This window comes from Rhinoderma darwinii, chromosome 6 (assembly GCF_050947455.1).
Source record: "Rhinoderma darwinii isolate aRhiDar2 chromosome 6, aRhiDar2.hap1, whole genome shotgun sequence".
NCBI classification, from domain to species: domain Eukaryota; kingdom Metazoa; phylum Chordata; class Amphibia; order Anura; family Rhinodermatidae; genus Rhinoderma; species Rhinoderma darwinii.
In genome coordinates this window covers 122,797,331-122,869,419 of record NC_134692.1, presented here as the reverse complement: position 1 = coordinate 122,869,419, position 72,089 = coordinate 122,797,331, and the positions used below count along the sequence as shown (strand labels likewise).

Genomic DNA, 72,089 nt, shown 5'->3' with positions numbered 1-72,089 from the left:
ATTTTACTTCTATGGAAGTGTAAACCTGTCCATAATAGAAAAGGGAAATCAACTCGCTAGAATAAATTGGGCTCCGGCACTCTGTAGTGTAATGGAAGTCAATGGGAGACTCATGGACATGACCTGGATATACAGAAGGAGAACAGTGGTTCAGAGACTTAAACCAGTATCATCTTCTGATGCGTCTCAAGCTGGTGACATAACATTAAAGGTACCCCAGACCGGAACCCCTTTATACAGACCCTAGATCAGACCCCCCTGTATACAGACCCCACACCAGAGCCCCCCTTTTACTGACCGCCAGTTTACAGTCCAAAGACCCCAAACTACCCTTTTACAGACCTCAGACGAGATGTTCAGCTACCGACCTCTCCCCGTTCCTGCGCTTCCCATAGCTTTCTGACGCACCGAGAATTAGCGCAGATTCCCCCTTTTTCAACGAATTTCCAGGTATTCCGCTAGAGGTGGCATGTATGTCATATATTGCGGAACTGATCATATCAGATCAAGCAGAACTTACTATGTCATATGTAGTAGTGTTGAGTTTACAAGATTCACCGTGTCCAGTCAGATGTAGTAGTGATGTAGCAGGACGCTTATTCAGCTCTGCTACATCTGATAGTGATGTAGGAGTGTTGAGTCTATCAGTTATAGCAGAGTTTAGTAAGTGTCCTGCAAAATCACTTTTACATCTGAAAAGACACGCACTAAGCTCTACTACATCTGATAGTCTCAACTATGCTACATCACTACTACATCTGGCAGGACATTCATTTAGCTCTGCTACATCTTATAGACTCAACAGTCTGTTTCATGTCTGAAGTACTAGTGATGCAGTAGTGTTGAGTTTATCGGATACCTCAGAGCTGAGTGTGTGTCCTATCAGATGTAGTAGTGATGCAGTAATGATGAATATGTCAGATGTAGTGTAGTAGAGTCTATGGGATGTAGCAGAGGTGAGTCTGGTCTGGATTGCATATATACACTGACTAGTATTAGATACAGCGTCTACAGTGCTTAGATAAAGCGTCTCAGCAGACAGTATCTCGCATGATAGGCTTAGATACACCAGCTCAGCAGACAGTAGCACACATGATAGAATTAGATACACAGTTCAGCAAGCAGTATCACCCATGATAGGATGCATTGATCTCCCGGTCAGTGTTTCAAAGTCTAGCACGAGAGTTGTGGCTGCACAGGACCCTGGGATCTCATGTCGCAATTCAGATGCTTTTATTGCTATGAATCGCGGCAAAAACCACGCCATTTTGTGTCGAGTTTTAAAAAAATCACTGCAGAAAGGTACGGTTTTTCCCACAGTTCACGACATAAAATTAATATAAACTGCGAAATGAGATACCAGCCTTAGCTGCCGGGATCTCAGAAAGGCAGTTAATTCATTCATAAAAGTCATTGTAATCTTGCCTGTGATGATAATGAGATGAATGTTGAGAAGAGATCTCTACAGAACAGGAAGTGTCAGTCTTTTTTTTTAAATTGTTTTTATATTTTCTGAGAAGACAAGAAATTTCAGACATAAAAGAGAAAACAATAACAAATGTCCGGTTAATATAACGCTCGATCATCCGTTGGTCGTATCATTTAAAAAAAGTAAAAGATTATCATTGTCGGCAGCACATCTCCCTGTGTCAACAGGGAGACGCGCTGCCGACATGATAATAATGTATGTGGACGAGCATCCATAGCTCCGTGTGACAGGAGCAAGCGAGCGCCGATCGATGATGTCTCGTTGATCGGCACTTGCTGCACTGGCCGAGTGTCGGCTGGTGTAAAAGGGCCTTAAGGGCTTATTTACACAACAGGGTCCGAGTGTCGGCCGATAAAAACAGCCGTTTTGATCCGTATTTCTCTGCCATTTTGCATCCGTTCCGTGTTTCCGTTTATAACAGCCGATTTTGCATACGAGTTTTTTCCCTGTCCGTTTTAAAAATGGATGAATTTCATTTGTAAAATTTTTGCCACGCACTTCCCTCTGTAGATAATGCCACACACTGCCCTCTGCAGATACTGCCACAGCCCCCCTGTAGGTAGTGCCACACAGCCCCCCTGGCAGTAGTGCCACACAACCCCCTGTAGGTAATGCCACACAGCCCCCTGTAGGTAATGCCACACAGACCCCTGTAGGTAGTGCCACACAGCCTCCCTGTAAGTAATGCAACACAGCCCCCTGTAGGTAATGCCACACAGCCCCTTCTAGGTAGTGCCACACAGCCCTTCGTAGGTAATGCCACACAGTCCTTCGTATGTAATGCCACACAGCCCCCCATAGATAATGCCACACAGCCCCCTGTAAGTAATTCCACACAGCACCCTGTAGGTAATTCCACACAGCCCCCTGTAGGCAGTTCTACACAGGACCCTTTTACATAGCTCCCCCCCATAGATGCCACCCCCCTACCTTTCTGTCCATATATGGACAGTGAAGTCAGGGAATTCTCCTGGAGCGGAAACACCGGCCACAGTGCCGGGGATCCCGCTTCAGAAGTACCTGACATTACTGTGTCCATATTTGGACAGTGAAGTCAGGGAATTCTCCTGGAGAGGAAACACCGGCCACAGCGCCGGGGATCCCGCTTCAGAAGTCCCTGACATCACTGTGTCCATATATGGACAATGAAGTCAGGGACTTCTCCTGGAGCGGAAACACCGGCCACAGTGCCGGGGATTCCGATTCAGAAGTCCCTGATGTCACTGTGTCCATATATGGATAGTGTAGTCAGGGACTTCTCCTGGAGCGGAAACCCAAATCCCCAGCCACAGCGTTGCCGAAGCTGTGACTGGGGATTGGGGATTCCGCTCCTACAGGGAGCAAAAAGATACCCTCCTCCTCCTTACATGCACTTCGCACTGTGAGGAGGAGAGAGCGAGCGAGCGATGGAAGACACGGCCGTTACTCGGAACACATTAGAGTGATGGCCATGTATTACCCGGCCCCATAGACTTATATGGGAGAAGGGCAGCCGGAAGAACGGCCGAAAATAGGGAATGTCCCAATTTTTTGATAGCCCGGTTCACCGGACCGTCAAAAATCGGTGGTGTGAATAGCCCTATTTGGGGTCTATTGTTCCTACTGCGGCCGTGTGAAGGACGTTTTTTGAGTGCCCGTCACACGGCCGGGAAACCCTGTTGTGTGAATAGGGCCAAAGAGTTCAGAGCTGCTTCAAAAGTTTGTTAAGCAAACAAAAACTTCTATGATCACCATGATTAAACAATCAAGGTGATCATCAGCTCCTTATCTGCCCAGATAAGGAGCTTACTGGCTCCGTTTACTCTGGGCGGAAGCTGTGGACCGAGGGAGAAGGAGGGGGGAGGTGCCGACACACAGGGGAGAGAGCCAGGGGACAGAAAAGTTCAGCACTGCTTCAGTGTGAGTAGCGCTGCACTTCTAAGCTTAGTTTCATAAAACATGAAACTAAGTGGAAGAGGTGTGGACACTTGTAGAGAGAGTCGGCACATAAATTAGTGCAGAGCTGCTCACTCTAAAGCAGCTCTGCTCACATTAAAGCCCGATGCACGCTACCAACGTCTATATGCGTGACAACTGCACGGGGCATTGGCAGTTGGAACATATATAGCCGTATAGCAGTCATGAAGGAGTTAAAGTTTAAAGCCACATTCCAAATATTGTTATAAATTTTTGCCCAGTGTTGTTCATTCAAGGGCCTAATTTGTTTGACCATTGTTTTTCACTGTTAAATTTTGTTTTATTTTGTTTATATTGTAATAACCCTTTATAAATATTTGCCAGAGCCTTTTTCTTCGGATTTGATTTGGCTATTTGCTTATATACCCCATGAAGGGGAAATATTTGAAGCAACTCCTTAGCTGCAGACTTACCAATCACATGTTTGAGTTGTGTTTCTGCTAATTTTTCCTTTTTTTCCTAACTCATAGTTTCTTTCCAAGGTTTCCCATTATTTCATTTTCCCATTCTCAATAATATCACCAATATAGTTTTTTTCCCCCAGGATATTGTAACAGCCGCGGTCACAGACCGCAGACCCCTTTCATCCTGCCAATGTCTTCCTCCCCGGGGATGCCAGCACATGCGGCCGTCCTGTCCTGCAGTGACCACTAGTGTGCACGAACGAGCTCATTCCCGGCCTTAAAGGGCTAGCATGCACACGTGTTTAGAATTGACTAATTACTCCCAGATCACCCTGGACTATAAGAAGGGCCCTGCCCCTTCACTCCTTGCCTCAGCGTTGTTAGTAATTCCCATGTTAGTCTTTGCAAATGGTCCCTTAGTGTTTGCCCTGTTCCCAGTGTACCCGTGCCCTGATACCTGTATCCCATGCTGTGTTATTGTTCCTGAGCCTGTTAGTGATTGGATTTGTGTCCTGCTGCTCCTGTTGTTATCCGCCACATCTGGCGCAACCTACTGCACCTGTTGTCGTCCGCCACTTCTGACGCATCCTACTGCACCTGCTGTCATCCGCCATATCCGGCGCAACCTGCTGCACCTGCTGTCATCCGCCACATCTGACGCAACCTGCTGCACCCCCCTCCATCCATGCTAAAGCCTCTGCCACTGTCTGGATTATTGTTTGTCCAGCTCCCTCCCCCTACAGCGGTGCGGCTGTAACGGCTGCCGCGTCTTTCCACGCTGCTTCCACGGCCTCTGCTCCAGTTCCCGTACCCTCCATTCCCTCATGCTCGTCCCGAGCTCCACTCACCCGATCCGGACGCTCTGCAGGCTCTGGGCGTCGTCAGGTAACTGCATCTCTCACCTCCCTCCACGGCCATCATCCACAATGTGCGGCTGCAGCCACTAGAGGGCGCACGCGCTGACTCTTCCCTTCTTAAAGAGTCGGCGTGTGGCAAAATCCTAAGACTTCCTATTTAAGGATCCTCCTCCTTCAGATCCTTGCTTGTTCAACCAAGTTATCCCTGTGAGCTTCCCTGTACCCAGTTTTCTCTGTTACCTTGCCTTCTGCCTTTGTCTGGATTTCCCGTTGTGACCTCTGCCTGAACTTGTACTATCCTTGCCTGCCTTGACCTATTGCTATCCATACCCATTACGACGTCTGGCTGCCTGTCCTGACTTCTGGCCTATTCATCTGACTGCCTCTAAACCTGCTGTGCCAAGCGTTGCTTTGGGTTTCAAGCACCATCTCCCAGACAACACAGAGGATCCACAAACAAACCGGTGAGAACCGTTGTAGCGGCCTAGTGAGTCCACATACCCACAGACCGTGACAGAGATTATATCCTGATAATGTATATAGTTCAGTTAAATTCAAGTTGAACCATAAAGGTGTAAACCTAAATGCTCCCTGCCGGTTAGAGATTCTACCTAGCATTTTCCAGCTCTTATTCAGTTGGATTGGGAAATTTACCCTCAACCCCAATGTTACTGTGACCTGATTCAGGAGTCTCCACTATACCAAAAAAAAGTACACCAGCCTCCTTTATCAAATATTGCAAAAAATCTGTATCCTCCCTTTCCTGTATATATTGGAGTTAAGTTGCTAAGTAATACATATTAACATCAGGAAATGTTCGTAAATTATTTGGACTCTCTTTCTGCCCCAAATCAAGTTATTAAATAAAGTTCTAATCTTATTAAATATTTTGTCCTCAATCCAAATCGGAGTTGCAGAGAACATATATCAACTTTGGGGATAGAACTGATTTAATCAGACATATCTTATCGGCTCTATATAGCGAGCTCGTTCCAGCTTTTAATTTTCTTCTCTATTTCTTTTATGTTGAATGTTGAGATCAGTGAAGTCCGTTATCTCCTTGGGGATATTTATCCCCAGATATTTAAAATTACCATTATTTTGAATTACTTTTAAATCTGTATATACCCCTGGTTCCGTGTCATCTAGTGAAACAATATAGATTTCCCCCAATTTCTACTCAATCCAGAGACGAAGCCAAATTCCTGTATTTTATCCATCAAATATTTAATTATTTCTCTTGGGTTTGTTACAAATAATAGAAGGTCGTCTGCGTACAGGACCATTTTGTCCTCCGCCCCCCGTGCTCCAAACCCTCCGGACACCCCCATAATAAGGGACGCCAGGGGCTCGATTGCCAATGCAAACGGCAGGGGAGAAAGTGGGCAACCCTGTCTCGTGCCCCTCGTCAGTTCAAAGAAGGTGGTACCCCTTCCATTAACGTTTACACTTGCTCGTGGTTTCGTATACAATAGTTGAATAAATTGAATATATGTCTCCCCGAAGCCAAACTTTCTCAGCAGGGCCCAGAGATATCCCCACTCCACCATGTCAAACGCCTTGGATGCATCCAAAGACAGGATGGAGTGGGGAGCCCCCCCGCACCTATCTGCATATTACCAAACACTCGCGTTATACAGTGTCTGGTAGATCTTCATGGAATAAATCCACATTGATCTTTATGTATCTGTAACATCCATGGCCACGGACCGTCGGGATTACTCACCCCTCGACGGCCACAGCCATGGTCTAGTGAGCGCTGGCCCGCATCTCCTCCCCAGGAGACGCCAGCACTCACTTCCACTCCACTCTTTAAAATTATTGCACTCCTGTAACTATAAAAAAACAGGACTCCAAGAAAATAAAATAAAAAATAGAATGCTATCCTGTAGGGTGCGCGTGCACGCTCATTCCTGGCCTTAAAGGGCCAGCGAGCACACATGCAAAACATTAGTAATTAGTCCAATGATCTCCCTGGACTATAAGAAGGGCCCTGCCCCTTGCACATTGCCTGAGCATTGTTAGTATTCCCTAAGATCTCTCTTTGATTTTCAGGTAGAGTAACAAATGGGATATCCCCTAGGTACTTCTCTAGTTGTTCCTCATCATATTCCCTTTCTGTTTTATAAAGTTTGGAGAAGTACTCATAGAAGTTTTTACCTATTTCCTCTGGATCCCTGATCAATCGACCTCCTTTGTCCCTAATGACAGCAATGTTATTTGTGGCTCTTTGATTTTTAACAATATTCATTAACATCTTACTGGGTTTATCCGATTCACAGTATCTTTTCTGACTCAAGAAAATAATTGTATTCTGTGCTTTAGCGCTAATACACACTTTCTGTAATCCTCCAACGCATCAAGCCAATTCTTTTTTCATATTCTACCATGTGGGTTCTAATATATAGTCCCTCATATTCTGATACACGTTTTTTTTTTTCTTGCTCCATCACAGTAAATTCTCTCTTTGATTTAGTTATGCTTTTGAGCAAATGGCCTCTAAAAAAAAACTTACTGCCTCCCATACAATCCTGTCTTGGGCAGAATCCCAGTTTACCATTAATATTTTTATTAACTGATTGTTTATGTCCCCCAGATTTTTAATTATATTGAACCAATGTGGATTTATTTTAACTGTCTGATAGTTCCTTTTTCTCAGTCTTTATTTCTAAAACTATCGGGGAATGGTCTGAGATACCTCTATTATCATATTTGATTTTCCCTACCAGTTCTATCCCCGACTCGCTACATAATACTAAGTCAATGCGGGACATAGTATGATGCGATTTATTGTGGCAGGAATATTCCCTTTTAAGGGCGTTCCTGACACTCCATAGGTCAGTGGTTCCAAACCGGGGTGCCGTGGCACCCTGGGGTGCCGCGAGAGCCATCCAGGGGTGCCGCGACTCTCCGCTCATCCACTGCAAAAAAAAAAAAAGATATTTTTTTTTGCTACAGCTCCGCCCCCGACGTTGTAGTAGATGTGACACGTGCACGTCTGTTAGAGTACCGGCCACCGATTCCCACTACAAGCTTGACGGAGGGAGAGGAGCCATTAACGCTGGGCAGGGTAAGTATTTTTCTTTAGTTTGTTAGCAATTTTGTGAGAAATAGAGCCAAGGGAATGCTGGTAGTTGTAGTCCCCTCCTCTTATACCTCCTCCCTGTAATGTCCTCTGATATCCCATAATAACAGTCTGGACATGCTGGTAGTTGTAGTTCTATCCTCTTATACCTCCTCCCTGTACTTGTCCTCTGATATCCCATAATAACAGCCTGGACATGCTGGTAGTTGTAGTTCTCTCCTCTTATACCTCCTCCCTGTAATGTCCTCTGATATCCCATAATAACAGTCTGGACATGCTGGTAGTTGTAGTTCTATCTTCTTATACCTCCTCCCTGTACTTGTCCTCTGATATCCCATAATAACAGCCTGGACATGCTGGGAGTTGTAGTTCTCTCCTCTTATACCTCCTCCCTATAATGTCCTCTGATATCCCATAATAACAGTCTGGACATACTGGAAGTTGTAGTTCTCTCCTCTTATATCTCCTCCTGTAATGTCCTCTGATATCAGATAATAACAGTCTGGACAAGCTGGGAGTTGTAGTTCTCTCCTCTTATACCTCCTCCCTGTAATGTCCTCTGATACCCCATAATAACAGCCTGGACATGCTGGTAGTTGTAGTTCTCTCTTTTTATACCTCCTCCCTATAATGTCCTCTGATATCTCATAATAATAGTCTGGACATGCTGGGAGTTGTAGTCTTCTCCTCTTATACCTCCTCCCTGTAATGTCCTCTGATATCCCATAATAACAGTCCGGACATGCTGGTAGTTGTAGTTCTCACCTCTTATACCTCCTCCCTGTAATGTCCTCTGATATCCCATAATAACAGCCTGGACATGCTGGTAGTTGTAGTTCTCTCCTCTTATATCTTCTCCCTGTAATGTCCTCTGATATCACATAATAACTGTCTGGACATGCTGGTAGTTGTAGTTCTCTCCTCTTATACCTCCTCCCTGTAATGTCCTCTGATATGACATAACAATCTGGACATGCTGGAAGTTGTAGTTCTCTCCGCTTATACCTCCTCCCTGTAATGTCCTCTGATATTTCATAACAGTCTGGACATGCTGGTAGTTGTAGTTCTCTCCTCTTATATCTCTTCCCTGTAATGTCCTCTGATACCCCATAATAACATCCTGGACATGCTGGTAGTTGTAGTTCTCTCCTCTTATACCTCCTCCCTGTAATGTCCTCTGATATCCCATAATAACAGTCCGGACATGCTGGAAGTTGTAGTTCTCTCCTCTTCTACCTCCTCCTCCTGTAAACGTTCTCTCATATCACTTAACATCCTGGACATGCTGGGAGTTGTAGTCCTCTCCTCATATCTCCTCCCTGTAATGTCCATTGATATCACATAACAGCAGCCTGGACATGTTGGGAGTTGTTGTTCTTTTACCTCCTTATTTATTCCTTCCTCAGGAGTAAGCACACTTTCTCTCTGTGATGGTCACTTTACTAGAGGGGCTGATGGTCATTTTACTGGATGGGGATTAATCCTGGGGGGGGGGGGGGACTGGGGCTGATGGTCACTTTTCTGGGGGAGCTGAGGCAAATGGTCACTTTATTGGAGGGGGCTTATGGTCTCTTTACTGATGGGTCATCATACTGTGAGTGGGGGGGGGGCTGATAGTCATTTTACTGTGAGTGGAGGGCTGATGGTCATTTTACTGTGAGTGGGGGGCTGATGGTCATTTTACTGTGAGTGGGGGGCTGATGGTCATTTTACTGTGGGGGGCTGATGGTCATTTTACTGTGAGTTGGGGGCTGATGGTCATTTTACTGTGAGTGTGGGCTGATGGTAATTTTACTGTGAGTGGGGGCTGATGGTAATTTTACTGTGAGTGGGGGCTGATGGTCATTTTATTGTGAGTGGGGGGCTGATTATTTTAATGTGAGTGGAGGCTGATGGTCATTTTACTGTGAGTTTGGGGTTGATGGTAAATTTACTGTGAGTGGGGGGCTGATGGTCTTCGAGTGGTTTCCGCCTCTGACCTCCCATTGAAATTAATAGGAGGCAGAAAATACCTGCGGTGCCCGTTTGGTGATTTTTTGCGTGGAGTTTTTGCATTTGCTTCAATGGCTTAAAAAAATTTGCAAAAAACACAGCAAAAAAAAAGGAATTTCGAGGCAGATTTTTAGTTTCTGCCTTACAAAAAAACGCTGTGTGAACATATCCTAAGGCCCCATGCACATTAACGTAAAAACGCCCGTAATTACGGGCCGTAATTACGGGCCCATAGACTTCTATTGGCCACGGGTACCTCCCCGTATGCTTATGGGAAGGTGCCCGGGCTGTTAAAAAATATAGAACATGTCGTATTTCAGGCCGTAATTACTGCACGGGCAGGCCCATAGAAGTCTATGGGGATCCCGTAATTACGGGTGACTACGTGTGTGCGCCCGTAATTACGGGAGCGTTGCTAGGAGACGTCAGTTAATATTCACTGTCCAGGGTGCTGAAAGAGTTAAACGATCGGCAGTAACTCTTTCAGCACCCTGGACAGAAACTACCGATCACAATATAGATCATCCTGTAAAATAAAAAAAAGTTCATACTTACCCAGAACTCCCTGCTTTTTCCTCCAGTCCGGCCTCCCGGAATGACGTTTCTGCCCATGTGAGCGCTGCAGCCAATCACAGGCCATTCACAGGCTGCAGCGGTCACATGGACTGCCACGTCATCCAGGGAAGTCGGGCTGGATGTCAAGAGAGGGACGCGTCACCGAGGCAACGGCCGGGTAAGTATGATATTCTTTTACTTTTACCTTGGAAAGGGCTGCCCCTTCTCTCTATCCTGCACTGATAGAGAGAAGGAGCTGCCGATTAGTGCAGTGCAATTTTGCAGCGAAAACGTGCCCGTAAATACAGGTGGAATACTGATGACACCGGACACGTATTTACGGGCACGGGTCCGTAAATACTGGTGCAATACGGGTCGAATACGTGTGACCAAGGACACGTATTTACACCAGTATTTACGGGAGGGAAAAAATACGTTTGTGTGCATGAGGCCTAAGAGTGTAGTGCTTATTTTTTGTCGTTTTGTAAACAATTTTTTGTAACGGGTGCCCTACGAATTATTTTTTTTCCTGGGGTGCCTCAAGCCTGAAAAGGTTGGGAAACTTTGATCTAGAACATAGATTCAGCACTGGAGCTGTCCAGTATCACCAGTAACTCAATGAGAAGAGCTGCTGTCTGGGACACAGGAGTTTTTGGGTTTGAATTCTGATATATAACATCCGGATTGATATCATGATTTTTGATGCAGAAACTATGTTTACCTCTACAGATGAAAAAAAAAGTTTAAATCTAAACATACCTCTGGGACACAAGTTTATAGAAAAACCACAAGCCCCGACATGCCCTAAATGTCTGCAGCTCTCAGGATACGCTGAGAGTTATAGTTTTCCAATAAATGAGTGGACATTGCTATTGAAGGTTTTTCCCCCCAACTTATAAAGTGATAGAATATTCCTAGAATATGCCAGCACTTTATCTTTTTGGGGGTCCGAGCTCTGGTACCCACAATATCCTAAGAATTAAGGTGCTGCAGCACTGATTGAGTGCTTCATCCCTTTCTAAGTTTGCCCTCCACAGCGGTGCTCCTGGGCACTTGGCTGTGCAGGGAACTGCATGCAAACCGTTCATTATAATGTGGCCATGCTGCAATTCAGTGCACAGAGAGAGGCCGGAGAAGCTGCTGTGCAGGTAAAAGGGTGCCGCGGCCCCTTCATTCTCAGGATTGGTGCGGGTCCCTGAGGTTTAACCCCTATTGATCATAGTGATACGCCATCCCTTTATAATATAGGAGTAACCCTTTCATGACCACTGGCACTGTAAAATGTTGAACTGGTGGATGTTAAGAAGTTACAAGTTCCTTGTAAAATGCAATAAGTTTATTGCGTCCTGTAAGGCTCTACTCACACTGAGTTTGAGCCTTCCATCCGAAGAGTATGGGTATGTTCACACGGCCTATTTACGGACGTAAATCGGGCGTTTTTGCCCCGAATTACGCCCGAAAATAGCGCCTCAATAGCGCTGACAAACATCTGCCCATTGAAAGCAATGGGCAGACGTTTGTCTGTTCACACGAGGCGTAAATTTACGCGCCGCTGTCAAATGACGGCGCGTAAATAGACGCCCGCGTAGAAGAAGTGACCTGTCACTTCTTTGGCCGTAATTGGAGCCGCTATTCATTGACTCCAATGAATAGCAGCGCTAATTACGCCCGTAATTGACGCGGCGTTCAAGCGCCTGCACATGCCGGTACGGCTGAAATTACGGGGATGTTTTCAGGCTGAAACATCCCCGTAATTTCAGCCGTAACGGACGCCCTCGTGTGAACATACCCTACGTCTGAACTATTTTCCAATGTATATCCCTAGCAGAAGGTTACGACATAGACTACCGTATTGGCATACATTGTACATAGTGTACCATTGGTAAAAACGTACACTGGGCAATAAATGTTTTTTTTACTGCTTGCCTCTGTATTAAATAGCGTCGTCTACTATGACTAATAAATACACAAGCTACAGAACATATTTAGCAGGTTGTAGTGTCTCCTTTCTGCAGTACTAGTTGTATTACTGTAATATTCAGGAATCTAGAGGTGATAATGGGTATAGCTGGTCCACAACTTCTGGTCTATGATATGTAAATGAAGACACCAGAGATATTTGGGCATATCATCAGCAGTGAATGGGCTCATGTGCCAGCTTCTCCTGACTAGGCAGTCTTATTTACCAAAAAAATTAGGAGGTGGCACATGAGCCCCTTGGAACATCTGATTGGCCAAGATAGCAAATTAAATTGCATTGTAATGATGGGGGTAGGGAGACAGACAAGTGAGCCCTAATCTACCCGCCACTCTGTCCCTGCCTACTTGCAACGACCCGCCCTAGGCGACGGGGTACAACTGGGCGACGGTCCCTACGCTCAGTAAGTGCACGAGACAAACAGACAAGGGTACACAAAGCTAAGGGAAATGGGGCAGTTGCCCACGGCAACACCGTGAGCAACAAGAGTGGTGAACGAGCCGAATCAAACTAGGAGTGTACGAGGTACCAAACGCAGAGCAGGAGAGTAGTCAGTAAGCCAGGGTCAGTATGGAGCAGGGTCAAATAGTTAGGAGCTGTAGCAGGGCCAGGAAACCACACGAGAAGAATCACAAGCAAAGGAGGAACAGGAAAGGCAGGTATAAATAGACAGAGGGCGGGAGCTAGCTCCGTCTGGCCAGGCTGCGATAGGCTCTCCCACTCCTAAGCCTGCCATCCTGAGTGGTGGAAGATGGAGTCAGTCTCAGAGACATAGACTCAGGTCCAGACTGATTACCTATGGGCGTATACACAGAAGTTGTGCCAGGCAGATCCTTTACCGTACACCCCCTTTTATGAGGGGCCACCGGACCCTTACTAAGTGGACCTGGTTTATTGGGGAAACGAAGGTGGAACTTCCTGACCAATACCCCAGCGTGAACATCCCGGGCGGGTACCCAAGTCCTCTCCTCAGGCCCGTATCCTCTCCAATGGACCAGGTACTGGAGGGAGCCTTGGACCATCTTGCTGTCCACAATCTTGGCCACCTCGAATTTCACCCCCTCAGGGGTGAGAACGGGAACAGGAGGTTTCCTCGAGGGAGCCAAGGACGGGGAGCAGCGTTTAAGGAGGGAGGCATGAAACACGTTGTGTATTCGAAAAGATGGGGGCAACTCCAGTCGGAAGGAGAGAGGATTGAGGACTTCAATGACCTTATACGGCCCTATAAACCGGAGAGCAAACTTCTTGGACGGGACCTTAAGGCGCAAGTTCCTAGACGATAACCACACCATATCCCCGACCATAAACAAGGGGTTAGCAGAACGTCTTCTATCAGCCTGAGTTTTTTGTACGCTCTGGGACGCCTCTAGGTTCTTTTGAACCTGGGCCCAGACTGTGCACAGTTCCCGATGAACGACCTCTACCTCGGGATTGTTGGAACTACCAGGTGAAACGGAGGAGAACCGTGGCTTAAACACAAAATTACAGAAAAAGGGGGAGACCCCTGACGAGTTACTGACCCGGTTATTAAGGGAAAATTCGGCGAGGGGAATGAATGAGACCCAATCATATTGACAGTCAGAGATAAAACACCTTAAATATTGTTCTAGAGACTGATTAGTCCTCTCAGTTTGGCCATTAGTTTCAGGATGGAAGGCAGAGGAGAAGCTCAGATCAATCTCCAACTTTTTACAGAAGGCTCTCCAAAACAATGAAACAAATTGTACCCCTCTGTCCGAAACAATATTGACAGGGACCCCATGGAGACGCAGGATGTGTTTGACAAACAAGGTAGCTAACGTTTTAGCATTGGGTAGTTTCTTGAGGGGCACAAAGTGGCACATCTTACTGAAGCGGTCTACTACAACCCACACCACCGACTTGCCTTGAGATGGAGGCAAATTGGTGATAAAATCCATGAAGATATGGGTCCAAGGTCTCTGGGGAATGGGCAAAGAACGTAGTAAGCCCGCTGATCGGGACCTGGGAGTCTTGGACCTAGCACAAACCTCACAAGCGGCGACATAGGCCTTAACGTCTTTAGGCAACCCAGGCCACCAATAGTTTCTGGCAATGAGGTGTTTGGTACCCAGGACGCCTGGATGACCAGATAGTGCGGAGTCATGATTTTCCCTAAGTACCCTTAGCCGGAATTGCAGGGGAACAAACAGCTTGTCCTCAGGAAGGTTCCCGGGAGCTGAACCTTGATCAGCCGCAATTTCAGAGACTAAATCAGAATCAATAGAAGAAATTATTATACCAGGAGGCAAAATACAAGCAGGATCTTCCTCCGAAGGAGGGCTGGCCATGAAGCTACGGGACAGTGCATCGGCCTTAATATTTTTAGACCCAGCCCTATAGATAACCAAAAAGTTGAATCTGGTAAAAAATAGCGCCCATCGAGCTTGTCTCGGGTCTAGCCTCCGGGCAGATTCTAGGAAAACCAGATTCTTGTGGTCGGTAAGGACCGTTACCTGGTGCCTCGCCCCCTCCAGGAAGTGGCGCCACTCTTCAAATGCCCATTTAATGGCTAAGAGATCGCGGTTGCCAATATCATAGTTACTCTCAGTGGGCGAAAACTTCCTGGAGAAGTAGGCACAGGGACGATGATGGGTGAGGGACCTGGTACCCTGGGACAAGACAGCACCCACTCCCACCTCGGATGCGTCAACCTCCACAATAAATGGCTCCATTTGGTTGGGCTGAACCAACACCGGGGCCGAGATAAAGCACTTCTTAAGGACCTCAAAAGCCTGGACAGCCTCAGGAGGCCAGTGGAGGAGATCAGCACCTTTGCGAGTGAGGTCCGTAAGAGGCTTAGAGATGACCGAGAAGTTAGCAATAAATCTCCTGTAATAATTAGCGAACCCCAAGAAACACTGTAACGCCTTCAGGGAGGCAGGTTGGACCCATTCCTGCCACAGCCTGGACCTTGGCGGGGTCCATGCGGAATTCATGAGGAGTGAGGATTTGACCCAAAAATGGTATCTCCTGGACCCCAAACACACATTTTTCGGTTTTCGCAAACAGTTTGTTTTCCCGAAGGACCTGGAGCACCTTCCTGACATGCTCAATGTGGGAGGACAAGTCCTTGGAAAACACCAGAATGTCATCAAGGTACACTACAAGAAATACCCCCAGGTAATCTCTTAAAATCTCATTTATGAAATTCTGGAAGACCGCGGGAGCATTACACAACCCAAAGGGCATGACGAGGTATTCGAAATGACCTTCGGGCGTGTTAATCGCAGTCTTCCACTCATCCCCCTCTTTGATGCGGATAAGGTTATACGCCCCCCGTAGATCAAACTTAGAGAACCATTGGGCCCCCTGAACCTGATTAAAAAGATCAGGAATCAAAGGAAGGGGATACTGGTTCCTTACAGTGACCTTATTCAAGTTACGGTAGTCAATGCATGGCCTAAGACCACCATCCTTCTTCCCTACGAAGAAGAAGCCAGCACCTACCGGAGAAATAGAGGGGCGAATGTAACCCTTGGTCAGGCATTCCTGGATATACACTCTCATGGCTTCACGTTCGGGACAAGAAAGATTAAATATCCTACCCTTAGGGAGCTTAGCTCCTGGTACCAATTCGATAGCGCAATCGTATTCTCTATGAGGAGGTAACACTTCGGAGGCCTCCTTAGAGAAAACATCAGCAAAGTCCTGAACAAACTCAGGTAGCGTGTTCACCTCCTCAGGGTGAGAAATAGAATTAACAGAAAAACATGACGTCAAGCATTCATTACCCCATTTGGTAAGCTCCCCAGTATTCCAGTCAAACGTGGGATTATGCAACTGCAACCAGGGAAGGCCTAAAACCAAATCGGACGATAATCCCTGCATCAACAGTACAGAGCACTGCTCCAAATGCATGGAGCCAACAAGGAGTTCAAAAACAGGGGTATTGTAATGGTGGGGGGGGGTAGGGAAACGGACAAGTGAGCCCTAATCTACCCGCCACTCTGTCCCTGCCTACTTGCAACGACCCGCCCTAGGCGACGGGGTACAACTGGGCGGCGGTCCCTGCGCTCAGTAAGTGCATGACAAACACGACAAACAAACAAGGGAATACAAGCAAGGGAAATGGGCAGTTGCTCGCGGAAACACCGTGAGCAACAGAGTAGTGAACGAGCCGAGTCAAGCCAGGAGAGTGCGAGGTACAAAGCGAAAAGCAGAAGAGTAGTCGGTAAGCCGGGGTCTGTATGGAGCAGGATCAAAAAGTAGCAGGAGCTGTAGCTGGGCCAGGAAACCTCAAGGAAAGAATTCACAAGCACAGATGGACAGGAAGAGCAGGCTTAAATAGACCGAGGGCGGGAGCTAGCTGAGTCTGGCCAGGTTGCGATAGGCTCTCCCACTCCTAAGCCTGCCAGCCTGAGTGGAGAAAGCTGGTGTCTGTCTCAGGGATGTACACTCAGGTGTTGACTGATTAATTCTGGGAGTTAACCCCGAAGCAGTGCCTGGCAGATCCTTTACAGTACCCCCCCTTTTATGAGGGGCCACCGGACCCTTTCTAAGTGGACCTGGCTTACTGGGGAAACGCAGGTGGAACCTCCTGACCAATACCCCAGCGTGAACATCCCGGGCGGGTACCCAAGTCCTCTCCTCGGGCCCGTATCCTCTCCAATGGACCAGGTACTGGAGGGAGCCTTGGACCATCTTGCTGTCCACGATCCTGGCCACCTCAAATTCCACCCCCTCAGGGGTGAGGACGGGAACAGGAGGTTTCCTCGAGGGGGCCAAGGACGGGGAGCAGCGTTTCAGGAGGGAGGCATGAAACACGTTGTGTATACGAAAAGACGGGGGTAACTCCAGCCGGAAAGAGACAGGACTGAGGACCTCAATGACCTTATACGGCCCAATAAACCGGGGAGCAAACTTTTTGGACGGAACCTTGAGACGCAAGTTCCTGGATGACAACCACACCAGATCCCCGACCACAAACAGGGGGTTAGCAGAACGTCTTCTATCGGCCTGAGCCTTCTGTATGCTCTGGGACGCCTCTAGGTTCTTCTGAACCTGGGCCCAGACTGTGCACAGATCCCGATGAACGACCTCCACCTCGGGATTGTTGGAACAACCAGGTGAAACGGAGGAGAACCGTGGATTAAACCCAAAATTACAGAAAAAGGGAGAGACCCCTGACGAGTTACTGACCCGGTTATTAAGGGAAAATTCGGCGAGGGGAATGAAAGAAACCCAATCAAATTGACAGTCAGAGACAAAACATCTTAAGTATTGTTCTAGAGACTGATTAGTCCTCTCCGTTTGGCCATTGGTTTCGGGATGGAAAGCAGAGGAGAAGGACAGATCAATCCCCAACTTATTACAGAAGGCTCTCCAAAACAATGAAACAAATTGTACCCCTCTGTCAGAAACAATATTGACGGGGACCCCATGGAGACGCAGGATGTGTTTGATAAACAAGGTAGCCAACGTCTTGGCGTTGGGTAGTTTCTTGAGGGGCACAAAGTGGCTCATTTTACTGAAGCGGTCTACCACCACCCACACCACCGACTTGCCTTGGGATGGAGGCAAATCGGTGATAAAATCCATGGAGATATGTGTCCAAGGTCTCTGGGGAATGGGCAACGAACGCAGTAAGCCCGCTGGTCGGGACCTGGGAGTCTTGGACCTGGCACAAACCTCACAGGCGGCGACGTAGGCCTTAACGTCTTTAGGCAAACCAGGCCACCAATAATTTCTGGTAATGAGGTGTTTGGTACCCAGGATGCCTGGATGGCCAGATAGTGCGGAGTCGTGATTTTCCCTAAGTACCCTTAGCCGGAATTGCAGGGGAACAAACAGCTTGTTCTCAGGAAGGTTCCCAGGAGCTGAACCTTGATCAGCAGCAATTTCAGAGACTAAATCGGACTCGATAGAGGAAATGACTATACCTGGAGGCAAAATACAAACAGGATCTTCCTCCGAAGGAGGGCTGGCCATGAAGCTACGCGACAGTGCATCCGCCTTAATATTTTTAGACCCGGCCCTATAGGTAACCAAAAAATTGAATCTGGTAAAAAACAACGCCCATCGAGCTTGTCTCGGGTTTAGCCTCCGGGCAGATTCTAGGAAAACCAGATTCTTGTGGTCGGTAAGGACCGTTACCTGGTGCCTAGCCCCCTCCAGGAAGTGGCGCCACTCTTCAAATGCCCATTTAATGGCTAAAAGTTCGCGGTTGCCAATATCATAGTTACACTCCGTGGGCGAAAACTTCCTAGAAAAGTAAGCACAGGGGCGAAGATGGGTGAGGGAGCTGGTACCCTGGGACAAGACGGCCCCCACTCCCACCTCGGACGCGTCAACCTCCACAATAAATGGCTCCCTTTGGTTGGGCTGAACCAGCACGGGGGCCGAGATAAAGCACTTCTTGAGGGTCTCAAAAGCCTGGACGGCCTCAGGGGGCCAATGGAGGACATCAGCACCCTTGCGAGTGAGGTCCGTAAGAGGCTTAGCGACGACCGAGAAGTTAGCAATAAATCTCCTGTAATAGTTAGCGAACCCCAAAAAACACTGTAGCGCTTTCAGGGAGGCAGGTTGGACCCATTCAGCCACAGCCTGAACCTTGGCAGGGTCCATGCGGAAATCATGAGGAGTGAGGATTTGACCTAAAAATGGTATCTCCTGTACCCCAAATACACATTTTTCGATTTTGGCAAACAGTTTGTTTTCTCGAAGGACCTGGAGCACTTTCCTGACATGCTCTATGTGGGAGGACCAGTCCCTGGAAAACACCAATATGTCATCAAGGTACACTACAAGAAATATCCCCAGGTAATTTCTCAAAATCTCATTTATGAAGTTCTGGAAGACCGCAGGGGCATTGCACAACCCAAAGGGCATGACGAGGTATTCGAAATGGCCTTCGGGCGTGTTAAACGCAGTCTTCCACTCATCCCCCTCTTTGATGCGAATAAGGTTATACGCCCCCCGTAGGTCCAATTTAGAGAACCATTGGGCCCCCTGAACCTGATTAAAGAGATCAGGAATCAAAGGAAGGGGATACTGGTTCCTTACCGTGACCTTATTCAGGCCACGGTAGTCAATGCATGGCCTAAGACCCCCATCCTTCTTCCCTACGAAGAAGAAGCCAGCACCTACCGGAGAAGAAGAGGGACGAATGTAACCCTTGGCCAGGGATTCCTGGATATACTCCCTCATGGCTTCACGTTCGGGACAAGAAAGGTTAAATATCCTACCCTTAGGAAGCTTAGCTCCTGGTACCAATTCGATAGCGCAATCGTATTCTCTATGAGGCGGTAATACTTCGGAGGCCTCTTTAGAGAAAACATCAGCGAAGTCCTGAACAAACTCGGGTAGCGTATTCACCTCCTTAGGGGGAGAAATAGAATTAACAGAAAAACATGACGTACAACATTCATTACCCCATTTGGTTAGCTCCCCAGTATTCCAGTCAAACGTAGGATTATGCAACTGCAACCAGGGAAGACCTAGAACCAAATCGTACGATAATCCCTGCATCAATAGTACAGAGCATTGCTCCAAATGCATGGAGCCAACAAGGAGTTCAAAAACAGGGGTATGCTGTGTAAAATAACCATTAGCAAGAGGAGTGGAGTCGATACCCACTACCGGAACAGGTTTAGGCAAATCAATCAGAGGCATAGCGAGAGACATAGCAAATTCCACAGACATGATATTAGTAGAGGACCCTGAATCCACGAAGGCACTGCCGGTAGCAGACCTACCACCAAAAGAGACCTGAAAGGGAAGCAATATCTTAGTACGTTTCATATTTACGGGAAATACCTGTGCGCCCAAGTGACCTCCCCGATGATCACTTAGACGCGGGAGCTCTCTGACAGCATTCTTACGCTTGGGACAGTTGTTTACTTGATGCTTGACATCCCCACAGTAGAAGCAGAGACCATTCTTCCTGCGGAATTCTCTACGTTGTTGAGGGGACACGGAGGCCCCGAGTTGCATAGGTATTTCTGAGTCTTTAGGGGAGAAACGAAGCAACGGGACTTCGGGAGGCATCATGGGGGAGTCGGAGGAAAAAACACATAAACGTTCACGTTGTCGTTCCCTGAGACGTCGGTCAAGTCGTACCACTAAAGCCATAACCTGGTCTAAGGAGTCAGAAGAGGGATAACTAACTAGCAGGTCTTTCAGGGCATTCGACAGACCCAACCTAAACTGGCACCTTAAGGCAGGGTCATTCCACCGAGAAGCTACGCACCACTTCCTAAAGTCAGAGCAATACTCCTCAACAGGTCTCTTACCCTGACGTAAGGTCACCAGCTGACTCTCGGCAAAGGCAGTTCTGTCAGTCTCGTCATAAATAAGTCCGAGGGCAGAAAAGAAACAATCAACGGAGGAAAGTTCAGGGGCGCCAGGAGCCAAGGAGAAGGCCCACTCTTGGGGCCCTTCCTGGAGCCGGGACATAATTATACCCACCCGCTGGCTCTCAGAACCTGAGGAGTGAGGCTTTAAGCGAAAGTAAAGCCTACAACTCTCCCGAAAGGAGAGAAAAGCCCTCCGGTCACCTGAGAACCGGTCGGGCAACTTGAGGTGGGGTTCAAGGGGTGCGGTGAGGGGAACTACCAAGGTAGCATCAGGCTGGTTGACCCTCTGAGCCAGGGCCTGGACCTGTAGGGAGAGACCCTGCATTTGCTGAGCCAGGGTTTCACGGGGTTCCATTATTGGTGTCAGGGACCAGGGTAGACTAGGTATATGGCTTGTGAATTTGTAATGGTGGGGGGGGGGTAGGGAAACGGACAAGTGAGCCCTAATCTACCCGCCACTCTGTCCCTGCCTACTTGCAACGACCCGCCCTAGGCGACGGGGTACAACTGGGCGGCGGTCCCTGCGCTCAGTAAGTGCATGACAAACACGACAAACAAACAAGGGAATACAAGCAAGGGAAATGGGCAGTTGCTCGCGGAAACACCGTGAGCAACAGAGTAGTGAACGAGCCGAGTCAAGCCAGGAGAGTGCGAGGTACAAAGCGAAAAGCAGAAGAGTAGTCGGTAAGCCGGGGTCTGTATGGAGCAGGATCAAAAAGTAGCAGGAGCTGTAGCTGGGCCAGGAAACCTCAAGGAAAGAATTCACAAGCACAGATGGACAGGAAGAGCAGGCTTAAATAGACCGAGGGCGGGAGCTAGCTGAGTCTGGCCAGGTTGCGATAGGCTCTCCCACTCCTAAGCCTGCCAGCCTGAGTGGAGAAAGCTGGTGTCTGTCTCAGGGATGTACACTCAGGTGTTGACTGATTAATTCTGGGAGTTAACCCCGAAGCAGTGCCTGGCAGATCCTTTACAGGTATGCTGTGTAAAATAACCATTAGCAAGAGGAGTGGAGTCGATACCCACTACCGGGACAGGTTTAGGCAAATCAATCAAAGGCATAGCTAGAGACATAGCAAATTCCACAGACATGATATTAGCAGAAGACCCTGAATCGACGAAGGCACTGCCGGTAGCAGACCTACCACCAAAAGAGACCTGAAAGGGAAGCAAGATTGTATTACGTTTCATATTTACGGGAAATACCTGTGCGCCCAAGTGACCTCCCCGATGAACACTTAGGCGCGGAAGTTTTCCGGCTGCTTATTCTTACGCCTAGGACAGGTGTTCACTTGATGCTTGTCATCCCCACAATAGAAGCAGAGACCATTCTTCCTGCGGAACTCTCTACGTTGTCGGGGAGACACGGAGGCCCCGAGTTGCATAGGTACCTCCAAGTCTTCCGTGGAAGAGCGAAGCAACGGGACCTCGGGAGGCATCATGGGGGAGTCAGAGGGGAAAACACAAAAATGTTCAAGTTGTCGTTCCCTGAGACGTCGGTCAAGTCGTACCGCTAAAGCCATAACCTGGTCTAGGGAGTCAGAAGAGGGATAGCTAACTAGCAGGTCTTTCAGGGCGTTCGACAGACCCAACCTAAACTGGCATCTTAAGGCAGGGTCATTCCACCGAGAAGCTACGCACCACTTCCTAAAGTCAGAACAATACTCCTCAACAGGTCTCTTACCCTGATGTAAGGTCACCAGCTGACTCTCGGCAAAGGCAGTCCTGTCAGTCTCGTCATAAATGAGTCCGAGAGCAGAAAAGAAAAGGTCAACGGAGGAAAGTTCAGGGGCGTCAGGAGCCAAGGAGAAGGCCCAATCTTGGGGCCCTTCCTGGAGCCGGGACATAATTATACCCACCCGCTGGCTCTCAGAACCTGAGAAGTGAGGCTTTAAGCAAAAGTAGAGTACTTTCCTCTCATGAGTCTCTCTGCAGTCTCTCTTTATACTCTCCTCTCATGAGTTTCTCTGCAGTCTCTCTTTATACTCTCCTCTCATGAGTCTCTCTGCAGTGTCTCTTTATACTTTCCTCTCATGAGTTTCTCTGTAGTCTCTCTTTATACTTTCCTCTCATGGGTCTCTCTGCAGTCTCTCTTTATACTCTCCTCTCATGGGTCTCTCTGCAGTCTCTCTTTATACTCTCCTCTCATGAGTCTCTCTGCAGTCTCTCTTTATACTCTCTTCTCATGAGTTTATCTGCAGTCTCTCTTTATACTTTCCTCTCATGAGTTTATCTGCAGTCTCTATTTATACTTTCCTCTCATGAGTTTCTCTTTATACTCTGCTCTCATGAGTTTCTCAGCAGTCTCTCTCCCTTCCCTCTCTTGTCTGCTCCTCTATCACAGAGCTCCTCCTCCTGCTCCTCTAGCACAGAGCTCCTCCTACCGCTCCTCTAGCACAGAGCTCCTGCTCCTGCTCCTCTAGCACAGAGCTCCTCCTCCTGCTCCTCTAGCACAGAGCTCCTCCTCCTGCTCCTCTAGCATAGAGCTCCTCACCCTGCTTCTCTAACACAGAGCTCCTCCTCCTGCTCCTCTAGCACAGAGCTCCTCCTCTTGCTCCTTTAGCACAGAGCTCCTCCTCCTGCTCCTCTAGCACAGAGCTCCTCCTCCTGCTATGGTAGTAGCAGGGAAAAAGGAAAAGGGAGGAAACCTCCAGCTCACCAGCTTCACACTCCTGTGTTAAGTATCGCCCGGATCAGCCGCCACGGCTCGCGGCAGGTAACAATAGCAACGAAGAGAAAGGATCCAGCGATGTATAGTGTAGATAAGGGAAAACTGCGTTCCCACTTTATTGAAAAATAATCCACGAACAGTGACACAAAGTAACGGAAACACCAGGAGGGTAACAAGTTGGTAGAATGGCAAAGAATGAAGCCTACGCGTTTCAAGCACTGGCTGTGCTCTTAATCATGGCTCAGACGAATGAGCTACTGCAAGGCGTGGGGGTAAATATATCGTGGGAAAGGTAGAAGGATGTACCTGGAACGTAACAACGCCCTCTAATATGGTAATTGCGGATCCAGGAAACTAGATCAATAAAACGGTATGTATAAAATATAAACTAAATATAGCTAATGTACCCGAAGGAAAACTAACATGAAATATAAATGTAAGTTATATACTGCTGGTAGAAAAAATTAAATGAAAATGAATATATAACCGGAATGTCCATATATTTAGCACTTGCAGAGCGTCATAAGTCGAAGTTAAATATATCAGAACAGAGGAATAGAAAAATTTATATACAATATACAAAACATAAACCAATAAATATGCAAAATGGAGAAAATACTACATAACATGATGAAAAAAGAATGTAAAAACATATAATTCACTGACCGGAATAGTAAAGTCGGCAAATGAGAGCCGTAACTGATAACAAATTCATACATTTACATAGGGATTTGAATTTATTTTATGTAATGGTATGTGGTACCAAAGTTACTACTGACACAAATGAAATTGTGACTGACATCGGCCAGAAAAAATATAGAAATACATATAAATAAGATGAATGACATATTAATGGAAACAAACCCCATAAGGGAGATATTTATAAAGATAAAATGTAAGACATAAAAACGAAATATCTTGTAAACGAGATATTAACCAAGATTATGGGTATGTGATGGAATAAATAAACACTGACACAGAGATATCAAAAGATGGGAGATACAAAATTCAAATAAATAAATAAATATAATCTCATAATTGGACTTTGTTTGATATTGTTGATAGAATATGGAGTGAAATAATGATTTGATGAGATGCACATACATACAGCAACAATAATGTACAGGGAGCTAAATAATGTAAACACGCCCAGATGTACGCACATAATACACGCCCAGTTGTACTTTTACTTTTCAACACGCCCAGTTGTACTTTTGCAAGCCTCATTTGCATAAATACGAAAATGGTCATAACTTGGCCAAAAATGCTCGTTTTTTAAAAATAAAAACGTTACTGTAATCTACATTGCAGCGTCGATCTGCTGCAATAGCAGATAGGGGCTGCAAAATCTGGTGACAGAGCCTCTTTAACACTTGGCTATTTGTTGCAGGTTTTACATTCTTATTGAATTCAAAAGGGCGAAAACCCGCAACAGAAAAGCAACGAAAACGCAGCATAAATTGACATGCTGCAGATTAAGAATTCACACCGCAGGTCAATATATAAACGTTTTCGCTGCGTTTGTTTCCGCAGCGCGGGCATGAGATTTTCGGTCTGCCTGTCTCCTAATAAACGTATTACCGGCAGTACTGACGTGCGCTGCAGCAATTAGCGATAGCGTCTTTGCAGTATTTTGAGATATTAAATAAAGCTGTGACCGGCCCCATCCATGAAAGAATTCAGTTGTATGTGTTTTATTTCTACATGGGCTGGAGAGAATTTGTAAATGGGTTTTCCGATTTCATGTAACTAAAGCTTAATCACGGTATAAATATACATTATGTTTCAATTCCTGACCACTACGTTACATTCAGAGGCTTCATCCCCAGACGAACGTGAATAACGTCCGTGTGCTGCATAGGAAAATCCCGCGCAGCGCACAGACCCATTGATTTCAATGGGGCCGTTCACACATGCAGGAGTTTTCATGCAGTGCGCGTCCGTTGCGTAAAACTCACTGCATGTCCTATATTGGTGCGTTTTTCACGTGCGTTAATCTGATACGCTCGTGTGAATGTAGCCTAAGCTAGTCCTGCTCTCAGTTGAGATGTACACACAATTGTATCCAGTCTAGGCAATGTTCTCTAAAGGTCTAGACTGGATACAATAGTGTCCACCTCTCAGCTGGTGCCCCCATATTATTTACATTTTAAAAGGTGCTATTATATGAGTATTTTCACCCAGCTTTCCCAGACGCCTGACTATTCAGCCAGCAGGTAAATGGGGGTGGGGGATGTGTCATTACACAGCTAGGCACATTTACTATTCAGGAGTTTGTGATAGTTGGTGACATCACCTTTGGTTGCTGTAATTTCGGCCATTTGGTTGTCACCCTACTCTTCTAGTATGAAAAATATAAATGGAAATGATAGAATAGACCATTCCTATTGAGTCTCTCAGTGTGGACTCCTGTCTTCAGGGGATTTTCCTTGTTCTTGAATGTTTCTCTGTGATGTGAAGAATCTGGTAGAAGCATCCATGAGGTGAATGCCCTGACTGTAGGGGGCAGCATTGTAGCAGATCCACCAATCTCCACTGTGCCCCATTCATTGTATCCAGTCTAGGCAATCCTCCATGAGAGAACTACTCCAGTTCTCACCTGCACTGATACATTGTAACAAACTCTCTTATCATTGTATAACCCATTTTCAAGTGCTGTATTAGGGAAATAGAGATAATAGAAAGGTGTTTTCCGTTCAGGACGCTCATCAACTAGCCAGAATAGAGAAGGGCTACAAACAGTATCTCCTGTTCAGGAGGATCCGACACGTCCATGTATTACATTGTGATTTTAGTTGGACCTGTGTAATGCTTCATTCCACCTTTAGAGGCGCAGTAAGACATTTTAACACTTGCAGTCGGTTTCCCCACAGATGACAAGATCCCTCTAACAAAATGGAGGTTGTAAAAGGCCGACAACCCCTGTAAAGCTCTGTTCACACCAAATTTGGTTTTATATCTGACATATACCTTTTAAATGGCTTAAACCTGGAGAATCAGACATTGGGCCTATACAACATTTACTACATAGACGTCCAATGAGAATAAAAACAAGCACAAAGATGTAGGGGGTAAAAGGAAGATTTTATTTATAGATAAGAGGGGGGTATATTTTATTATTAGGATTTTTTTAAATATAATTATTAAGTAATATGTATATGTATGTGTCAAATATTTTAAATGTATATGTAAATTTAAGGCCGTGTTGATCCAGAGGAAGGCGAAAACCCCTGTGATGAATGGGCCAATTCTCATATAAGGGGGAAAATTCCTTCCTGACCCCAAATATGGCGATCAGAATAATCCCAGGATCAAAGGAGGCTGATGTGTAATATGGGGGTAGACTTGAAACAATTTACTTTTTTTTATTATTTTTATTTATTTATATTATATTATAAGTGTACCTACTTATTAATCTATCATCCTAAACCTAATTAAGGCCGTGTTGATCCAGAGGAAGGCGAAAACCCCCTGTGAGGAATGAGCCAATTGTCCTCATATTAAGGGGGGAAAATTCCTTCCTGACCCCAAATATGGCGATCAGAATAATCCCAGGATCAAAGGCTGATATCTCATCTATCTATAATATGTGTCTACGTGCGGGTGCCTATACTTATCATGTAGTGTGGGTGCCTATACTTATAATGTAGTGCTAGTGTCTATACTTCTAATGTAGTGTGGGTGTCTATACTTATCATGTAGTGTGGGTGTCTGTACTTATTATGAAGTGTGGGTGATGTGGGTGTAATGTGTGATGTGTGTATTACTTACCTGGCCTGTGCTGGGGTAAGTTCAGGGATAATAGCCGCTCAGGTACATTTGCCGCTACTCAGGATCGTCAGGACTACAACATGCGGCTATTGTTCCTGAACTCTACAGATGGAATCTAAGCACAGGCCGCTCCTGGGGGTGAAGAGGATCTTCAGGCCGGAGTGATGTCAGATGCCAGCCCGGGATTGGAGGATGCAAAGTCAAGCAACTGGGGTAGCAACAAGATGGCAAAGGTGCAGCATGTAGATGGTACGGAGAGAGATGATATTCTAGGGCAGCCGAGGCGACATACAGCAGCAGAGATTTGATGTGCGGGTCAGGAGGCATGAAGTTCTGGGCAGTGGATCTCATCAATTTAAGAAGCAGCAGAGACAAAGTCATTGGAAGAGACAGAGGCAGAAGACACGGACAATGAGGAGGAACAGAAGGTAAGAAAAACATCTGATGAGTGTTATCTCCAGAGGAGGAGGATCTAACCCGGTCCAGCTTGGTGACATATAGCTGAATCCAGCCAAGGGGTGAAGAGATTTTTTACTCTCCGGCCACTGCAGATGGTGATTCTCCAGAACTGGCTCAAATGGTGTGAATGGCGGCCGTGCTCTCCTCTCCTCCAGTTCCTCCCAGCCGATGGTGGAAAAGCATGGATGCGCTCTGATGTTCCCGCGCACACCCAGGCGCTTCTTAGGATTCTTATGCAGCAGTTTTTTGACGAGATGTTTTACGTCAGTGTTAAGCCAAGATGGAAATATGGGCTTTTTGGTGGTGATGGCTTTGTAAGCCGTTTGCCGGTCTGGGCCGTTGTTAAAGGGGAAGCGTCCTGTTGACATCCTGGACACCACAATCCCCAGGCTCCACCAATCAACTGCTGGGCCATATCTCTTCCTAAGAAGCACCTCAGGGGCCATGTAATAAAATGTTCCCGTCACTCCACGGATGTTATTGGAGGCGGTGACGCCATCTTGGGCGAGCCCCAGGTCGATGATTCGGATGTGGCCAGCTGCATCCAGCATGATGTTATCAGGCTTTAGATCTCTGCAAAGAAATGAGACAAGAGAATGAGAAATCTGCCCAGTGATACAGGAGGAGGGTGATGGGTCACTGCAAGACTAAACAGAATAGCGATTCAGGACCCTTGGAAAGCTGGGTGCATTATTTCCAGCACGTAAAGAAGACGAAAAAAAGAGGAAAGTTCTGCTTACCGGTGGACGATGTTGTGTCCATGGAGGAACTGGAGGCCACACACTATCTCTGCTGTGTAGAATCTGATGGGAAAAACAGATTGTAGTCTCAATGTCATCAAATATTCCTGCATCAATTCCCTAATATGATGTGTGATTCTGTGGGGTCTGTGGCAGAGAAGAGGTGCTGTTTATGGCAGCCTGTATTCTCTCTATTCTCTGCATTGTCCTTCATCTGACCTCCTAGCTATGTTTTCCTCACCCGAGAAAGAGATTCAGTTTTCTGTCCTATCCCTTTATCTAAATCCCTTAGCCAAGGCTGAGTGGCTTGTGCCCACCAGCTCTCCCCTGACTACACCCCTGACCATAACTGTTATCCCACCTCCTCTGTTGTCTTTTTGATATATTCCTCTTAGACTCCTGATTAGTTATTTACTAACCTTACGCTGCCGGTGTCCAAGCAGCCGCACATCCTGATCGAAGCCTCCAGGCTGCCACCGGACAGATACTCCGTGATAAAGCATGCGCTCTCCCGAGACTGTTGTGCGGCATAGAGGTGGCATAGGAATGGGCAGTCTCGGGCCGCCAGGAGTATCCGCCGCTCTCTCATGATTACTTCTGTATTGTCCCGTTTGGTGATCATCTTTACGGCCATATAGGTGTTTCGGCCGGGGACTGATGCCAGCACCACCTGAGGAAAACAAGTGGACAATCCTCATGAGAAGAAGAAGGAACAGGGGTGGACTGAGGGGTCGTCATTCGGGTAATACCCAGGACCCTACAGCTGAATAAAGCTGAGCTCCCGTCATAATGCAGTGTCCGCTGTTGGATGTTCTATGGAGAGGTCTTAAGGACAAGCACTAGATAGGTCTTTGACTTGGTTGGGATCCATACAGCTACTGTAATGTGTAATGTGGACATAGAGGTCACTGTATGTATTGTTTCCTTATAGCAGCTTAAATGGGCCAGGACATGGAAATAAATAATGCCCCCTCCCCCACAGCTGTGAACTTTGAGATCAGCAATGAATCGGAATACCACTTTATAGCAGCACTAGACCTAAATGTGATGATAAGAGGAACAGATGAGATATATGACATAAAGCAGTGGTCACTGGGCAGGACATTTTCTGGATGTCTGATTATGAATTCCATAGAAGAACATACAATCACCATCTGCACAATATTAACCCCTTAACGCAACTTTATGTCATAGTTTGCCCTGCATTAAGGCACCATGAAGTACAGTTACGTCATGGTGCTATTCTGTCACCATGTCCAAAGAGATGGTGACAGAACAGTGACATCGGCAGTCACAGACAGCCGATAGTCACAGTCACTCGTCAGGGGAACAATCGCAGCGCGGTGCCGCCAGCGATCACTGTGATTTGTCAGTCAGTAGTGACTGACCAATCACAGTATTGCAGCATGGTTACTGGGCTAAAAGAGCCGGGTAGCCACACTAGCCGATCGGCTGTTAGCAACAGGAGGCCTAACAATGGCACTTTGTCTGTCAAGTATGGGGATTAAAAGGCTTCTGGCCGCAGATAAAAGATGGCGGCGGGCACTGAAGCTGAGCCTGCACCATGAGTCGAAGGGTGTCAGCTGTATATTAAAGCTGCCATCCTGCTGTAACGGCCGGGAACGGAGCTACCTCTGTACCCTGCCATTAACCCCTTAGATGCCGCGATCAAAACGATCGCGGCATCTTAGTGGTTTGCAGGAGATTGGCATCGCTGTGATGTGGTTGCACGGATTCCGATTCCTAATAGGCTTGCTGTCAGTGAATAGCTGACAGCTCTAATGCATTGCATTAGAAAGGTAGTGCAATGTATTAGAATAAAGATGAGAGGTGCAGGTCTTCAAGTCCCCTAGTGGGACAAGAAAACATAAAAATAAAAAAAGTTCAGCTAAAGTGTAAAAATTAAAGTTCTAAGTTAAAAAATTAAAAACTGCCTTTTTTTCCTATAATAAGTACTTTATTATAGGAAACAAAATGAAACCGTTAAGAAAGTACACATATTTGGTATCACCGCGTTCGTAACAACCCAAACTATAAAACCATAATGTTATTTTTCCCGCACGGTGAACACCACAAAAAAATAAATAACAAACACAATTTTTTGGGTTAAAGCCCTTCTAAAGTATAGAATAAAAAGTGATAAAAAAGTCGCATGTACCCCAAAATGGTACCAATAAAAACTACAACCCGTCCCGCAAAAAACAAGCCATTACACAGCCTTGTCAAAGCAAAAATAAAAAAGTTATGGCTCTCAGAATATGGTGAAACAAAAAATACATTATTTTCAAAAAAGGGATTTTTTTGTGCAAACGCTGCAAAACATAAAAAAACTATATACATATGGTATCACCGTAAGGGCAAAGCCACACGTGGTGGAATTCCTCTTGAATTCCGCAGCGGACACTCCGCAGCGTTAATCCGCAGCGGAGCCGTTTGTCCATTGACTTCCACTTTTATTTAGCAGTGTTCGTTTAGACGATGCGTAAAATTCCGCTGCGGAGCATAGGCTGCGGAGCGGAATTTGGTGTTCGCAGCATGCTAGGGCTGTTGCGGAGTTGTGGCGGACTAGTTGCGGACTCATGGCGGAATTTCTCCATTGACTTCAATGGAGATTCTAAATTCCGCAATGAAGTCCGCAGCTGTCATGCACATGTTATGTGTGCTGCGGATGCGTCTTGCTTTTTTGCCATGACATTTCTTCTTTCTGGCTGGACCTATGTATTTCTAGGTCTACAGCCAGACTGAGGAAGTCAATGGGGCTCCCGTAATTACGGGAGCGTTGCTAGGAGACGTCAGTAAATAGTCACTGTCCAGGGTGCTGAAAGAGTTAAGCGATCGGCAGTAACTGTTTCTGCACCCTGGACAGTGACTACCGATCCCAATATACAGCAACCTGTCAAAAAAATAGAAGTTCATACTTACCGAGAACTCCCTGCTTCTGTCTCCAGTCCGGCTTCCCAGGATGACGTTTCAGTCTAAGTGACGGCTGCAGCCAATCACAGGCTGCAGCGGTCACATGGACTGCCGCGTCATCCAGGGAGGTCGGGCTGGATGCCGAAAGAGGGACGCGTCACCAAGACAACGGCCGGTAAGTATGAAATTTGTTTACTTTCACTAGGGAAAGTGCTGGCCCTTCTCTCTATCCTGCACTGATAGAGAGAAGGGAAGCACTTTTCCCGCAGTCCGCAGCAGCTAGTCCGCATCAATTTACTGCACATTTTGGGCAGATCCGCCGCAGAATCTGCAACGCAGATTCTGTGCGGAATTGATGCGGACAGTTGCGGAGGAAATCCGCCACGTGTGGGCATGCCCTAAATATATCCACCCGCAGAATAAAGTAAAATGTCATTTATAGCGCACGGTAAACACTGTAAAAAAACAAACAAAAAAACATTATCAGAATTGCTGGTTTTTGGTCACATTGCTTGCCAAAAAAATGGAATAAAAAGTGATTAAAAAAAATGTGTACCCCAAAATGGTCCTAATGAAAACTACATATTGTCCCGCAATAAATAAGCCCTCACACAGCTCCGGTTGTGAAAAAATAAAAAAGTTCCGTCTCTCAGAAAATGGCGATGAAAAATATGCATTGTTCCAAAAGCGGATAAGATTGGGCGCCATTTATCAGTGCGACACCGGCCACACATCTATGAATTGTTTATTTACCCCATTATTATACCCTATTATTATGCCCTGATGTACACCGCACAGCTTACATATGCCCCCACATTATACACCGAAATACCAGTAAAACCCCAAACAGAACAACTGCCAAGCAAAATCTGTGCTCCGAGAGCCAAATGGCGCTCCCTCCCTTCTAAACCGTACAGCGTGCCCAAACAGCAGTTTACGTCCACATATATGGTATTGTCATACCCGGGAGAACTGGCTTAACAGTTTATGAGATATTTGTCTTCAGTGGCACAAACTGGGCACAACATATTGTGCACTAAATTGGCATATCAGTGGAAAATTGCAATTTTCACTTTGGACCATCCGCTGGGCACTAATTTCTAATGTAGAATCACCTGTGGGGTCAAAATGCTCACTACATACCTTAAAATGCCATAAGGGGTGTAGTTTCCAATATGGGGGGGGGTCACTACTTGGGGGTTTGTTTTACTATTTGACTTCAGGGCCCTGCAAGTGTTGGCCAATGCTGTGAAAATCACCAAAATAGACCTCAAATGTGCATGGTGCTCTTCCCTTCTGAGCCCTGTCTTGTCCAGGCAAATGATAAATGCCTTGAGGGGTGCAGTTTCCAAAATGGGGTCACTTCTTGGGGCTTCCACTGTACTCTGGTACCTCAGGGGTTTTGCATATGTGACATGGTGGCCAAAAACCAATACAGTAAAATCTGCATACCAAATAGCGCTCCTGCCATTCTGAGCCCTGCCGTGTATCCAAACAGCAGTTTATGACCACATGTGGGGTATTGCCGTAATCGGGAGAAATTGCTTTACAAATGTTGGGGTGCTTTTTCTCCATTATCCCTTGCAAAAATAAAGACATTCTACAATTTAGTGGAACAAAATGTAGATTTTCATTTTCACGGCCCAATTCCAATAAATTCTGCAAAAGACCTGTGGTGTCTAAATGCTCACTATACTTCTAGATAGATTCCTTGAGGCATGTAGTTTCCCAAATGGGGTCACTTTTGGGGGTTTCCATTGTTTTGGCCTCTCATAGGCTTTGCAAATGAAACATGGCACCTGAAAAACAATCAAGCAAAATTTGAGCTCCAAAAGCCAAATGGCACTCCTTCCCTCCTGAGCCCTGCCGTGGGTCCAAACAGCAGTTTATTACCACATATGGGGTATTGCCGTACTCAGAAGAGTTTGCTTTACAAATTTTGTGTTTCTTTTTCTCCTTTATCTATTGTAAAACTGAAAAAATCGGAGCTAAAACAACATTTTATTAGAAAAAAACGTAGATTTTCATTTTCACAGCCTAATTACACTAAATTCAGCAAAATACCTGTAGGGTCAAAATCTTGGTGTTTTTCATAAATAAACACTGAATGTGTCGACCAAATTTCACCACTATCTTAACTGGTTCCCGACGCTGGGTGTGTTTTTACGGCCAGCAGTCAGGTGCGGGTCCTTAAAACTCGCGCCATAGACTTTTTACGGCTCGGGTTTTAACTTGCTGCCCGAGCGATCGGGCAGCTGAATTTCGGGTCTCCGGCTGTCAGTGACTGTCGGGGACACTGAGGAGAGGATAGAAGCAGCTTTCGCTGCTTCTGTCTTCTCTGATCACTTGTAGACAGCACTCAATGAACGCTGTGTATAGGAATAGAGGCAGCGGCTGCGCCGCTATCTCTATTGCTCCCGGTGTTCATGTGACTGGTCACATGATCGCCGGGTGCTGTTATTGGCAGACTGCTGCTCGGTCTAACTAGAACCAGCACAGCCCTATTAGTGACAATCGTCACTATGAGAGGGCTGATTTCCTCTGTAACTGGGGCTACTGTGCAGCTCCAGTGGAAAAGCATGGTGTAAAAGAAAGAAAATATATATATAAAGTTCCCCAAAGGTCTTTTTTGACCTTTGAGGGACAGACCATAGTAATAAAAAAATAAAAGTTAAGTAAAGTGCAAAAAAAAATTAATAATAAATGCACATAAAATACCAACCCCCCAAAAAAAACGTTCCCCCCGCCAATCATTGTTGTAACGCTAGCGCTGACCTAATTACCCTAATATAAACATGTAATATATTAAAATTTACAGTAGACAATGACGATCACAAATAAAAGGTCTATTTTAGGGTAAAATGTTATGTTATTACCAAAAAAAAATAGCTGAAATGTAAAAAAGCTTATTGTTTTACTATTATTTTCAAACTTTAAGAATAAAAATTCAAAAATAGCAAAAAGGATGTGTATAAAAACGATAAAAAAAGAAACCTGCATTGTCTACGGAATAAACATCTCAAAAATCACTTTGTTAGCCCAACAAATAAAAAAGTCATAGCCTAACACGTGCTAAAAAGGGTTAAACGGTGTCTGGTCCTGAAGGCTCAAAATAGCGCGGTCCTGAACTGGTTAAAGTCCAATTTGTCATGAGAAAACAATTTCAGAATCGCTTGAACAAATAAAAGCATTTCAAAGTTATTACCACTTCAAGTGATACATGTCAGATTTGAAAAAAATGGTCTGGTCCTTAGGCCAAAACAGTCTTAGTCACTATGGGGTTAAATGGCTGATAACAGAAAACAATAGATGCAGATAAAACAAAAAATAGGTTTACTGTCCCTTTAAAATTAAATAAGGAGTTGTAATACTCACTTTGCCAAAGCTGCCCCTACCCAGGACCTGGTGGATGGTGAAGCGGCTGATGTTAAGCCTGGCATAGGGGCTGGATGTTCCAGAGTCTTGGCTGCTCCCAGAACTTGGCTCCTCATCCTCCAATCCTCTGTGGTCTCCTCTGTCCTGGTCTCCTCTCCTCTTCTTACTGCTCTTCTTAAATCCTGCGACTCTCTCCTCTTCCCTCTTCCTCTTCTCGTCTCCTCTCTTCTTCTTCTCGCTGTGTCCAGTGGACGCCATTTACGCAAATCTCTTCCAAACTGTAGATCTCCGTCTAATCGCTGCCGTCGACAGTTGAAAGTAAATGTCAGTTGGTCGTGTGCAGGTCACATGATGTCAGAGGTCATGGAATCCTCAGGTGGCACCTGCCTGGCACTGATCTGCCATATCTGATGTGGGCATCAAGGGGGAAAGTCTAGTGTCCAGGGGAATGAGAGGGAATTTCATGGCGGGTTCTTCAAGTTCTGTATTATTAGTAGATGGGAATGGGGGCAAATAAAGAGTCTGGTGTATTAGGGCTGGCAGTGGTGCCCATAGCTCATCAGAAACTGTAAATAATAGTTGTATAATACATGTTCATGGGTTTTTACTACTTACGTCTCTGTAAATGTATAATCGATATGTGCAGATAGCAGAATGCACCGATTATACTGAGATAAGATTCGCTGTATAGACACCGCTCATCCCTCTCCTAACAGAAGTAACTCTTGTATTCCTAATGGGGGCACTATCTAGTTTTCACTGTTTATACTGGCAAAAATGCCCCTTAACCCCTTAATGACCAGCCTATTTTAGACCTTAATGACAAGCTATTTTTTACGTTTTTCAATCGTCGCGTTCCAAGAGCTATAACTCTTTTATTTTTGCGTCGACATCGCTGTATAAGGTCTTGTTTTTTCCGGGACAAGTTGTATTTTATAATAGCACCATTTTGAGGTACATATTATTTATTGATTAACTTTTATTAACTTTTTTGGGGGGGAAATAGAAAAAAATCTGAAATTTCGCCTCTCTTTTTTGCGTCCTAAATCTACGCCGTTTACCGTGTGGTATAAATAACACAATAACTTTATTCAGCGGGTTGTTACGATTGCAACTATACCAAATTTGTATAGTTTTTGCATGTTTTACTACTTTTACACAGTAAAAACCCTTTTTTTTAAAAAGTATTTGTTTTTGTGTCTCCGTATTTGAAGAGGCGTAACGTTTTTATTTTTTCGCCGATGCAGCTGTATGAGGGCTTTTTTTTTGCGGGACGACTTGTAGTTTTTATTGGTACCAATTTTGAGTAGATGCGACTTTTTGATCACTTTTGAATCACATTGTTTTAAAGTCAGGATTCACAGAAAACAGCAATTTTTCCATCTTTTTTTATTTAATTTTTTACGGCGTTCACCGTGCGGGTTAAATAATGTTATAGATTTATAGTCGGGGTCGTTACGGACGCGGCGATACCAAATATGTGTAACTTTTTAACTTTATTTTGTTTTTTTAATACTAAAGCAGTTTGTAAGGGGAAAAGCTGTGTTTTTCATTTTTTTTTCACTTTTTTTTTAATTAACTTTATTAAACTTTTTTTTTTACTTTTTTACTAGTCCCACTAGGGGACTATAATATGCGATTCTGCGATCGCTATTGTAATACACTGCAATACTTTTGTATTGCAGTGTATTATGCCTGTCCGTTTAAAACGGACAGGCATCTGCTAGGTCATGCCAGAGGCATGACCTAGCAGGCATACACTACAGGCAGACCTGGGGGCCTTTATTAGGCCCCCGGCTGCCATAGAAGACACAGACACTCGGCGATCGTATCGCCGGGTGTCGGTGGGAGAGAGCGGGAGCTCCCTCCCTCTCTCCAAAACAACTCAGATGCGGTGCTCGCTATTGAGCACCGCATCTGAGGGGTTAAACGGGTGAGATTGATACTAATATCGATCTCACCCGGCAGAGCAGGGACGCTCCCAGCCCTCAGCTGCCTCTAGCAGCTGAGAGCAGGGAGATTTGACAGCTCCCTGCTCTGTTTACTTATTCCGATGCCGCGACGTAAAAAGTCTATGGCATCGGAATAAGGCCCGTTAGTGACCGACGTAGAAACACGATGGGCCGATCACTAACGGGTTAAGCACAATGATAATGTGAACCAAGCGTGCTCTCCTAGATATATAGAGTATCGGGGTGAGAGGGGTAATAACCATTTCACTGAATGGGGCCCAGAAAATTGTAATAGCGGCCCTGGCCGTAACACCTACACGCAACCATCCATACTACCATCTGTATAGGATTCCTCCCCCTACATCTTCAATAGTCTCCTATGACAACAAAACAAATCAAACAACCACACTGCAACTGCGCTCTGTATTTATCATCAAAAAGTGGAAATGATAACATCACTTAGAGGGATATTCCCATCTTAATCATATATGGCATATCCACAGTGTGTAGCATAAATGCCTGATAGGTGTCAGTCCCAGCTCTGGGATCCTCAGCCATCCAGTAAGGGGGAAGCAAGTAGTTCTTTCCATAACTTCCATAGACTTTAATGGATAGCGACTCTATATTGAACTTTATGTAGTCTGTAGCGTCCATGAATAAGCAGACACGGGTCACTGGATTCCTGTTTATCCAATAGGTGAGGTTCCTAGAGGTGATACCTGCACTTGTAAGGCATTGGTGGCACACCCTGTGATTATGTTATAAATGTTTAAGACGGGAATACACCTTAAGGCCCTGTTCACGCTGAGTATTTTGCAGGTAGAAAAATCTGCTTTAAAATTGCTTCAGGAATTTTTTCGCGAAAAACGCTTTCTCTGCCTCCCATTGATGTCAATGGGAGGTCAGAGATGGAAACTCCCGAGGATAAAGCATGTTGCTTATTTTTCCCTCGAGCGGGTGTTTTTCGGTGCTATTTCCGATGAGGTTTCCGCGTCAAAATCAGTACCAAAATACTCAGTGTGAACTACCCCTTAATGATCAGTTAAGTGTAAGGAGACATCCCTGGCGGGAGGACCGCAGTTCTGAGGATATAAGGAGTCAGGTAAATGTCATCCTTTAATGGGAGCTTCTTTTACAGGCAGATTGCCGGAAGCATTGGAAAGAAGGTCGTCTTGCTGCTGTCCTCACCTGCGCTCTTTTTCTGGTTAGCATAAGTTCTGTGTGTTCCCTCTTATATACCTGCTGTGCACTGATATTCCCATGTGCCTTGACCCATAGGGCAAAACTAGACCAGTGTCTCCTGACTATTGACCACAGGGGGATCTAGAAGACAAAATGTAATGTCTAGACTCCACTAAAACCCACCGCTGCATGTAGAGAATGGTGAAGGTATTGATCAGCGGCAGCGGGAACAGGGGGCTCCCTCATAGCCCTCATCTGGTGTTGGGACAATGACTTTACATTCCACTGAGAGAAACATCCCATCTTAAGTGTAAAAATTGTCAGATAAATGCAATTCCAACATTAACAACAGAAAGTGGGGATTTTTGAGACATAAGGGAAGGAAAGAGTTTGATAAGGTAAAGCAATGGGAACTACAGGCCCGTACAATGTGATAGGTAAGTTATATGTGTTGTATAAGGGTCTGCTGTTTTGTTCAGGCAGTAAGCATTGAACCACATTTACACAGATGGTGCATATAAAGCTGTTGCCCCAAGAAATAATTTGGAGCAGCGTCGGACTGGGGTTCCTTGGTCCACCAGAGAAGATGATTCTAAGGGCCCACCCTCCATCTATAAAGAACATGCACATGTCCTCTGGTTCTCTGTTGGGCCAGTAGTCTTTGTTTTGTCACTGTATGAGAGAGATATAGTTTCTGAAACCAAGTAGGGTCTCTAAACTCTGTGTATGTCTGACAAGTCTGCTGAATATGGTGGAGTGGAAGGAAGTTATGTTTTTGAGGCTCTACCAAAGACTGGACTTGGTCATGTTCCGATGCTGGATTGTGGTCTATCAAATTGGCTAATGTTTTGTGAGATCATATGGTTCATAGATCATTTGGAGGACGTTTTATAGAAAGATTGAGCACCATATTTAACAGTAGGCACTGGAGGTCCAGTGTCTATGGAGAAGCCTTGGATTGGGGCAACTGCTGCGCCTAATAAGCTATAATATATTTCTTAACATTTCTTTTCTGTCTTTCCCACGCCTCCCTATGAGTTTCCTATTAGATCCAGCAGAAGGTTACTTGTCTGATCTGAGCAGTCAAAGTGTTATCTATTATAATAACTGTGGGCACCTCTAATAAAAGTCGAGGTGCCACATATGTGTCAATATTATATCATCATGAGACGAAGGAAAGATGACACATAAATGTAACTGTTCACGACCAAAAATGTATAAAAACATCTTTATTTCTTTATCAAGCTATGCAAAGACATTTAAATATAAATAGTTGCCATGAGTCCCCTCTAAATAAAGACGTACAATACTGGGAAAAATTTTAGGCAGTTGTAGAAAGATGCTGCAAAGTAAGGCTATGTTCACACGGAGTATTTTGGGGGAGGAATATCTGCCTCAAAGCTCCAAACGGAATTTTGAGGCAGATATTCCTCCCCCAAAATACTCCGTGTGAATAGCAATTATCGCGCCGTTTTTCGCCCGCGGCCATTGAGCGCCGCGGGCATAAAACACGCTTCTCCTGCCTCCCATTGAAGTCAATGGGAGGTCGGAGGCGGAAGCGCCCGAAGATAGGGCATGTCGCTTCTTTTTCCCGCGAGGCAGTTTTACTGCTCGCGGGAAAAAGACGCCGACGCCTCCCATTGAAATCAATGGGAGGCGTTCTCGGGCCGATTCTGCCGAGTTTTGCGACGCGGTTTCCGCGTCAAAAAACTCGGCAAAAGACCCCGTGTGAACATAGCCTAAGAATGCTGTTAAAAATATTTATGTATTTTTGATTCTTATTTATTATTTCTTTACATATTTTGTCTGACTGTCGTTTTTCTCTTTTTCTCTGTATTTGTATTGAAATATTGTTTATTTATTTATTTATTTGTTATAACATATCTTTTATGCACTGTATAGGATGTGTAGGTCATTCATCAACAACATGTACTCAGGTTTTGTCGGGTGAGCCTTCTTAAATTTATGTCCGTGATGGTGTTATGGCTTGGCATAAAGATTTGTCTTACTGACCAAGTCTTTGTGTTGATTCGTGCCGGCGCTGATATGTTTGGGCGTTGTCATGGTTATTCGCCTGTTGACAGTATATGCCGTCTGGTCACAAATGGGATTGAGGGGCGTGTCACGCTCCTCTCCTATGGGTGAACCACATTATATCGGCGTTAATGTGTGTGGGCGTTGTCATTGTTACTCGCCTACTGTCTGGATATTATTACGGTCACTTATTGGATTGAGGGGCGTGACCCGCTCCTTCCCGATGGGTGAACCGCATCATCCCCACGGCTGACACGCATCGTTGCGCGTCATTTTTTACGGCGCGGCGCTAGTTATGTCAGTGGGAGTAGTCTTCTCCTGCTGCACACCATTGGTCATTTATTTTCGGGCTCACAGTATTTAAACTTTGGCTGTCAATGTAGTAGCACATCTCCTGACGAAGGTTGCGAAACGCGCGTCGAGGTGCTGCTTGTTCAGGTGTAATACTTTTCCACTATGTCCTCTGCAGGTATAGTTGAATTTTACACTCATTGTAGTTGATATATTTTTGACTTAGTGCTCCATATCTTAATTATATCATCGTACTCTTGGTATTGGAGCGACCTGTCATTGCAGCATTATCTATATCAGGCCCCTGGTGTCCTGATGCTGCTACTGCATGTTGACACACATATGTGGTCTTTCATCCTTTCTTAAAGATACATGCTTTTGTGTATGAGGACTTTTCTATCTGATTATATTATATTTAATATTTTTTCATTATATTACACCTGGTATATTTTATGATATTTTAATTGTCTATAGTATATACTTGGGAGGGGGGTTAATTTTTGTATCTCTAATTTTGTATTTATGTGTAATAAAGTATTAATTATGATGAATAAAACTATTTTCATAAAATGATAGTGTATCAAGATTTCTCTTTGGTTTGATGGCTCTGTGTTCCATGTTTATTTTTTTGTATTAACAATGTGGCTTACGTATTTAAGGGAGAAGTAGCTGCTGCCTAGATTTCAATCCTGACTCTTTCTCTGATTGGATTTCATGACTTTCAGTAGCTTTTCCCTACATTTTTCTATTAATCCAGAACATGTGATATATCAGAAAGTTTAAGAGTACAGACAGTTTTCTATAGTATTTTGTTACTTATATAATAATACACTTTGTTTAGGTTTTGATGTTTTTATTAAAATAACATGACTACATTTTCCACATAAGGTTGGTATACATGAAGGAATTTAAGGTGTAACCAGGAGCAGTTAAAAACATGCTATTCTTAAAGTTCTTTTTTTCAACTAGAGATGGTCTGTAACTGCAGTCTCTTCTGTTGGTGCAATGTGGATGAAAGGTATTCCAGTTGAGTCATGTTGTTAGTTGCCATAAATCGTTGGTAGGTGGCACTAATCATGTCCGGGTTGGCACTGTGACTCAGCCGAGCCACAGGCAGAAACATTTGTCATTTTTTACACACAGTCTGGGGATCCAGATCTGTAGTACAAAGATTTGTCCAGTCCAGTTTGGCACTGTGACTCAGCCGAGACACAGGCACAGAAAAAAATCCTTTGAGGTGGACCTATGTTTGCTGGTATTCATGCAAATTCCTTGGGATGCTTTTCCGAGGAAGAGCTCAGTGGAAATTCCATATGAATGAGTCTGTGAGGTAGGTCTTGTTTTCTTCCTCAATGCAATCTTTGGAATTGCAGACACTCTAGGTCCAGTTCCCTCAATTATCGGTGTAGAATCTATAATGTTTAAACCACTGGATTCAGTAACAGGGTAGGTCATGGCAGCTTTGCATTCATGACTTCCACTGCCAACTATTGATTTCCTGTTGCAAGAATAGATGTTCTGTGTGGTGTTCTTGATTCTGCATGCACTGAAACTTTTAGTGATTGTTTGGAAACATTATAGTCATGTCTTGAGCAGCAGAGCCCTGCTGCTCATTACGGTGAAAGTCTGAGGAGCTCCAAAATGTGTTCACTTTATATTTGTCCTCGTGTGGAGATTAAGGACAGGGTTCTTTTGCTCTCAAGAACCAGTGCAGCCATGGACAAATCAATATAAAATGTCCAACCAAGACTTCATCCTGTTAAGATAAAAAAACATATAAGCCTGATTTTGCAGGAATACATTATCAGATAATTCTCATTTTATATTATTCTACTTCATACCACTAGATGGTCAATGAGTAGTTGAAAATTGTGAACTATCAAAGTCTCCCATGGGCTTCATTTATCAAAACTTTCTAAGCTAAAATCTGGCCTGACTGCCCATAGTAACCAATCAGAGATCAGATGTAATATCTTAAAGGCTATGGACATCTTTGCAGACTTTTGTTTATTGCTTTGTATTTTATTTACATAAAACATTTTCACAATTAGTTGTGTTTTGCAGCTTCTATGTCTTACAATACAAAACAAGCTGCTCTATGCCGATCAGTGCTCATTCCGTCAGACGAGCTAACTGTTGAGTCAGCCTCCAGCCCATCTCTCTGCTCTCCTGAACGCTAATCTAAGCTGACATTTTATTTGATTTAAGTTTAGTTTTATTTTCTTTCATTGTAAAGATGGCAGCTTAGATCAATGTTAGGAGAGCAGAGAAAGGGGTGTGAGACTGACCCGACAGTAAACTCATTTGACGGAATAATTACTGAATGGCAACCAGCAGCTTGTATTGTAAAACATATAAGCTGCAGAAGGCAAACTGTCTCAAATGTTTTTTTATAATTAAAACCAATTGTAAATGTATTTTATTTAATAAAATACATACAATGCAATGAAAGTAAAATGTCTGCAAAGGTGTCTATAGCCTTTAACCCATTCACTGCTAATGAGGTATATTAGAAGTCCTTGCAGAAAGGCACTTCAGTTGCCAAGACCATATCTGATACCCAATCTTTATCATTAAATCTGACTGCTTCTCTAGCAATACCCATTACAGGCTTTGGTCATAGCGATAACAATTATCACTAAGAAGGAATGTCTATACATTTCTGATCAATAGAAAATATTTTCATCTGTCAGAAAAGTAAAAACCACTGGAGTAGAACTGGAGTTTCTTAAAACATAAGTTTTACTGTTATTCCCTCTTAAAAATGAGTTGCACAATATTGACACATATATAATATACGTAGGAAGTAAATTTTTTCCTCCTTGTTACAAAACCATCAATAGCGTCGTCAGACGCCGTGAACAGGCGTTCACTCCAACAAGGGCAACACATGGGCCATGAATTTTCCTTGCCACTGCAGGGTTATTGAACGGCAGTTATAGCTCTAGTGGACTTAACACGGCTGAATGGCGAATCTTCCCTGATGAATTCGGGCCATAAAGAAACGCGTCGGGAGGAAAATATTGATCTCTAACATTGAAGAGAGGTTTCCCAGTGCTCTTGTTTTGAGGAGTCCAACCAAGTGCACCTGACAACAGAACGGGTAGGGGGGTATTTACCCGAGAGGCTCTATAATTATTTGCAAGATGACGATTGGGATAAATAAGATATAAAAGAAAAAAATGGAGCTTACATTTTGACAACCCTGAAAGTTTAAGGTATAAACGACTGAGTTTTTTTTCAATTCTACATCTCCTAAGCTTGGATGATACATTGAATTGTGCTATTGAATGTTTTATAACAAGGAGGAAAAAATTTACTTCCTACATATATTATATATGTGTCAATATTGTGCAACACATTTCTAAGAAGGAACAACAGTAAAAGTTATGTTTTAAGAAACTCCACTTCTACTCCAGTGGTTTTGTCTTTGATAATTGTGGAGCACTCTATCGAATCATAATCTTGGTGAAAGACTATAAAATTCACTATCTTTCTACCGTCTGTCAGAAAAGACAATTTCCCCCACTAACGATTACCATAAACCATGATTTTCAACACTAAAAAAATAAGTATTTGTTAACGCATTAGAATAGGATTAGGGATTTGTGATTATTTAACATTTAAATCCAAGGTTGAGCTGCACTTTAATTCTGCAGGACACATGAGTAGACGGTGGACATACACACAGACAGGGTAGATACCTTCAGACTCCATGTCTGCCCTCTTTCGGTCTTTCTCAAGAAAGAGGGCAGCTGCCAAGAACAATCCTCCTCCGATAGCGCTCACGAATACGCAGACCATGAGGGCATATTTCAGGCTGTTAAACATCAGCAGGTCGGATTCTGGCTTTCCTCTGCGGATGAGGTCAGATAGCTGAGGATAAGAAAATAACACATTGTTATGTAAGATGAATTATGGGAAATATCAGAATATGTGTAGATTTTCTCAGACAGCGGATGCTGGATATTAATGCAGAAATCCGGTGACAGCAGACTGTAGGTGGTGGTGAGTGACAGCTCCTCACTGAGGGTGCTGTATGGGCCATGTGTGTGCACTATATGGTGGCTATATCTTTACTGTCTGTTTGGTGGGGGTGTACTGTATTAGTGCTGTCTCCTTTGTGTGAAATGTATGTGCGTGGTAAGTTGTTCACAAAGGGTGTCATGCAGGCTAAGACTGGCCCCGACGGTAAAGAATTTTGTTTATATACCCTTTAGGACGATGATGTAACTAATACTTACCACTCCGATCAGAGAGGGGCTCCATGCATCACCCAGCAGGTGGGACACAATTATTTGTAGGGCCTCCGCTGTGGATCGTCTTCTGGGGGTCACCACACTCTAAAACAAGAGGACATTCTGAGTAGGCAGAAGGAAGTTACAGAACCTAATTCAACAATGGCAGCCAGACAAAGTGACGGAATATCTGCGCTACAATATCTGCAGACAGCGCAGTCTGTACTTGTAGTGTCCTCCGTCTCTTGTCTGGCAGTTATTGCAGAGTCAGTGGCATTTCATAAACTAGGCCGGAAAAAAGACAGCATGCGAAATAAATGTCATTTCAGCTGTAATAGAGAAACATCCTCGTGGTTTCTGATCACTTACCAGCAGGATGTCGTCCACAATGGCAAAATTCAGTGCCAGCAATAATGCCCCGATGGAGATGAAAATCTGAGGGGAGACAAAACATTCAGAAAAGACTAAATGGGGAATACGGGGAGGGGGCAGTACAATAAGTTACCTCTTATCCTGAACTCTTCTGCACAGGGTGGGTATTAAACCTGCGTATAGACCTTACACTGTATAATAATGTATATGTGTATGAATACGTGTGTGTCTATGTGTATGTATAGCAGTATATCTGTATGTGTATGATATCCACAGGTATACACTGTATGTATGTATGTATGTATGTATGTAAAGGTATACTGTATGTTTATATATGTCTGCCTAAAGATACAGTATGTGTTTGTAAAGCTGTATATCTGTGTGTGTATGGTATCCACAGCTATATACAGTATGATTGTATGTATAGGTGTATATGTATGTATATCTACAGGTATGTGTATGGATATTGTTTCTTCACCTTTTTAATATAATTAAAAGAAAGAACATCAATGACAGAAAGCTGTTCATCAGCCACTTACATAGGAGGCCACAAGGCTGAAACTTGCCAATAACAAAGCCAAGAGCAGGAAAGGGGCGCCACCCAGCATTCCGCACGCACAGACTAATGCGTCTGCCCGTGGGTTGATTTTCCTGAACCTCTTGCTTATCTCCACGCCAGCTCCAACTCCCACGATTCCGGTGATCACAGTGATCATGCCAAAAATCAGACTGCAAAGAAAGAGATTATAGAGGTCATCAAATGGATTCTCCACAATTGTATATAAATGATGATTAAAGGACCTGAGTATGACTACTGCTCCAACTATCTGCATGTATCTAAAGATTAAATCCATAAACTCTGTTCTCAGGCTGACAGGGCTCTCTATGGACCTATCCCAAATATCTTGTCAGTATAGAGCAGACAGCCACGTAGCAGTCTATATACACTATCAGGGTGAGGTTTTATATCACAGAATTGTTGAAGATTTTTTTGTGCGGTTTGGCAAATAAATATCCACAAGAATTTATTCACTGTAAATACACGTTGCGGAAATGTCGCACATTTTTACAGTGGATTTTACCCTTAGCAATGCAAAGGGTGAAATCTGTGGCACATACGCAGTAAAATCCACATTTAACACCCCATGTCTGAACCTACCCTGTAAATAGATGGCTGCCAGGAGCCCTGACCACTCACCGCGTAGCCGTGCCCAAAACTCAGGTAGAGAAAGGAAGAGTATGGACATAATGGCAGATAGCCGCCCTCACAACCTCCTGGCACACACAGTAAATAAGCGTTTACCTGTCATCAAATTGACATATTGCAGTCTGACATGGATCACTTCTGTATAGGATTACCCGGGCCCGCTTGTAGAAGGACAGAGCCCAGTGGGAGAGGGAGCCGGAAACAAATGTCACAGTTGTGAATCCCAGCATGGAAAGCATAAAGCTCGGGCTACAGAGAGAGAGAGAGAAATGTGAGTGACACAAGAGACACGGGGTAAAGCCAGCGACAACCATCACTACACAGAAAACACTCACTTTTTCAGCAGAGCTTTCACGTCGGTCGTCCAAGAATTGTTGTTTGGGTGTTTATAGCTTTTTTGTTCTGCGGCTCCTCTGGATGGTTCCTTCATAAAGAAGATAAGAAGCAGGACGGCTATAATCCCCAGACCTGGAATGATCTGTCCAGAAGAAGGAGGAGACAATGTATATTATATATATATATAGAAGTATTACAAATATGAAGTGACTGAAACCAGATAAAGGGGCAAAACCTAGAAATGACTAATAACAAAAGACAACACACGTCAGTGTCGATAAATGACGGTCTACAGCCTCCGGACTGATACTCATAGAGCTGGAACTTTCCCAAGTCCCTACTTATTGTTTATGGGTCCAGAAGATAATGGGAGCAATTCCAATAATAAGACAAAAAATGAAATAATAGTTTGCCTGCAGGAATCCTGCAATCCTCTCACTTACCCGCAGTGCCCAGTGCCAGTCACCACCAAGAGCGCTTGTCACTTTGGCCCCCATGATGTATCCAAGGCCACTTAATAGGCAAAAATGAAGAAGATTTATAGTTAAGAAAGGGCATAATCTCTGCACAAATATAACTATAGACATAGATATAAACAGTATAAACTTCTACACTCATTATATATATTAGACACTTTTTGTATCCAGTTAATAATTGTAAAATAATGTGTTTACACAGGACACTCACCAGCCTACGGGGATAGCAGTCCAAAAGATGGACAACATGCGGCTTCGCTGGTCTGCTACAAATAGGTCGGCGATGATGGAGGGGGCAATAGTGGAGTAACTTGCCGCACCGATCCCAACCAGTCCTCGCATGAGCAGGAACAGCCAGAAATACTGGGGAAAAGGAAAAAAAATCATAATTAATAACATCTTTAGTAAAGCTTTACCATTGGGACTTTAATATTGATGGCCTATTGTTAGGATAGACAATGGAAGAAATAGATCAAAACTGGTGCAGAGGAAAAATGAAGTATTTGCCCATGGAAACCAATCAGGTTGTTGCTTTTATTTTCCTTAAGATCTCTAGAAAAGTGAGAGGTGGAATCTGATTGGTTGCCATGGGCATCTACTCCACTTTTGCACCAGTTTTGATATATCTCCTCCAGGGAATGTATGATTGATGTGGGTCCGTGGCACTCCTGTGAGCGATGTGTCCCTTTCATTGTTTACACAGGCACATCGGCTTGTAGATAAGGGCGGCTGTGACTGGCACTGCAGCTTGTCCCATTCACTTCATTGGGTCGCTTGTTGTGGGTCCCGGAGGTCAGAGCCCCACAGATTGAGCATGGAAGAAGGATAGGTTATCAATGGGAATGTACCAGAAAACCCCTTTAATAATAAACTCAGGATGTTACCTTATCAGGAATAAATGAGCTGCCAAGGATGGAGGCTGACCAGAGGGTGATCCCAACACATAGCAGATATTTTCTATTCCAGTGATCACCCAAATATCCAAATACTGGAGCCACCAACATGAAGCTGCAGAGGAAGACTGAAAGGGAAGGGGGAGAGAAGAGGTGAAAGGAAGATACAACAGACATTTATGTATGGACAAACTATTAAAACCAAATTCCCCACTTTTTTTAAATTCCCACTCTCATTCATTAATGTAAAGCCTAACCCTTCAATTACTTTTGCAGTTTGATAAAACTTTTTGTAAATCTGTGTATATAGTAAAAACGATATAGTACATCTTAATGTCATATATTGGGTTATCACTGGAACCCATCAACAAGCAGGTAAATGCTGCTGATGGATGTTATTATGGCCTTATTATGGATTTGTCAGCCCAGTCACAGCAGAACACCATTATCCTAGGTTTTCATGTCCCGGTCATGTCGCAAAAACACTGCAAAATCGTGCTGTTTTGTGGCAATTTATGGCAATAAAACACATTTTGACCGCGACTTGTGTACCCAGCCTTATGTAGTGCAACCAACTGTCTTATTTCTTCACTAGAACCTGATGACATCACAACCTTGTGTCAGTCAGATCATGAGATTCCAGTGAATAGATTCGTCACCTTCTCTAGAATATTGGTTTAGTTCCCAAAATGGCGGATTCCAGGTGACTTACAAAACAAGATTTTATATTAATATTTACCTGCTTGCAGCAAACCAGATCCACTGTCTTTCAGATTAAATGATTTTTCTAAATATGGCAGCGCCCCTGTCAGATAAAAAGAGAGATGTCACTAGAAGCAATGCATGTATTTCCATCATATAGGTATAAGGCATATTAATGGAAGCGACCACTGGGACCCCCACCGATCTCTAGAATGGGCGTCAGCGCTATAGAATCTTAAGGCACTGGAGGCCGTTCTGGATATGGGAGCAATGGAGACGAGAAGCCGCCACCACTGACTTTACACAGTCCGCGCTGCTGCTAGATGCAAGAGAGCGAATACAAGTGATTTAGAAAAACAATTATAGCGTATTCTCCTGCGCACTCCTGCACTATAACCGTTTTTCTACTGAAAGTGGAGGTTCGCTATAAGTGCCTCCACAGCTACAGTACTGATAAACCCCAGAAATAAAATGAAGTACCCCACACCTACCAGTGACACTGAGCCGATCCATGTAGGATAGCAGATTTATATAGAACAGAATCCCTACAATAACGATGGATCGTGTGTAGGAGATTCCAGTACGGTCATGCACGTCCTCTGCTCTGGGGCTTTCGCCATCGTCTTTATCCATTTCACATGGAGGAGCCAAAAGGCCTTTCTCCACGTCCACGTTCTCATGGCGAGACGCCATGTTCACGGATTTTGAGACTGTAAACTCTGGAAATAAAAACAGAAAAGGGACATAATATGTAATCACTTTATATTACTATTAGGGTATATTCACATGCGGCAGATTTATTGCATAGATTTCTGTGACTGGCAATAAGTTCCATTCATCTTCATCAGCAAGCATATGGATTTCTGCAAGTCCCAGTCAGATGAATGGAAAAGTTGCACAAATTTTTGCACTAAATCTGCCGCGTGTGAATTCCCCCTTATAATTAATATCTCATTATTCAAGAAATTCTAATAGATAATATGGAATGTCAGGACCACAGACAAATATTAATAAATAATAATAATGTACTAATACAGCGTTCTATACAGATGAGCAAAACAGACAAATTGATCTCGGTATCGCTCGCCGCACTGGTTCTATGATGATTCTGATTTATTCCGTCTGATAGAAAAAAGCAGTACAAGCACTTTCAAGTATAAAATATGGCGCTCACTCAGAAATCACCACCATTTTTTAGGTCTCCTTTGGATCTATGGGCAGAACTTGTCTGGCTTATGGCATCTGATGGATGATGCTGAGATTTGTTTTACACAGATTGTATATAGAAACACCACAAGCTAAATACACGGCAGCGTACATAACCCCATAGACGAACATTAGCTGCACATTTAGTATCTTACTGCTCTGTCTTCCTGAACATTATAAAGGGGTTGTCTCATCAAAACCACTACTGTCCATATGTCCCAGGAGTCAGATCTTTAGTGATCAGGTGATCGCCGGATTACTGTCTTCAGAGAAGGGTTAACTTAATAAAACAATCCATTTAACTATGACCGTTTCATAATCCGGAATGTCTGTGATCTTTACTGTGGAATTATTGTTTAGAAGATAATTCTATATGTTATACAGGTGAGTCCCATTGATATATGTTCCTCCATGTATACGATGCCCACGACCATGCAGCAGAGCTCAGCGATCTGTGCCAATCAGCTGCTGTAGAATTAGATGTGCGGCTGGGGAGCAAGGTGTATAATAATCTGCAGGAAAAGTCTTATCACCCTTGTTAAATGTAATAAATGGAATAAGCTGGGTACTCACAAGTATTTTTCTCTCCACTAGGCGGCGCTCACAATCTCTGTCTCTTTTCTTACTCTCTCTGCGCACTCATCATGTGAACGGTGATAATCAAGGCCACGTCCATTCTATTCCTTTGTGACATCATCGCTTTGTTACATAGGAGTTGAGGCCACGTCCATTCTATTCCTTTGTGACATCATCGCTTTGTGACATAGGAGTTGAGGGCACTGTGATGTAAGTGTTAATAAACAATGGGTGGCTCAGTTATATGACTACTGTACAATAATGTGATGGCCCCTCTTATATAACCTGTCTCACTATTTAACATCCTCTATCTGTATCAGTGCTTTCTAACCTGTGGCTGTCAGGCTGCTATGTAACTACAACTCCCAGCATGTACTGACAAGTTACAGCACATTCCTCCATATATATGTATGTGCAGAGCCATGGGTCCTATCTTTATACATATAATACTATATATTGTTACACATTTGTCATTCTACAATATCTCTACTTCTAGTCCAGTTACTTATACCTATACAGTATATACACCCAAGGCATCCACCACCTGGGGGCCTCTACAGTCACCCCCTCCCACTTGACACCAGGGACCTTAAAAGATTTGTTCCAACTAGACAACCGCTTTTCAGCATGCAGCTTCTCCAGGTCTCAGGTCTATTTGAGGGCGGCCATACATTAGTATTACATGGCGCCCATTCCAATCAGGTCCTAGGTAGGGAACTTCAGTGGTTCTAATCTCGGCCTTTTGTTGGAGGATTATTAATGGACGACCCCTCTATATAACATCCATATAATCTCATTTATATTATTTTACTTCTATGGAAGTGTAAACCTGTCCATAATAGAAAATGGAAATCAACTCGCTAGAATAAATTGGCCTCCGGCACTCTGTAGTGTAATGGAAGTCAATGGGAGACTCATGGACATGACCTGGATATACAGAAGGAGAACAGTGGTTCAGAGACTTAAACCAGTATCATCTTCTGATGCGTCTCAAGCTGGTGACATAACATTAAAGGTACCCCAGACCGGACCCCCTTTATACTGACCCTAGATCAGACCCCCCTGTATACAGACCCCACACCAGAGCCCCCCTTTTACCGACCCCCAGTTTACAGACCAAAGACACCAAACTACCCTTTAACAGATCTCAGACGAGATGTTCAGCTACCGAACTCTCCCCGTTCCTGCGCTTCCCATAGCTTTCAGACGCACCGAGAATTAGCGTAGATTCCCCCTTTTTCAAAGAATTTCCAGGCATTCCGCTAGAGGTGGCATGTATGTCATATATTGCGGAACTGATCATATCAGATCAAGCAGAACTTACTATGTCATATGTAGTAGTGTTGAGTTTACAAGATTCACTGTGTCCTGTCAGATGTAGTAGTGATGTAGCAGGACGCTTATTCAGTTCCACTACATCTGATAGTGATGTAGGAGTGTTGAGTCTATCAGTTATAGCAGAGTTTAGTAAGTGTCCTGCAAAATCACTTTACATCTGAAAAGACACTCACTAAGCTCTACTACATCTGATAGTCTCAACTATGCTACATCACTACTACATCTGGCAGGACATGCATTTAGCTCTGCTATATCTTATAGACTCAACACTGCTACTTCACTACTACATCTGGCAGGACATGCACTTAGCTGGGCTTCATCTGCTAAACTCAACAGTCTGTCTCATGTCTGAAGTACTAGTGATGCAGCAGAGTTGAGTTTATCGGATACCTCAGAGCTGAGTGTGTGTCCTATCAGATGTAGTAGTGATACAGTAATGATGAATATGTCAGATGTAGTGTAGTAGAGTCTATGGGATGTAGCAGAGGTGAGTCTGTTCTGGATCGCATATATACACTGACTAGTATTAGATACACCGTCTACAGTGCTTAGATAAAGCGTCTCAGCAGACAGTATCCCGCATGATAGGCTTAGATACACCAGCTCAGCAGACAGTAGCACACATGATAGAATTAGATACACAGTTCAGCAAGCAGTATCACCCATGATAGGATGCATTGATCTCCCGGTCAGTGTTTGAAAGTCTAGCACAAGAGTTGTGGCTGCACAGGACTCTGGGATCTCATGTCGCAATTTAGATGCGATTTTTTGCTATGATTCGCAGCAGAAACCACGCCATTTTGTGCCGAGTTTTTAAAAAAATCACTGCAGAAAGGTACGGTTTTTCCCACAGTACACGACATAAAATTAATATAAACTGCGAAATGAGGTACCAGCCTTAGCAGCCGGGATCTCAGAAAGGCAGTTAATTCATTCATAAAAGTCATTGTAATCTTGCCTGTGATGATAATGACATGAATGTTGGGAAGAGATCTCTACAGAACAGGAAGTGTCAGTCTTTTTTTTAAAATTGTTTATATATTTTCTGAGAAGACAAGAAATTTCAGACATAAAAGAGAAAACAATAACAAATGTCCGGTTAATATAACACTCGATCATCTGCTGGTCATATCGTTTTAAAAAATTAAAGATTATCGTTGTCGGCAGAACATCTCCCTGTGTCAACAGGGAGACGCGCTGCCGACATGATAATAATGTATGGGGACGAGCGATCGGAGTGACGACCGCTCGTCCACATCCATAGCTCCGTGTGACAGGAGCAAGCGAGCGCCGATCACTGATGTCTCGTTGATAAGCGCTTGCTGCACTGGCCGAGTGTCGGCTACTGTAAAAGGGCCTTAAGGCTCTATTTACTCAACAGGGTCTGAGTGTCGGCCAATAAAAACGGCCGTTTTGATCCGTATTTCTCGGCCATTTTGCATCCGTTCCGTTTCGTGTTTCCGTTTTTAACAGCTGATTTTGCATACGAGTTTTTTCCCTGTCCGTTTTAAAAATGGATGAATTTAATTTGTAACATTTTTGCCACGCACTTCCCTCTGTAGATAATGCCACACACTGCCATCTGCAGATACTGCCACACACTGCCCTCTGTAGATACTGCCACAGCCCCCCTGTAGGTAGTGCCACACAGCCCCCCTGGCAGTAGTGCCACACAACTCCCTGTAGGTAATGCCACACAGCCCCCTGTAGGTAATGCCACACAGCCCTCACACAGCCCTTCGTAGGTAATGCCACACAGCCCCCCATAGATAATGCCACACAGCCCCCTGTAGGTAATTCCACACAGCCCCCTGTAGGCAGTTCTACACAGGACCCTTTTACATAGCTCCCCCCCATAGATGCCACCCCCCTACCTTTCTGTCCATATATGGACAGTGAAGTCAGGGAATTCTCCTGGAGCGGAAACACCGGCCACAGTGCCGGGGATCCCGCTTCAGAAGTACCTGACGTCACTGTGTCTGTATATGGATAGTGTAGTCAGGGACTTCTCCTGGAACGGAAACCCCAATCCCCAGCCACAGTGTTGCCGAAGCTGTGACTGGGGATTGGGGATTCCGCTCCTACAGGGAGCAAAAAGATACCCTCCTCCTCCTTACATGCACTTCGCACTGCGAGCGTCACTCGGAACACATTAGAGTGATGGCCGTATTACCCGGCCCCATAGACTTCTATGGGAGAAGGGCAGCCGAAAGAACGGCCGAAAATAGGGAATGTCCCAATTTTTTGACAGCCCGGTTCACCGGATAGTCAAAAATCGGTGGTGTGAATAGCTCTATTTGGGGTCTATTGTTCCTACTGCGGCCGTGTGACGGACGTTTTTTGAGTGCTGTCACACGGCCGGGAAACCCTGTCGTGTGAATAGGGCCTAAGAGTTCAGAGCTGAAAAGTTTGTTAAGCAAACAAAAACTTCTATGATCACCATGATTAAACAATCAAGGTGATCATCAGCTCCTTATCTGCCCAGATAAGGAGCTTACTGGCTCCGTTATCTCTGGTCGGAAGCTGTGGACCGAGGGAGAAGGAGGCGGGAGGTGCCGACACACAGGGGAGAGAGCCAGGGGACAGAAAAGTTCAGCACTGCTTCAGTGTGAGCAGCGCTGCACTTCTAAGCTTAGTTTCATAAAACATGAAACTAAGTGGAAGAGGTGTGGACACTTGTAGAGAGAGTCGGCACATAAATTAGTGCAGAGCTGCTCACTCTAAAGCAGCTCTGCTCACATTAAACCCTGATGCACGCTACCCACGTCTATATGCGTGACAACTGCACGGGGCATTGGCAGTTGGAACATATATAGCTGTATGGCAGTCATGAAGGGGTTAAAGTTTAAAGCCACATTCCAAATATTGTTATAAATTTTTGCCCAATGTTGTTCATCCAAGGGCCTAATTTGTTTGACCATTGTTTTTCATTGTTAAATTTTGTTTTATTTTATTTATATTGTAATAACCCTTTATAAATATTTGCCAGAGACTTTTTCTTCAGATTTGATTTGGCTATTTGCTTATATACCCCATGAAGGGGAAATATTTTAAGCAACTCCTTATCTGCAAACTTACCAATCACATGTTTGAGTTGTGTTTATGCAAATTTTTCCTTTTTTTCCTAACTCATAGTTTCTTTCCAAGGTTTCCCATTATTTCATTTTCCCATTCTCAATAATATCACCAATATAGTTTTTCCCCCAGGATATTGTAACAGCCGCGGTCACAGACCGCAGACCCCTTTCATCCTGCCAATGTCTTCCTCCCCGGGGATGCCAGCACATGCGGCCGTCCTGTCCTGCAGTGACCACTAGTGTGCACGCACAAGCTCATTCCCGGCCTTAAAGGGCTAGCATGCACACATGTTTAGAATTGACTAATTACTCCCAGATCACCCTGGACTATAAGAAGGGCCCTGCCCCTTCACTCCTTGCCTCAGCGTTGTTAGTAATTCCCATGTTAGTCTTTGCAAATGGTCCCTTAGTGTTTGCCCTGTTCCCAGTGTTCCCGTGCCCTGATACCTGTATCCCATGCTGTGTTATTGTTCCTGAGTCTGTTAGTGATTGGATTTGTGTCCTGCTGCTCCTGTTGTTATCCGCCACATCTGGCGCAACCTACTGCACCTGTTGTCGTCCGCCACTTCTGATGCATCCTACTGCACCTGCTGTCATCCGCCATGTCCGGCGCAACCTGCTGCACCTGCTGTCATCCGCCACATCTGACGCAACCTGCTGCACCCCCCTCCATCCATGCTAAAGCCTCTGCCACTGTCTGGATTATTCAGGTACCCTTGTGCTGGACTTTGTATTTATTGGGTGCTCTATTGTTTGTCCAGCTGCCTCCCCCCTACAGCGGTGCGGCTGTAACGGCTGCCGCGTCGTTCCATGCTGCTTCCACGGCCTCTGCTCCAGTTCCAGTACCCTCCATAACCTCATCCTCGTCCCGAGCTCCACTCACCCGATCCGGACGCTCTGCAGGCTCTGGGCATCGTCAGGTAACTGCATCTCTCACCTCCCTCCACGGCCATCATCCACAATGTGCGGCTGCAGCCACTAGAGGGCGCACGCGCTGACTCTTCCCTTCTTAAAGGGCCGGCGTGTGCCAAAATCCTAAGACTTCCTATTTAAGGATCCTCCTCCTTCAGATCCTTGCTTGTTCAACCAAGTTATCCCTGTGAGCTTCCCTGTACCTAGTTTTCTCTGTTACCTTGCCTTCTGCCTTTGTCTGGATATCCCGTTGTGACCTCTGCCTGAACTTGTACTATCCTTGCCTGCCTTGACCTATTGCTATCCATACCCGTTACGACGTCTGGCTTCCTGTCCTGACTTCTGGCCTATTCATCTGACTGCCTCTAAACCTGCTGTGCCAAGCGTTGCTTTGGGTTTCAAGCACCATCTCCCAGACAACACAGAGGATCCACAAACAAACCGGTGAGAACCGTTGTAGCGGCCTAGTGGGTCCACATACCCACAGACCGTGACAGAGATTATATCCTGATAATGTATATAGTTCAGTTAAATTGAAGTTGAACCATAAAGGTGTAAACCTAAATGCTCCCTGCCGGTTAGAGATTCTACCTAGCATTTTCCAGCTCTTATTCAGTTGGATTGGGAAATTTACCCTCAACCCCAATGTTACTTTGACCTGATTCAGGAGTCTCCCCTATACCAAAAAAAAGTACACCAGCCTCCTTTATCAAATATTGCAAAAAATCTGTATCCTCCCTTTCCTGTATATATTGGAGTTAAGTTGCTAAGTAATACATATTAACATCAGGAAATGTTCGGAAATTATTTGGACTCTCTTTCTGCCCCAAATCAAGTTATTAAATAAAGTTCTAATCTTATGAAATATTTCGTCCTCAATCCATATCGGAGTGGCAGAGAACATATATCAACTTTGGGGATAGAACTGATTTAATCAGACATATCTTATCGGTTCTATATAGCGAGCTCGTTCCAGCTTTTAATTTTCTTCTCTATTTCTTTTATGTTGAATGCTGAGATCGGTGAAGTCCGTTATCTCCTTGGGGATATTTATCCCCAGATATTTAAAATTACCATTATTTAGAATTACTTTTAAATCTGTATATACCCCTGGTTCCGTGTCATCTAGTGAAACAATATAGATTTTCCCCAATTTCTACTCAATCCAGAGACGAAGCCAAATTCCTGTATTTTATCCATCAAATATTTAATTATTTCTCTTGGGTTTGTTACAAATAATAGAAGGTCGTCTGCGTACAGGACCATTTTGTCCTCCGCCCCCCGTGCTCCAAACCCTCCGGACACCCCCATAATAAGGGACGCCAGGGGCTCGATTGCCAATGCAAACGGCAGGGGAGAAAGTGGGCAACCCTGTCTCGTGCCCCTCGTCAGTTCAAAGAAGGTGGTACCCCTGCCACTAACGTTTACACTTGCTCATGGTTTCGTATACAATAGTTGAATAAATTTAATATATGTCTCCCCGAAGCCAAACTTTCTCAGCAGCGCCCAGAGATATCCCGACTCCACCACGTCAAACGCCTTGGATGCATCCAAAGACATGATGGAGTGGGGAGCCCCCCCCCCGCACCTATCTGCATATTACCAAACACTCGCGTTATACAGTGTCTGGTAGATCTTCATGGAATAAATCCACATTGATCTTTATGTATCTGTAACATCCTTGGCCACTCACCCCTCGACAGCCGCAGCCATGGTCTGGTGAGCGCTGGCCCGCATCTCCTCCCCAGGAGACGCCAGCACTCACTTCCGCTCCACTCTTTAAAATTATTGCACTCCTGTAACTATAAAAAAAACAGGTCTCCAAAAAAATAAAATAAAAAATAGAATGCTATCCTGTAGGGTGCGCGTGCACGCTCATTCCTGGCCTTAAAGGGCCAGCGAGCACACATGCAAAACATTAGTAATTAGTCCAATGATCTCCCTGGACTATAAGAAGGGCCCTGCCCCTTGCACATTGCCTGAGCATTGTTAGTATTCCCTAAGATCTCTCTTTGATTTTCAGGTAGAGTAACAAATGGGATATCCCCTAGGTACTTCTCTAGTTGTTCCTCATCATATTCCCTTTCTGTTTTATATAGTTCGGAGAAGTACTCATAGAAGTTTTTACCTATTTCCTCTGGATCCCTGATCAATCGACCTCCTTTGTCCCTAATGACAGCAATGTTATTTGTGGCTCTTTGATTTTTAACAATATTCATTAACATCTCACTGGGTTTATCCGATTCACAGTATCTTTTCTGACTCAAGAAAATAATTTTATTCTGTGCTTTAGCTAATACACACTTTCTGTAATCCTCCAAAGCATCAAGCCAATTCTTTTTTCATATTCTACCATGGGGGTTCTAATATATAGTCCATATAGTCCCTCATATTCTGATACACGGCTTTTTTTTTCTTGCTCCATCACAGTAAATTCTCTCTTTAATTTAGTTATGCTTTTGAACAAATGGCCTCTTAAAAAAAACTTTTACTGCTTCCCATACAATCCTGTCTTGGGCAGAATCCCAGTTTACCATTAATATTTTTATTAACTGATTGTTTATGTTCCCCAGATTTTTAATTATATTGAACCAATGTGGATTTATTTGAACTGTCTGATAGTTCCTTTTTCTCAGTCTTTATTTCTAAAACTATCGGGGAATGGTCTGAGATACCTCTATTATCATATTTTATTTTCCCTACCAGTTCTATCCCCGACTCGCTACATAATACTAAGTCAATGCGGGACATAGTATGATGCGATTTATTGTGGCAGGAATATTCCCTTTTAAGGGCGATCCTGACACTCCATAGGTCAGTGTTTCCAAACCGGGGTGCCGTGGCACCCTGGGGTGCCGCGAGTGTCATCCAGGGGTGCCGCGACTCTCCGCTCATCCACTGCAAAAAAAAAAGTAAAAAAAAATATATATATTTTTTTGCTACAGCTCCGCCCCCGACGTTGTAGTAGATGTGACACGTGCACGTCTGTTAGAGTACCGGCCACCGATTCCCACTAGAAGCCTGACGGAGGGAGAGGAGCCATTAACGCTGGGCAGGGTAAGTATTTTTCTTTAGTTTGTTAGCAATTTTGTGAGAAATAGAGCCAAGGGAATGCTGGTAGTTGTAGTCCCCTCCTCTTATACCTCCTCCCTGTAATGTCCTCTGATATCCCATAATAACAGTCTGGACATGCTGGTAGTTGTAGTTCTCTCCGCTTATACCTGCTCCCTGTAATGTCCTCTGATATCACATAACATCCTGGACATGCTGGTTTTTGTAGTTCTCTCCTCTTATACCTCCTCCCTGTAATGTCCTCATATCCCATAATAACAGTCTGGACATGCTGGTACTTGTAGTTCTCTCCTCTTATACCTCCTCCCTATAATGTCCTCTGATATCCCATAATAACAGTCTGGACATACTGGAAGTTGTAGTTCTCTCCTCTTATATCTCCTCCTGTAATGTCCTCTGATATCAGATAATAACAGTCTGGACAAGCTGGGAGTTGTAGTTCTCTCCTCTTATACCTCCTCCCTGTAATGTCCTCTGATACCCCATAATAACAGCCTGGACATGCTGGTAGTTGTAGTTCTCTCTTTTTATACCTCCTCCCTGTAATGTCCTCTGATATCTCATAATAACAGTCTGGACATGCTGGGAGTTGTAGTCTTCTCCTCTTATACCTCCTCCCTGTAATGTCCTCTGATATCCCATAATAACAGCCTGGACATGCTGGTAGTTGTAGTTCTCTCCTCTTATACCTCCTCCCTGTAATGTCCTCTGATATCCCATAATAACAGTCTGGACATGCTGGTAGTTGTAGTTCTCTCCTCTTATACCTCCTCCCTGTAATGTCCTCTGATATCACATAATAACAGCCTGGACATGCTGCGAGTTGTAGTCTTCTCCTCTTATATCTTCTCCCTGTAATGTCCTCTGATATCCCATAATAACAGCCTGGACATGCTGGTAGTTGTAGTTCTCTCCTCTTATATCTTCTCCCTGTAATGTCCTCTGATATCACATAATAACTGTCTCGACATGCTGGTAGTTGTAGTTCTCTCCTCGTATACCTCCTCCCTGTAATGTCCTCTGATATGACATAACAGTCTGGACATGCTGGAAGTTGTAGTTCTCTCCGCTTATACCTCCTCCCTGTAATGTCCTCTGATATCTCATAACAGTCTGGACATGCTGGTAGTTGTAGTTCTCTCCTCTTATATCTCTTCCCTGTAATGTCCTCTGATACCCCATAATAACATCCTGGACGTGCTGGTAGTTGTAGTTCTCTCCTCTTATACCTCCTCCCTGTAATGTCCTCTGATATCCCATAATAACAGTCTGGACATGCTGGAAGTTGTAGTTCTCTCCTCTTCTACCTCCTCCTGTAAACGTTCTCTCATATCACTTAACATCCTGGACATGCTGGGAGTTGTAGTCCTCTCCTCATATCTCCTCCCTGTAATGTCCATTGATATCACATAACAGCAGCCTGGACATGCTGGGAGTTGTTGCTCTTTTACCTCCTTATTTATTCCTTCCCCGGGAGTAAGCACACTTTCTCTCTGTGATGGTCACTTTACTGGAGGGGCTGATGGTCATTTTACTGGATGGGGATTAATCCTGGGGGGGGGGGGGGGACGGGGACTGGGGCTGATGGTCACTTTTCTGGGGCAGCTGAGGCAAATGGTCACTTTATTGGAGGGGGCTTATGGTCTCTTTACTGAGGGGTCATCATACTGTGAGTGGGGGGGGGGGCTGATAGTCATTTTACTGTGAGTGGATGGCTGATGGTCATTTTACTGTGAGTGGGGGGCTGATGGTCATTTTACTGTGAGTGGGGGGCTGATGGTCATTTTACTGTGAGTGGGGGCTGATGGTCATTTTACTGTGAGTTGGGGGCTGATGGTCATTTTACTGTGAGTGGGGGCTGATGGTAATTTTACTGTGAGTTGGGGGCTGATGGTAATTTTACTGTGAGTGGGGGCTGATGGTCATTACTGTGAGTGGGGGGATGATGGTAATTTTACTGTGAGTTGGGGGGCTGATGGTCATTTTATTGTGAGTGGGGGGCTGATTATTTTAATGTGAGTGGAGGCTGATGGTCATTTTACTGTGAGTTTGGGGCTGATGGTAAATTTACTGTGAGTGGGGGGCTGATGGTCTTCGAGTGGTTTCCGCCTCTGACCTCCCATTGAAATTAATAGGAGGCAGAAAATACCTGCGGTGCCCGTTTGGTGATTTTTTGTGTGGAGTTTTTGCATTTGCTTCAATGGCTTAAAAAAATGTGGGCAAAAAACACAGCAAAAAAAAAGTAATTTCGTGGCAGTTTTTTAGTTTCTGCCTTACAAAAAAACGCTGTGTGAACATATCCTAAGGCCCCATGCACATTAACGTAAAAACGCCCGTAATCACGGGCCGTAATTACGGGCCCATAGACTTCTATTGGCCACGGGTACCTCCCCGTATGCTTACGGGAAGGTGCCCGGGCTGTTAAAAAATATAGAACATGTCCTATTTCAGGCCGTAATTACTGCACGGGCAGGCCCATAGAAGTCTATGGGGCTCCCGCAATTACGGGTGACTACGTGTGTGCGCCCGTAATTACGGAAGCGTTGCTAGGAGACGTCAGTTAATATTCACTGTCCAGGGTGCTGAAAGAGTTAAACGATCGGCAGTAACTGTTTCAGCACCCTGGACAGAAACTACCGATCACAATATAGATCATCCTGTAAAATAAAAAAAAGTTCATACTTACCCAGAACTCCCTGCTTTTTCCTCCAGTCCGGCCTCCCGGAATGACGTTTCTGCCCATGTGAGCGCTGCAGCCAATCACAGGCCATTCACAGGCTGCAGCAGTCACATGGACTGCCACGTCATCCAGGGAAGTCGGGCTGGATGTCAAGAGAGGGACGCGTCACCAAGGCAACGGCCGGGTAAGTATGATATTCTTTTACTTTTACCTTGGAAAGGGCTGCCCCTTCTCTCTATCCTGCACTGATACAGAGAAGGGGCTGCCGATTAGTGCAGTGCAATTTTGCAGCGAAAACGTGCCCGTAAATACAGGTGGAATACTAATGACACCGGACACGTATTTACGGGCACGGGTCCGTAAATACTGGTGCAATACGGGTCGAATACGTGTGACCAAGGACACGTATTTACTCCAGTATTTACGGGAGGGAAAAAATACGTTTGTGTGCATGAGGCCTAAGAGTGTAGTGCTTATTTTTTGTCGTTTTGTAAACAATTTTTTGTAGGAGGTGCCCTAAGAATTATTTTTTTTCCTGGGGTGCCTCAAGCCTGAAAAGGTTGGGAAACTCTAATCTAGAACATAGATTCAGCACTGGAGCTGTCCAGTATCACCAGTAACTCAATGAGAAGAGCTGCTGTCTGGGACACAGGAGTTTTTGGGTTTGAATTCTGATATATAACATCCGGATTGATATCATGATTTTTTGATGCAGAAACTATGTTTACCTCTACAGATGAAAAAAAAAGTTTCAATCTAAACATACCTCTGGAACACAAGTTTATAGAAAAACCACAAGCCCCGACATGCCCTAAATGTCTGCAGCTCTCAGGATACGCTGAGAGTTATAGTTTTCCAATAAATGAGTGGACATTGCTATTGAAGGTTTTTCCCCCCAACTTATAAAGTGATAGAATATTCCTAGAATATGCCAGCACTTTATCTTTTTGGGGGTCCGAGCTCTGGTACCCACAATATCCTAAGAATTAAGGTGCTGCATCACTGATTGAGTGCTTCATCCCTTTCTAAGTTTGCCCTCCACAGCGGTGCTCCTGGGCACTTGGCTGTGCAGGGAACTGCATGCAAACCGTTAATTATAATGTGGCCATGCTGCAATTCAGTGCACAGAGAGAGGCTGGAGAAGCTGCTGTGCAGGTAAAAAGGGTGCTGCGGCCCCTTCCTTCTCAGGATTGGTGCGGGTCCCTGAGGTTTAACCCCTATTGATCATAGTGATACGCCATCCCTTTATAATATAGTAGTAACCCTTTCATGACCACTGGCACTGTAAAATGTTGAACTGGTGGATGTTAAGAAGTTACAAGTTCCTTGTAAAATGCAATAAGTTTATTACAACCTGTAAGGCTCTATTCACACTGAGTTTGAGCCTTCCATCCGAAGAGTACGTCTGAACTATTTTCCAATGTATATCCCTAGCAGAAGGTTACGACATAGTCTACCGTATTGGCATACATTGTACATAGTGTACCATTGTTAAAAACGTACACCGGGCAATAAATGTTTTTTTTACTGCTTGCCTCTGTATTAAATAGCGTAGTCTACTATGACTAATAAATACACAAGCTACAGAACATATTTAGCAGGTTGTAGTGTCTCCTTTCTGCAGTACTAGTTGTATTACTGTAATATTCAGGAATCTAGAGGTGATAATGGGTATAGCTGGTCCACAACTTCTGGTCTATGATATGTAAATGAAGACACCAGAGATATTTGGGCATATCATCAGCAGTGAATGGGCTCATGTGCCAGCTTCTCCTGACTAGGCAGTCTTATTTACTCAAAAAATGAGGAGGTGGCACATGAGCCCCTTGGAACATCTGATTGGCCAAGATAGCAAACTAAATTGCATTGTAATGATGGGGGTAGGGAGACAGACAAGTGAGCCCTAATCTACCCGCCACTCTTTCCCTGCCTACTTGCAACGACCCGCCCTAGGCGACGGGGTACAAATGGGCGACGGTCCCTACGCTCAGTAAGTGCACGAGACAAACAGACAAGGGTACACAAAGCTAAGGGAAATGGGGCAGTTGCCCACGGCAACACCGTGAGCAACAAGAGTGGTGAACGAGCCGAATCAAACCAGGAGTGTACGAGGTACCAAACACAGAGCAGGAGAGTAGTCAGTAAGCCAGGGTCAGTGTGGAGCAGGGTCAAATAGTTAGGAGCTGTAGCAGGGCCAGGAAACCACACGAGAAGAATCACAAGCAAAGGAGGAACAGGAGAGGCAGGTATAAATAGACAGAGGGCGGGAGCTAGCTCCGTCTGGCCAGGCTGCGATAGGCTCTCCCACTCCTAAGCCTGCCATCCTGAGTTTTGGAAGATGGAGTCAGTCTCAGAGACATAGACTCAGGTGCAGACTGATTACCTATGGGCGTATACACAGAAGTTGTGCCTGGCAGATCCTTTACATGCATATTATTTTTTCAGTAAGAGAACTTGGGTACATTAATGTGAATATCACAGCTCAAGACCCGGAATTACTAACTTCTATTATCACATCTTATGAGTCTGCCTGGTGGTAAGTGCATTTTAATAGAATCTGTACTAAGGCAAATTGCCAGTCATTAAAAGGTTAATACTTCATAATATGGCAAGTGACATCATAATGAATGAGGCGTGCAGTGGTAATAAACACCTGGAGTAACTATGACAAATGTGCTGATGTCATAAATACGTATGTCTATGACCTAAAGAAGATTCCAGATAAGAAGGGCATACTGCCACGTTCAGCGCCATGTTTGATGGGTCTGAGGACCTTGAGCTTGACTACCATTGAAGCGTCTTCCTTGATGTAATTTGGAGGTTCTGGCAGGGAAGTCCCTTCTCCCAAGACCGTCAATCATCACAGTGATTCCATCCTCTGTAATGGGGTTGTCTGCTTTAGAAAACTCCTTTCCATATGTCCTATTAGGATATATCACTATAATAGAGGGGGTTTCTAGCATGGGATTCCCCTTTATTATCCAGAGTGGGGAGCGCCATGGCAAAGATCAGCTCTCCCTCTGGAGGAAAGTCGCTTCCCACAGCAATAACAGCGATCTTAGCAACTTGGCGAGAGGGGAACCTGGAGCTGTAAGGGAGAAAGAGGACATCCGCCTAGCTGATCAGATCAGATGAATTAAGTCTAAATTGTATTAATTCTGTTGAAACTTTGATAAATTACATGTTGGCATTACCCTTTTAAGCCCAGAGGAAGAGCAATCCTTCAGCCATGGTTCCAGGGACGTAGCTAAAGGCTCATGGGCTCCAGTGCAAAAGTCCTTCTTGGGCCCCCCCCCCAAACTTCTTCTCATGGCCGACGGCCCGCAGCTTACAGCTGCATTGCTAGGTCTCCTAAGTTACCCAACGATGCAGCACTAGCAGCCAAGGGCGTCGCTAAGGTCTTAAAATGTCAGGGGTATTAGCACCAATACATATGTGTCCCCCCAAAAATGTGTGTATGTGTGTGTGTGTGTGTGTGTGTGTGTGTGTGTGTATATATGTGTGTATGTGTGTATGTGTATGTATATGTGTGTGTGTATGTGTATATACAGTTATGTCCAGAATTATTTGGACAGTGACACAATCTTCATGATTTGGGCTCTGCTGCCACCACATTGGATTTGAAATAAAACAACTTAGAATCAAGTGAAGTTTAGACTTTCTGGTTTAATTCAAGGGGTTGAACAAAAATATCCTGGGAAATGTTTAGGAATTGCAACTGTTTTTCTACACAGCCCCCTCATTTCAGGGGCTCAAAAGTATTTGGACAATTTAAGATTACCATAAATAAAATGTGTGTTTTTTTAAATACTTTGTAGAGAATCCTTTGCAGGCAATTGCGGCCTGAAGTCTGGAACCCATGGACATCACCAGACGCTGGGTTTCCTCCTTTGTGATGCTTTGCCCGGCCTTTACTGCAGCGTCTTCATTTGTTGCTTGTTTCTGCCTTAAGTTTTGTCTTAAGAAAGTGAAATGCAGCTCGATCGGGATGAGATCTGATGATTGACTTCGCCATTGCAGAATATTCCACTTCTTGGCCTTAAAAAACGCCTGGGTTGCTTTCGCAGTATGTTTTGAGTCATTGTCCATCTGTACTGTGAAACGACGGCCAGTCAACCTTGCTGCATTTGGTTAAATCTGAGCAGAAAGTAAATCCCTGAACGCTTCAGAATTCATCCGGCTGCTTCTGTCTTCAGTCACATGATCAATAAACACTAGTGAACCAGTGCCATTCCTTACCATGCCATCACACTGCCTCCACCACATTTTACAGAGGATGTGGTGTGCTTTGGATCATGAGCCGTTCCAAGCCTTCTCCATACTTTTTTCCTCCCATCATTCTGGTACAGGTTGATCTTAGTTTCATGCTGTTCCAGAACTGGGTGGCTTCTTTAGATGTTGTTTGGCAAAGTTTAATCTGGCCTTTCTATTTTTGAGGCTGATTAATGGTTTGCACCTTGTGGTGAACCCTCTGTATTTGCTCTCATGAAGTCTTCTCTTTATTGTAGACTTAGATACTAATAACCTACTTCCAGGAGAGTGTTCTTCACTTGGGTAGATGTTGTGAAGATTTTTTTCTTCACTATGGAAAGGATTCTGCGATCATCCACCACTGTTGTCTTCCGTGGACATCCAGGCCTTTTGGAGTTCACGAGATCACCAGTGCGCTACTTTTTTTCCATAAATGTACCAAACTGTTGATTTGACCTCTCCTAACATTTGTGCACTCTCTCTGATGGATGTCTTCATTTTTTTCAGCCTAACGATGGTCTGTTTCACTTGCACTGAGAGCTCCTTTGACCTCATGTTGTGGGTTCACAGCAACAGCTTCCAAATGCAAATGGCGCACCTGGAATCAACTCCTGGCCTTTTTACTGCTGAATTGATGATAGATTAATGATGGAATAGCCCATGCAGCCTATTAAATAGCTTTTGAGATAATTGTCCAATTGCCTTTGATCCCTTGAAAAAGAGGCAGCTACATTTAAAGAGCTGTAATTCCTAAACCCTTCCTCAAATTAGGATGTGAATACCCTCAAATTAAAGCTGAGAGTCTGCACTTTAAGCCCATATTGATTTCTATAACTGTATATTCAATACGTTTTGGTAAACAGCTAAAATGCCAAAACTTGTGTCGCTGTCCAAATAATTCTGGACCTAACTGTATAGATACACACAGTCGCGTCATATTATTATGACCGCCTCCTACTATCGACGTCGGCAGCATGTAGCCCATGAAGAAAGTGACACAGACTTAAGCAATCGTCCATTACGCAGTCACTCACCCTCTCGGGCACTCACTTATGACGGCACTCTCACCCACATATACAGCTCTTTGTCATATGCGACTTCGTTCTTATATGGGGTTTCTTGAGTGATCTTCATTTCAAAGAACACAATTGTAGACCAATAAATGTTGAGCAAAATCATACAGTAACTTTCTCTTTAAGAGGCACAGGAAGCTTTATGGTTATTACACTGTAAGTGGTATAGAAATGTAAATGTAATTAACAGTTACACAATATCTCCATCTTCTACAAACTATCTCCTGGTGTGGGTCTCTCTATCTAATACCACACCCCAGCTGTATTATCATCACACAGCTTCCCGCCTTAAAGGGGTTGTGTGATGGCAGACATTTATGGCGTATACACAGGACATACCATAAATCATAGCTCCCATCCGTTCCGATTTCTCACCGCTGTTCTGCCGTCCCGGGCGGTCTGCAAAATGTCCCGCTGGGCGCTGCGGCTGTATCAAAACAGCTAATCGCTGCTGACAGGTGCCCTGCATACCAGACGACTGCAGCAGCGATCAGAAGAAGGCAGGAGTCTGGCGGCGGTGTGTTCTCACTGGGATCGATGCCGGCCCGGGAGAGGACCAGTCCAGTCACCTGACCTGTCATCTGACCTCACCGGTCAGGTGACAGGTTAGGTGACTGGACTGGTCCACTCCCGGCCCGTCATCGACACCAGTGAGAATGCCGCTGCAAGACTACTGCCTTCTTCTGACGGTGAGTGACATCAAAGCAGAGCGGAGAGTGGCAGCAGTAGGCTACCTCTACCTCTACCGCTCTCCGCTCTGGCGACATTGTGACACAAAGTATAAGGGGGTTGTGTTGCGCTACCTACAGGGGGCTGTGTGTGGAGCTATCTACAGGGGGCTGTGTGTGGCGCTATGTACATGGGGGCTATGTGTGTCGCTATCTACAGGGGGGCTGTGTCTGGGGCTATCTACAGTGGGGCTGTGTCTGGAGCTATCTACAGGGGGCTATGTGTGGCGCTATCTACAGGGGGACTGTGTGTGGCGCTATCTACAGGGAGGGCTGTGTGTGGCACTATGTACAGAGGGGCTGTGTGTGGCGCTATGTACAGAGGGGCTGTGTGTGGAGCAATCTACAGGGGGGCTCTGGTGGATGATTTTTCCATTGACAGGTAGCAGAGTTACACAACTGGAAAAAAATAATCCCCATCATGTAACTCTGCTACCTGTCAATTCAAAAATTCATCAACCACAGGGTCTCCCTCTTGACTTTCATTGTTCTCAGCCTTTTGGTTTGTCCTGCAGCTGCTGCCGTGATGAGCAAATGTTATACCCAAGTTAGGAAAAGTAACACAAAGATGATATAACCTGATCCATAATATTGGTGATATCCAGACAGTCTAGAGATCCGCAGTGAGAATGTGCGCTTGCTATCTGCAGAAGGATCTGGCCGTAATTTGAGGTGTTTATCCGGGATATTGGGCGTGGTTAGGGGCGTGGCTTAAAATGGCCCTCTTTTCCGCATTAAAAAATTGGGAGGTATGCATAAATGTCTGATGAATGTGGGTCCTACCTATGGGTCCGGCACCTTCCCCCGAACATGGGTTCCTCATCTTCACATAACCTGGCGCGGTGCTGCTGAGTTTATTCCACTGACATAAAATATATGATCCCTATGTAGTAAATTATTTTTTTCCAAGGGAGGAACTTGGAGGTTTTACCTTTTGACTTTTTATGGCGTGTCAGTTAGAAATACATAGAGGTGTGATCCCCACTAGGACCGTATTTGCCATTAGGTACCTCTGAACAGATGCATAGGGCGGCATTATTGAGGGGGCATGTAAGGGTGGCACATCCAGTACAATATATGAGCACAGGAACCAGACAGGTGGCAGATTTTACACAACTTTACTTCAGAAATGAAAGGAGTATCTGTGGGTTATACAGTGACACTATATCAGTCTCTGCAAATCTCCACATATCACAGTCACAGGCGTCTCCTCAGCTCCCACCTGCCACATCCGTGAGGACAGTCCCAGCAGTTCTCAGCCACTCCTGTAGCTGTCTCAGTCTCCACAGTTTTTTCTAAATTCTGCTCTCTTTCCAGACTTTCCTCTCATGAGTCTCTCTTTATACTCTCCTCTCATGAGTTTCTCTGCAGTCTCTCTTTATACTCTCCTCTCATGAGTCTCTCTGCAGTGTCTTTTTATACTCTCCTCTCATGAGTCTCTCTGCAGTCTCTCTTTATACTTTCCTCTCATGAGTTTCTCTGCAGTCTCTCTTTATACTTTACTCTCATGGGTCTCTCTGCAGTCTCTCTTTATACTCTCCTCTCATGGGTCTCTCTGCAGTCTCTCTTTATACTCTCCTCTCATGAGTCTCTCTGCAGTCTCTCTTTATACTCTCTTCTCATGAGTTTATCTGCAGTCTCTCTTTATACTTTCCTCTCATGAGTTTATCTGCAGTCTCTATTTATACTTTCCTCTCATGAGTTTCTCTTTATACTCTGCTCTCATGAGTTTCTCTGCAGTCTCTCTCCCTTCCCTCTTGTCTGCTCCTCTATCACAGAGCTCCTCCTCCTGCTCCTCTAGCACAGAGCTCCTCCTACCGCTCCTCTAGCACAGAGCTCCTCCTCCTGCTCCTCTAGCACAGAGCTCCTCCTCCTGCTCCTCTAGCATAGAGCTCCTCACCCTGCTTCTCTAACACAGAGCTCCTCCTCCTGCTCCTCTAGCACAGAGCTCCTCCTCTTGCTCCTTTAGCACAGAGCTCCTCCTCCTGCTCCCCTAGCACAGAGCTCCTCCTCCTGCTCCTCTAGCACAGAGCTCCTACTACTACTGCTCCTCTAGCACAGAGCTCCTCCTCCTGCTCCTCTAGCACAGAGCTCCTCCTCCTGCTCCTCTAGCACAGAGCTCCTCTTGCTCCTCTAGCACAGAGCTCCTCCTCCTGCTCCTCTAGCACAGAGTTCCTCCACCTGCTCCTCTAGCACAGAGTTCCTCCACCTGCTTCCCTAGCACAGAGCTCCTCCTCCTGCTCCTCTAGCACAGAGCTCCTCCTCCTGCTCCTCTAGCACAGAGCTCCTACTACTACTGCTCCTCTAGCACAGAGTTCCTCCTCCTGCTCCTCTCTTCCTTTCTAGAACTTTCCTCAGTCTGCTATGCTGGGCTTTCTGGGCATGCTCAGTACAATCTGTCAAATTACTCATTAGTAAAAATATTTCTTCTACAAATTTAACCTAACCGGGTTCCCACAAGTTGTATACGCTACATAAAACTACACAGCGTATCCAACCTAGAACCCACAGCATATTCCATCCGTACTACGGTGTGGTGCAGTTTTTCGGGCGGAACTTCGGCCGTAGTCATAGTAATGCATTCCTCCATTGACGTGCAGTCCGGCCTACCGAGTTTACACTGCAGCCCATGTGACCGCTGCAGCCTGTGATTGGCTGTAGAAGTCACATGGGATGAAACATCATCCTAGGAGTTAGGCCTGGAAGATAAACAGAAGATAGTGTCGCTATGACAATGCCCGGGTGTTAACTATTTTTTTTCTGAGTTGTGATGTTTGCGGTGGAATCGCTGCGATTCTGCCGCAAAAGTCTCAACACTTGGCTATTTGTTGCAGGTTTTACATTCTTATTGAATTCAAAAGGGCGAAAACCCGCAACAGAAAAGCAACGAAAACGCAGCATAAATTGACATGCTGCAGATTAAGAATTCACACCTCAGGTCAATATATAAATGTTTTCGCTGCGTTTGTTTCCGCAGCGCGGGCATGAGATTTTCGGTCTGCCTGTCTCCTAATAAACGTATTACCGGCAGTACTGACGTGCGCTGCAGCAATTAGCGATAGCGTCTTTGCAGTATTTTGAGATATTAAATAAAGCTGTGACCGGCCCCATCCATGAAAGAATTCAGTTGTATGTGTTTTATTTCTACATGGGCTGGAGAGAATTTGTAAATAGGTTTTCCGATTTCATGTAACTAAAGCTTAATCACGGTATAAATATACATTATGTTTCAATTCCTGACCACTACGTTACATTCAGAGGCTTCATCCCCAGACGAACGTGAATAACGTCCGTGTGCTGCATAGGAAAATCCCGCGCAGCGCACAGACCCATTGATTTCAATGGGGCCGTTCACACATGCAGGAGTTTTCATGCAGCGCGCGTCCGTTGCGTAAAACTCACTGCATGTCCTATATTGGTGCGTTTTTCACGTGCGTTAATCTGATACGCTCGTGTGAATGTAGCCTAAGCTAGTCCTGCTCTCAGTTGAGATGTACACACAATTGTATCTAGTTTAGGCAATGTTCTCTAAAGGTCTAGACTGGATACAATTGTGTCCACCTCTCAGCTGGTGCCCCCATATTATTTACATTTTAAAAGGTGCTATTATATGAGTATTTTCACCCAGCTTTCCCAGACGTCTGACTATTCAGCCAGCAGGTAAATGGGGGTGGGGGATGTGTCATTACACAGCTAGGCACATTTACTATTCAGGAGTTTGTGATAGTTGGTGACATCACCTTTGGTTGCTGTAATTTCGGCCATTTGGTTGTCACCCTACTCTTCTAGTATGAAATATAAATGGAAAATGATAGAATAGACCATTCCTATTGAGTCTCTCAGTGTGGACTCGTCTTCAGGGGATTTTCCTTGTTCTTGAATGTTTCTCTGTGATGTGAAGAATCTGGTAGAAGCATCCATGAGGTGAATGCCCTGACTGTAGGGGGCAGCATTGTAGCAGATCCACCAATCTCCACTGTGCCCCATTCATTGTATCCAGTCTAGGCAATCCTCCATGAGAGAAATACTCCAGTTCCCATCTGCACTGACACATTGTAACAAACTCTCTTATCATTGTATAACCCATTTTCAAGTGCTGTATTAGGGAAATAGAGATAATAGAAAGGTGTTTTCCGTTCAGGACGCTTATCGACTAGCCAGAATAGAGAAGGACTACAAACAGTATCTCCTGTTCAGGAGGATCCGACACGTCCATGTATTACATTGTGATTTTAGTTGGACCTGTGTAATGCTTCATTCCACCTTTAGAGGCGCAGTAGGAAATTTTAACACTTGCAGTTGGTTTCCCCACAGATGACAAGATCCCTCTAACAAAATGGAGGTTGTAAAAGGCCGACAACCCCTGTAAAGCTCTGTTCACGCCAAATTTGGTTTTATATCTGACATATACCTTTTAAATGGCTTAAACCTGGAGAATCAGACATTGGGCCTATACAACATTTACTACATAGACGTCCAATGAGAATTAAAACAAGCACAAAGATGTAGGGGGTAAAAGAAAGATTTTATTTATAGATAAGAGGGGGGTATATTTTATTATTAGGATTTTTTTAAATATAATTATTAAGTAATATGTATATGTATGTGTCAAATATTTTAAATATATATGTAAATTTAAGGCCGTGTTGATCCAGAGGAAGGCGAAAACCCCTGTGATGAATGGGCCAATTCTCATATAAGGGGGAAAATTCCTTCCTGACCCCAAATATGGCGATCAGAATAATCCCAGGATCAAAGGCTGATGTGTAATATGGGGGTAAACTTAAAATTTTTTACTTTTTTTCATTATTTTTCTTTATTTATATTATATTATAAGTGTAGCTACTTATTAATCTATCATCCTAAACCTAATTAAGGCCGTGTTGATCCAGAGGAAGGCGAAAACCCCCTGTGAGGAATGAGCCAATTGTCCTCA

General features: G+C 44.7%; 2 protein-coding genes across 2 annotated transcripts; both read right to left on the bottom strand.

The window, feature by feature from the left end:
* Positions 1 to 26,407: 26,407 nt before the first annotated feature.
* LOC142656444 (protein kinase C delta type-like) lies at positions 26,408 to 34,855 on the bottom strand. Its single transcript, XM_075831370.1, has 4 exons — positions 34,558 to 34,855; positions 28,689 to 28,939; positions 28,270 to 28,332; positions 26,408 to 28,102 (listed from the first exon to the last, which is right to left on the bottom strand). Exons 1-4 carry the CDS (start codon positions 34,813 to 34,815, stop codon positions 27,448 to 27,450), a joined length of 1,227 nt encoding a protein of 408 aa, XP_075687485.1. The 5' UTR covers positions 34,816 to 34,855; the 3' UTR covers positions 26,408 to 27,447.
* Positions 34,856 to 40,848: 5,993 nt separating this feature from the next.
* On the bottom strand, positions 40,849 to 49,120 carry LOC142656443 (protein spinster homolog 1-like). Its single transcript, XM_075831369.1, has 12 exons — positions 48,732 to 49,120; positions 48,278 to 48,343; positions 47,530 to 47,666; positions 46,857 to 47,008; positions 46,613 to 46,682; positions 46,169 to 46,311; positions 45,930 to 46,082; positions 45,166 to 45,355; positions 44,624 to 44,689; positions 44,261 to 44,359; positions 43,721 to 43,892; positions 40,849 to 41,772 (listed from the first exon to the last, which is right to left on the bottom strand). The coding sequence occupies exons 1-12, from the start codon at positions 48,931 to 48,933 to the stop codon at positions 41,768 to 41,770; spliced, it is 1,455 nt and encodes a 484-aa protein (XP_075687484.1). The 5' UTR covers positions 48,934 to 49,120; the 3' UTR covers positions 40,849 to 41,767.
* Between the last annotated feature and the right edge of the window lie 22,969 nt (positions 49,121 to 72,089).

Bases quoted from the DNA above. Each gene is read 5' to 3' on its own strand.
- LOC142656444 (XM_075831370.1), bottom strand. From the start codon at position 34,815: ATGGCGTCCACTGGACACAGCGAGAAGAAGAAGAGAGGAGACGAGAAG. The intron at 28,940-34,557 runs GTGAGTATTACA...TGTTTTCCTCAG, and splicing joins GTAGGGGCAGCTTTGGCAAA to GTGGTGCTGGCATCAGTCCC. The intron at 28,103-28,269 runs GTAAGCAGAACT...ATTTCTTTGCAG, and splicing joins GGACACAACATCGTCCACCG to AGATCTAAAGCCTGATAACA.
- LOC142656443 (XM_075831369.1), bottom strand. From the start codon at position 48,933: ATGGCGTCTCGCCATGAGAACGTGGACGTGGAGAAAGGCCTTTTGGCT. The intron at 44,690-45,165 runs GTAAGTGGCTGA...GTCTCCCCTCAG, and splicing joins TCAGCCTTGTGGCCTCCTAT to ATTTTCATCTCCATCGGGGC. The intron at 44,360-44,623 runs GTAAGTGATCAG...CTCTTGTTTTAG, and splicing joins TTGTGGACGACATCCTGCTG to AGTGTGGTGACCCCCAGAAG.